We start from the raw sequence: 72,089 nt of genomic DNA on the forward strand, positions 1-72,089 counted from the left end.
CTAGAACGTGAGACACAATGTAGTGGTCATCAATGTCTACAAATCTCCAGAATTCCTTCACCAGGTTAGTGTAAATGGGGCCATATAGACGGTTGAAATAAGTGAGCCACCCTTGATTCTTCAGTTATGGTATGAGGTCCATGCCATTTTCCTTAAGATTGTCAAAATCCACCAGTAACTCACAAAGAACTTCAAGCTGTTCAAAGGGAGTTGAAAGGTTTATGTGGTCAGGACGATCAAGAATATGAGGTTTTTTATAGGAAGTTGTTGATGAAGTAGCAATAATGGTTGCAACTTGTTGAGAGGATTCCACCCGTTGTTCAGTAGTGTTCATCTCTTGGGAGTACTCAAATACTTGTTGTTCTTGAGCATTCATGATGAAGTTGTTCTTAATACCAAATGAAGTGGTAGAGAAAAAATGAGGAGAGGTTGTAGAGAAGGTTTGAGGTTTTAGGTTTGTGTAAGTAGTGAGTAGTGAAAGTGTGAATGTGGGAGTCGTGGGAGTATATAAACACAAGTTCAAATATGCAAAAACGACAGCGTTAGCTGAGAGGGACCAACAAAATTTATTATTGCTAAAAACCGAGTTTTGACAAATGTGGGAAGAATTAAGTGTAGATAATGATGGGTGTCTAATCTTAATATTTGCATACTGCTCGATGGGATCTCAACAGTTTGACCCTTGAGTTCTGAGCTAGACAGGTGTCTAGAAGAGCCAGAGCCACATGTTTTAGGGATCACATGTTGATGTATCTGAAGTCAAGAATACCAAAAGGTTTCTGATTAGAGAGGTTTCTGATAAAGATATCTTCTAACTTGTAGAAGTATAAAAATCAGAATTAGATAAATATCATATGCTTGACTCAGAGTCTAATTTAACACCAGAGATGAGAAACACATATTCAGAGTCATTCTGGGCAATCTGCCATATTTAAAATTTTCAGAATGAAGATAAATTTATCTTCAACTAAGGGTTTTGTAAAGATATCAGCCCATTGATGGTCTGTATCTATAAATTTTAAAATAATTGTCCCTTTTTGAACATAATCTCTAATAAAATGGTGTTTAATTTCTATGTTCTTCACTTTGGAATGTAAAATTGGATTCTTACTTAACCAGAGAGCAGCAGTATTATCACAAAAAATAGGAATATTACTCTCATAGATCTGAGAGTCCTCAAGCTAATTCTTCATCCAGAGCATCTGAGTGTTGCAGAGTGAAGCTAAAATGTACTCTTCTTCTACAGTTGACAGTATAATGGTTGATTGTCTTTTGCTTGCCCATGAGACGAGGTTTCCTTCCAAAATTATGTGAGCAAATTCTTTACTTTGAATAAGTTTTGAATGATAGCAAATTGTGTGATCATTGTCTAATTGTTGGTTGTGCATTATTTTACATGTTTCATTTGTGTTTTTAGCCTATACTATTGTTTCGTGTCCATACATAAAGATCCACATTGATACATTTCTTTAAAGAACTCATAAAAATTGGTTTGTGTCAGTATGTATCGATACATGTTATTGTAAATCACAAAACGTTTTTGCTTCAGTATGTATCGATCCATACGAATCTTGTATCGATCCATACTTAATTAAAATACTCTATGTATCGATACATACGAGTTTTGTATCGATCCATGCTAGTTAAAATGTTTTATGTATCAATACATACGAGCTGTGTATCGATACATGCTTGTATTAATCCTCAAAAATAAACCAAAGCTACAGTATGTATCGATGCATAAACTCTTGTATCAATACATAATTCTGTTTTATCTACTAACAGCTTCTGTCTTTCATATATAAGAAGTATTTTGACAGCAGTAACAAGAACGAATTCTGAAGAGAAAAACAGTTGAACACAAGATCAAAGGAGTGTGTAGCAGCAATTGTTTTTGAGCAATTAGAAACCTGAAAGAGACTTCATCTTCTTCATCTTCTCAATCACTTTTCTTCAAGAACATCAACACATAATCATTCTTGTTCTTTGGATTAAAGGATCAACGAGATAACGTTCAGTGGTACGATCAAGGATCTAGTTGAGGTGTTCAGTGGAACGATCAAGGATCTAGCTGAGTTGAAGGTTGAAGGGGGTTTCGAGGAAAAACCAGACGGTTTGTCCTTCAAGAACTAGAGTGTTCTTGCGGGTTTGTTAGTCACGTTTGCAGAACAGATTCAGCCGCAGCGTAGGGTTTGGAAATCGGGTGATTTTGCAAACAGGTCGTGGAACCGGTGAATTGTTTGCAATTTCTTGCAGGAAATTCTTGATCGAGCTCAGATCAAGTGGAGGTTCTATACAAGAAGAAGTTCTTGGGATTTAGAATTCTGTCTGTGTATTGTAACCTTGTATCAACGAATTCGGCATTATTGATAATTACAGTTCTTAATTTCATTTGAAATTGAGAGGGAGACGTACCCACACGCGAGGACGACGTGGGGAACTTCCTTACCAAATCTCTGCGTATCGTATTCTTTCCTTATCTCTCTTTTCGTTTTCAGCAGTTTTGTAATTCCAGTTAGCGTGTTGTGGTTGTATTTTTCATGATACAATAGTGGCAAGAAAACTTCTTTAACTAAAGTCCACCATTGTTCATCATTGATCACATACACACCAACTGTTTGACAAAACTGTCAGCTGAGTTTTATTCATTGGAATTAGGATTTAGTGATAAGTGCATTCAATTTGATAAGATTCTGGTGTTAATAATCTTTGTCATTCTAATTCAAATCCAGCAATAAATTCGCGTGCCCGGTTTTCTAGTAGCGGTTCAGAATAGACGGAAGTCGATTCAGACTGAAATTTTCCGCTAAGTTTCAATAACTCTGATAAAATTTTAAATCCGTTTATCTTAAAAGAGGTGATCTATTCACCCCCCTCTCGATCACTAGCCACACCGTCTAACAAGTGGTATCAGAGCGCCGGTTCGCTGGTGCTCTGTGGCTGCCTGTAACGATATGGATTCTGAACCAAAGGGGGCGTATAATAGAGCGCCTATTTTCAACGGTGAAAATTACGGCTACTGGAAAGACTGCATGCGAGTTCATATAAATTCTGTGGATAGGCTAGTATGGGCTGCCATTGAAAATGGTCCTTTTCAAATTACTATGACAAATGCGGCTGGCGCCATAGTTCCTAAACCAGAAGCTGATTGGAATGAGAAAGATGAGAAAAAGTGGTCGTGTGATTGGAGAGCTCGAAACATGCTAATTTCAGCACTTGGTGTTGATGAGTATTATCGGGTATCCCATTGCACGACAGCTAAAGAAATGTGGGACGCTTTAGAAGTTGCCCATGAGGGTACCACTGAAGTAAAACAGCCCCGCATTAACACACTCAATCAAGAGTTTGAGCTCTTTCGCATGAAACAAGGAGAATCTATCTCCGACATGCAAAAGATATTCACTTATCTCACTAATAGGTTGAATGCACTTGGAAAACCTGTTTCCAATGAAATAGCTACTAATAAAATTCTGAGGTGTCTTAGCAGGGAATGGCAACCTAAAGTAACAGCTATTAAGGAAGCCAACGATCTAACGACACTTACGATTACAACTCTGTTTGGAAAGCTGGAAGAACATCAGCAAGCATTAGAAAGTCTTGAAAAGTTTGAGAACAAAAGTAAGAAGGAAAAGGAGAAGAAGAGAGACAAAGAGGGAGAGAAGAAGCCAATAGCTCCTGTGGCCTCTAGCTCTAAGTCCTCACGAAAGGAGCAAAGTGACAATGATTCTAGTAGTGACAAAGATTCGGATGATGAGGAAATGGGACTGTTTGTAAGGAGATATAATAGATTCATTCGAAAGAATGGAGTCAAGCATTCCGACAAAAACCTCATGAAGTTTCGAAGACAATCTACAGATTCAAAACAGGAAGAGAATAAGAAGAGTAGAGGAAGAGGATCTTGTTTTAATTGTGGTAAATCTGGACATTATAAAACAGATTGTCCTATGAAGTATAAGGATCAAGGAAAAGCTCCACCAAAAGGGTACAACAAACAAAGAAGAGCTTATATTGCATGGGAAAGTGATAGTGATTCATCAAGCACACAAAGTTCAAGCGATAGTGATGAAACCGCAAATCTGTGCCTTATGGTTCACACCAAAAATCTGTCCTACCACAAGAAGAAAATCAATGATAAAAAGGTAAAATAATCCTATTACAATAATTTCTCCTCTATGTCTTTTTCTGAACTGAAAATAGCTTTTGAAAAACTACATAACGAAGTTGTAGATGCTTTTAAAAGATTATCTTCCGATAAACAAATTTTTTCATTTCTGGAAGGTAAAGTATACAAAGCTGAAAAAGATTTAGAATGGCTAAAAGCTAGTATTGCAGAAAATTCAAAAGATATTGACATTGATGGATGTAGTAAAGTTAGGTATTGTGAAGCTTGTCATATTTGGCAAAAAGAGGTAAACACTCTCAAGGTCAAATTGGAAAAAGCTTTACAACCTAAGGTTACTTATGCCGTTGACTCTAGATTGTTTAAGAAGTCATTAAATCCACCATATGCAAAATACTCTTTTATTCCAAAGGATTTAATGAACAAGAATAAACAAACACATCATCATGGTTTATGTCATTATTGTTGTCGTGCTGGCCATACCATTGAGAAATGCAAGTTTAGGAGATTTCTTGTTCCTAAAGGTATTTATCAATGGAAGCCAAAAGGCAACCATGTTAACACTTACCCACTTGGACCCAATGAAAATTGGGTACCAACCTCTCTCTTTTGATATTGTAGGATGAGTGCCTTGCTTCCGTAGATAGGAGATGGTTTCTTGACAGCGGTTGCTCAAGGCACATGACCGGTGACATATCGCTTTTTATAGACTTCAAAGCAAAGAAGAAGGGATATGTTACTTATGGAGACAATAAAAAAGGAGCTATACTTGGCAAAGGTAGTGTAGGTAATCCCTCTACCACTACTATTTCTGATGTCCATCTAGTAGAGGGGCTTAAACACAATTTGTTAAGCATAAGTCAATTGTGTGACAAGGGCTATAAAGTTTCTTTCACAAAAACTTGTTGCATAATTGAACATGCTGAACAGAATGTTGTGTTTAAGGGAGTAAGAGTAAACAATATCTATATGCTTGACCTTTTTGATGTATCTTTAACAAGTACTAAATGTCTAGTTACCTTGAATGATGATTCTTGGCTTTGGCATAGACGTTTAGCGCATGTTAATTTCGATTTGCTTAATAAGGTTGTATCTAAGGATCTAGTAGTCGGTCTTCCAAAAATAAAATTTTCAAAAGACCACCTATGTGACGCGTGCCAAATGGGAAAGCAAACGAGGGTCTCTTTTAAATCTAAAAGTGTAATTTCAACTTCACGACCCCTTGAGCTTCTCCATATGGATCTCTTTGGACCTTCTAGGACAAAGAGCTTAGGTGGAAATTATTATGGTTTTGTAATCGTTGACGACTATTCTAGATTTACTTGGACTATATTCCTTCATAGCAAAGATGAAACTTTTTCTGCTTTTAAGAATTTTGCAAATCTGTCCCAAAACAAAATGAATTCCAAAATAGTTACAATTCGTAGCGATCATGGTGGTGAATTTCAAAACTATCACTTTGATAAGTACTGTGACAAGTATGGTATTGAGCATAACTTTTCAGCTCCTCGAACTCCACAACAAAATGGCGTTGTGGAGCATAAAAATCGTGTTTTAAAGGAGTTGGCAAGAACAATGCTAAATGAGGGTGGATTACCAAAATATTTTTGGGTTGATGCAGTTAGCACAGCTTGTTATGTTTTAAACAGGATCTTAATCCGTCATATTTTCAATAAAACTCCTTATGAGCTTTTAAAAGGAAGAAAACCAAACTTGTCACATCTTCACGTATTCGGTTGTAAGTGTTTTGTTTTGAATAATGGTAAGGAAAATATTGGGAAGTTTGATGCAAAAGCGGATGAAGGTATCTTTCTTGGATACTCACAATCAAGTAAAGCATATAGAGTATATAATAAGCGTTTACTTACTGTTGAAGAATCTGTCCATGTTTCTTTTGATGAGTCTTATCTGAAAAGTGTCGGAAAAGGTATTTCTTTTGATGACACAGGTGTATCTACAGAAGACATACTCAAGGAAGCTGTTACGGAAACTGATCAGTCCAGAACAGTTGCCCATGAGAAGGAGGAAGATACTAGTCATGAAGAAAATGAGGAAGAAAGGACAGCTGAAGTGAATGACCTTCCACCAGCTTGGAAATCTTCAAAAGACCATCCTATTGACAACATCTTGGGAGATATTTCAAAGGGAGTAATGACTCATTCTAAGATAAGTAATTTTTGTTCTCACTTCGCTTTTGTTTCACAAGTAGAACCTAAAAATGCCAAAGAGGCCTTGATTGATGAATTTTGGCTAATGGCCATGCAAGAAGAGCTTAATCAATTTAAAAGAAATGACGTTTGGGAACTTGTCCCTCGTCCGTGAGATCATCATATCATAGGTACTAAATGGGTTTTTAGAAATAAGCTTGATGAAAACGGAGTGATAACTAGGAACAAGGCACGTTTAGTAGCACAAGGGTATAACCAAGAGGAGGGCATAGACTATGAGGAAACTTATGCTCCAGTTGCTCGCCTTGAAGCTATACGTCTCTTGCTTGCCTATGCGTGTTCTAATAATTTTAAGCTTTACCAAATGGACGTAAAGAGTGTGTTTCTAAATGGTGTCATAAATGAAGAAGTATATGTCTCACAACCTCTTGGTTTTGAGAATGCTGAAAATCCAGATCATGTTTACAAATTAAAACGAGCTTTGTATGGTCTTAAACAAGCCCCTCGGGTTTGGTATGAAAGGCTCAACAAATTTCTAATTGATCATGGATATTCAAGAGGAAAAGTGGATAATACTCTCTTTATTAAACACAAGGGAAAACACATTCTTTTAGTTCAAGTTTATGTAGACAATATAATTTTTGGTTCAACTAACATAGACATGGTCGAAGAATTTTCTAAGGTTATGCAGGGTGAATTTGAGATGAGTCTTATGGGGGAGCTGAATTACTTCCTAGGTCTTCAGATAAAGCAACTTGATGAGGGTACAACAGTATGTCAAACAAAATACTGCAGAGAACTACTCAAGCGCTTTGGAATGAATGACTCAAAATCAATTGACACCCCTATGCCTACCAACGGAAATCTAGATAAAGATGAGCATGGTAAGAGTGTAGATGTCAAAAAGTTCAGAGGTATGATTGGATCTCTTCTGTATCTTTCTACTTCTAGACCTGACATCATGTTTAGTGTTTGTATGTGTGCACGATATCAATCAAATCCTAAGGAATCACACCTAAAAGCTGTTAAGCGTATACTTATATATCTTCATGGAACATCTAAATATGGGCTTTGGTATTCCAAAGGAAGTGATTGTAGCTTAGTAGGTTACTCCGATTCTGATTTTGCTGGCTGCAAATCAGATAGGAAAAGCACGAGTGGTACATGTCACTTGTTTTCAAACTCCTTGGTAAGTTGGCATAGCAAAAAGCAGGTATCTGTGGCTTTGTCAACTGCAGAGGCTGAGTATGTTGTAGCCGGTAGTTGTTGCGCTCAGATTTTGTGGCTAAAGCAACAACTACAAGACTTTAATATTCAACTCAAACGTATTCCAATAAAATGTGATAACACTAGTGCCATCAACCTTACTAAATATCCTGTTTTACACTCACGCACTAAACACATAGAGATTAGACATCACTTTCTTCGCGATCATGTTGAAAAAGAAGACGTTGTATTTGAGCATGTTGATTCTAAAAATCAGCTTGCTGATATTTTCACTAAACCTTTGGCAACGGAACCATTCTTCAACATTTGTCGCGAATTAGGGATCTTAGATCTCTCTTCATTGTTGTCTTAAGCATGTTTGTTCTTATTTATATCATGCCTCACCTTGGTTGATGAGATTTGCTTTAGATTTCACTTATTCCTCACAAGGTTACACCAACAGAGGTAATATCACTCCTTTCTATATCTCTTTTAGAACTATGTGATTGCGTATGTTAGAACAAAATTCCTCACTCTCGTTTATGTGAATTTCTTTGCATATATTGTTTGAACATTAAAATCTGATTTGTGAATCATACTTGGGCACCATCATCATGACATACTTCATAATGCATAACCATACTGCATAAAAATTAATTAAAATTTGGTTTGACATCAGTATGTATCGATTCAAAGATGTATGTATCGATTCATGTCTTCTCCATTTCACATTTGTCAAAATTGGTTCAGTATGTATCGACACATACTGATTGTTATTTGGATTAAATGCATTTTTTTCTCACTCATGGATCGACACATCAGCAACTCTTATCACATCCTTTCACAAACTTGGTATCAGATGCACAACCCACATTAAACCATCATCATTTCATTTCACTGCATTTCATTGCATGTTGCTTGAGTTTTTTTTGGATTAGTTGCACAATATATGTCTTGGCTTATGTAATTGTTAAACACTTTCTACTAGTTAAATGCTTATTTCCTGTTGCTTACTTCTGGTGTTATTGCCCTTATTTGTCATTCTTTGTGAGTGATTCTTTACTTTTTAAGCTTCCTTCTTTGTGATTGTTAGCTTCTTTATCATTTTGCTATGTCCTGCTACAACATGTTGCTTACAAACTGTTTTTTTTCTTCTTTTTGATGTCGACAAAGGGGGAGAAAATGCAGATGTTGACAGATATGCACAAACTCAGGGGGAGAATCACACATCTTGCTAAAAATTTGCCATCATAAAAAAGGGGGAGTTTGTGAGCAAATTCTTTACTTTGAATAAGTTTTGAATGATAGCAAATTGTGTGATCATTGTCTAATTGTTGGTTGTGCATTATTTTACATGTTTCATTTGTGTTTTTAGCCTATACTATTGTTTCGTGTCCATACATAAAGATCCACATTGATACATTTCTTAAAAGAACTCATAAAAACTGTTTTGTGTCAGTATGTATCGATACATGTTCATATGCATCGATCCATAAAATTGTTGTAAATCACAAAACGTTTTTGCTTCAGTATGTATCGATCCATACAAATCTTGTATCGATCCATACTTAGTTAAAATACTCTATGTATCGATACATACGAGTTTTGTATCGATCCATGCTAGTTAAAATGTTTTATGTATCAATACATACGAGCTTTGTATCGATACATGCTTGTATTAATCCTCAAAAATAAACCAAAGCTACAGTATGTATCGATGCATAAACTCTTGTATCAATACATAATTCTGTTTTATCTACTAACAACTTTTGTCTTTCATATATAAGAAGTATTTTGACAGCAGTAACAAGAATGAATTCTGAAGAGAAAAACAGTTGAACACAAGATCAAAGGAGTGTGTAGCAGCAATTGTTTTTGAGCAATTAGAAACCTGAAAGAGACTTCATCTTCTTCATCTTCTCAATCACTTTTCTTCAAGAACATCAACACATAATCATTCTTTTTCTTTGGATTAAAGGATCAACGAGATAACATTCAGTGGTACGATCAAGGATCTAGCTGAGGTGTTCAGTGGAACGATCGAGGATCTAGCTGAGTTGAAGGTTGAAGGGGGTTTCGAGGAAAAACCAGACGGTTTGTCCTTCAAGAACTGGAGTGTTCTTGCGGGTTTGTTAGTCACGTTTGCAGAACAGATTCAGCCGCATCGTAGGGTTTGGAAATCGGGTGATTTCGCAAACAGGTCGTGGAACCGGTGAATTGTTTGCAATTTCTTGCAGGAAATTCTTGATCGAGCTCAGATCAAGTGGAGGTTCTATACAAGAAGAAGTTCTTGGGATTTAGAATTCTGTCTGTGTATTGTAACCTTGTATCAACGAATTCGGCATTATTGATAATTACAGTTCTTAATTTCATTTGAAATTGAGAGGGAGACGTACCCACACGCGAGGACGACGTGGGGAACTTCCTTACCAAATCTCTGCGTATCGTATTCTTTCCTTATCTCTCTTTTCGTTTTCAGCAGTTTTATAATTCCAGTTAGCGTGTTGTGGCTGTATTTTTCATGATACAATAGTGGCAAGAAAACTTCTTTAACTAAAGTCCACCATTGTTCATCATTGATCACATACACACCAACTGTTTGACAAAAATGTCAGCTGAGTTTTATTCATTGGAATTAGGATTTAGTGATAAGTGCATTCAATTTGATAAGATTCTGGTGTTAATAATCTTTGTCATTCTAATTCAAATCCAGCAATAAATTCGTGTGTCCGGTTTTCTAGTAGCGGTTCAGAATAGACGGAAGTCGATTCGGGACTGAAATTTTCCGCTAAGTTTCAATAACTCTGATAAAATTTTAAATCCGTTTATCTTAAAAGAGGTGATCTATTCACCCCCCCCTCTCGATCACTAGCCACACCGTCTAACAAATTAGACAGTTCCCAGATGTACTATTGTGTTCTAACCTATCTCTAGCATAGTTTGCATCATAATACACAGAAAGCCTGTACTCTGATGTTTTCTTATACATCAAGCCAAAGTTAGGTGTTCCTTTCAGATACCTAAGGATTCTCTTAAGAGTAGTTAAGTGAGATTCCCTTGGATATGATTGAAATCTAGAACATAGACATACGTTGAATAATATATCAGGACGAGAAGCAGTCATATAAATAAGAGAACCTATCATACCACGATAGAGTTTCTGACAAACCTTTTGACTTACCTCTTCCTTCTCCATAATGCAAGTAGGATGCATGAGAGTCTTGTCTGGCTTGCTTTCTGACATGTCAAATTTGTTTAGAAGATCTTTTATGTATTTTCTTTGATAGAAATATGTGGCTTCTAATATTTGATTGATTTGAATGCCCCAAAAGAACTCCAGTTCTTGCATTAGGCTCATCTCAAATTATGCCTGCATTAACTCAGAAAATTCTTGGAAAACAGAGGGGTTCGCAGAGCCAAATATTTTATCATCAACATAAATCTGACAAATCATAAGATCATTTATGATGTTTTTGCAAAATATAGTGGAGTCCACTTTGCCTCTGATAAAATCATTCCCAGAAGAAATGAACTAAGTCTTTCATACCAAGCTTTGGGAGCTTGTTTCAGACCGTAAACAGATTTCTTAAGTTTGAAAACATGTTCTGGAAGTTTTGAATTTTCAAATCTAGGAGGTTGATGGACATACACTTCTTCAGAAATGTAACCATTCAGAAATGTGCTTTTGATGTCCATTTGATATAATTTAATGGAATAATTTACAACAAAAGATACAAGGAGGCGAATAAATTCTAACCTCACAACTGGATCAAAGGTTTCATTTTAGTCAATTCTTTCTTGCTGACTATAACCTTGTGCCACCAGCCGTGCTTTGTTTCTGACAACTTCACCCATTTCATTTAGCTTGTTTTTGTAAACCCATTTAGTTCGAATAACATGGGTTACATCATTTTTGGAAAATTGATCAAGTTCTTCTTTCATTTCCAGAATCCATTCTTTATCTTGAAGAGCTTCTTCACAGGATGTTGGCTCTATCAGAGATACTAGTCCTAGAAGTGTTTCTTCAGAAACTTTGAATGTTGATCTTGTTCTGACAAATTCATCCTTGTTTCCCGGAATTAGTTCTTCAGAAACATTTGGCCTATTTCTTTGTCTTTTCTAATTGATTGTGTGTTCGGGTTCTTTTGAAGTTTCTCTTTCTGCTTCTTCAGAACAAATTGTCTTTTTGTTAGAACCTGCAAGTGTGAACTCCAGATCTACAAATTTCTGAACTAGCTTTGACTTATCAGAGTCAAGCTTATCATCAAATCTGACATGAATTGATTCTTCCACAATTTGTGTTTCTGTATTGTATACTCGATATCCTTTAGAACATTCTGAGTATCCCAACATAATACACTTTTGTGCCTTAGAGTCAAACTTGCTCAGATTATCTTTAGTGTTTAGAATAAAACAAGAGCATCCAAAAGGATGAAAATAAGCAATTCTGGATTTTCTTCCCTTGCACAGTTCATAAGGAGTCTTCTCCAGAATAGGTTCGATAGAGATTCTATTCTGAATGTAACATGTTGTATTCACAGCTTCTGCCCATAAGTGCTTATCCATATTAGTCTCATTGATCATGGTTCTGGCCATTTCTTGGAGAGTCCTATTCTTCCTTTCTACAACTTCATTTTGCTGTGGAGTTCTAGGACATGATAAATCATGGGATATTCCATTAGAGTAAAAAAATTCTTCAAAAATTTTGTTTTCAAATTCTCCACCATGATCACTTATGACTCTAATAATCTTAGAGTCAAATTCATTTTTCACTTTTGAACAAAAACTAGTGAACACAGAATGTGACTCATTCTTGTGCCTTAAGAATTTCACCCATGTCTAGCGACTGTAGTCATCAACAATAACAAGTCCATACTTCTTACCATTGACTGATGTTGTCTTAACAGGTCCAAAAAGATCAATTTGAAGAAGTTCCAGAGGTTTAGAGGTGGAAACAATTTTTTTTGTTTTGAAAGTGGTTTTAGAAAATTTCCCTTTCTGACATGCTTCACAAAGAGAATCTGAAGAAAACTTCATCTTAGGTAGGCCTTTGACTAACTCAAGTTTATTTAGTTGAGAAATCCTCGTCAAGCTAATGTGACCCAAGCGTCTATGCCATACCCATTGATCTTCATTAACAGACATCAAGCATTTCACATTTTGGTTTTTCAAATTTGAAAGTTTTATTTTATAAATGTTGTTTTTCCTCTTTCTAGTGAAAATGGCTGTGCCATTTTTCTGATTGACATCCTTTCACGTTGTTTGATTAAAAATAATATCTTAACCGTTATCACTTAATTGACTTAGGGATAACAAATTATGCATTAAACCCTCAACATAAAGGACATCAAAAATCGAGGGAAGATATCCGTTACAAACTGTTCCAGATCCTATGATTCTTCCTTTCTGATTTCCTTCAAAGCCTACGAAACCAACATCTTTAAGTTCTAGGTTTTGGAACATATGATTTCTTCCCGTCATGTGTCGCGAGCATCCAGAGTCCAAGTACCATGACTGGTGTTTTAACTCTGCTGCATAGGATATCTGCAACATACACTATTTTATCTTTTGGTGCCCAAAATCTTTTGGGTCCTTTAGGATTAGTTTTCCCAGAGTTTCTGAAAACTTTGGATTTTCTAGCATTAGTGAACTTCTGTGTCTGTACAGGTGTATAATGATAAGAAAAAGAAGATTTGGATTTGTTTTCTATAGAAGGTTTCTGATCACCTTCATCAGAGTCATAACCAATTCCTCTTTTTCTGTTATGACTTACACCATAGATCATAGAAGCCATTTTGCTTCTGTCTAGGCCGTTGTTCAGAAATTTTCGAAAGGCTTTATCATATTTGTATGTGATAGTGTCAGAAGTAGGCGGAGCTTTAGAAAGGGTTTCCTCAAGTTTTGAACATTTCTTAGTTGAAAATTATTTTTCTCTTTCAAGAATAAAATTATTTTCTTTGAGTTCACAAACTTCTTTCTCAAGCTTATCACACTCTTCAACAGTCTCTTCATGAACCCTTTTCAGGTTTTTGAATTACTATCGAAGCTTCTAATACAAGCTCAGAGATTCTGACAAACAGGCTTCCAGATCAGAATGAGAAAAGTCAGAAAATACCTCTTCAGGGTCAAACTCTATTTCAGACGAAGTTACAGAGGTAAAGGCCATGAATTCTACATTTGCTTGCTCCTCTTCAGGATCAGGGTCTAAAGCTTCAGATTCAGAGTCGTCCCATGTTTCCATGAGTCATTTCTTCTTTTCTTTGAATGAGTTCTTCTTGAAACTTTACTTTATGGAGCTATCCTTCTTTAACTTTGGACATTCATTTTTGTAGTGTCCAAGCTCTTTGCATTCATAACACGTTACTTCCTTGTTGGGTCTACCTCTGGAGGTTGAATTTTGACGGTCTCTCTTCTGTCTGGGCCTTCTGAAGTTGTTTTGTCTTTTTTTCCAGAGCTGTTTGATTCTTATGAAAAGAAGAGATAATTCTTCTTCATTATTAGAATCTTCATTCTCAAAGTCATCATCTTCTTCCTCCCCAGCTTGAAAGGCTTTGTTCTTTCATGTCTTTCTTCTTTCTGATATATACTTTAGAGCAACACATTTTCTTTTCTTCTGAGGTTCATCTTCTTCTAGTTCTATTTCATGATTTCCGAGGGAGCTGATAAGTTCTTCAATACTTATGCTGTTTAGATCCTTGGATAGCTTTAGAGCAGTAACCATATGTCTCCACTTCTTGGGAAGACTTATGATTATCTTCTACACGTGATATGTTGTAGTATATCCTTTGTCCAGAACCTTGAATCCTACAACTAAGGTTTGGAACCTTGAGAACATCACTTCAACAACTTCATTATCTTCCATTCTAAAGGCTTCATACTTCTGGATTAAGGCCAGAGCCTTAGTCTCTTTAACTTGATTGTTGCCTTCGTGCGTCATTTTCAAGGAATTAAAAATTTCTTTGGTTGTTTCCCTGTTGGTTATCTTCTCGTACTCGTTGTAGGAAATAGCGTTTAACATAATGGTTATTTCATTATGGTGATTCTTGAAATCACGCTTCTGATCGTCACTCATTGTGCTTCTTGGAATAATGATACCAATTATAGAGATGGGTGGTTCATAACCATTTGTAACCATATCCCAGAGATCATCATCGTAGCCTCGGAAGAAACTTTCAATTATGTCCTTCCAGTAGTCAGATTTTTCTCCATTAAAAATTGGAGGTTTTGCGGTGTAGCTATCTCTTTCATTTGTGTTAGCCATGAAGTTTTTCTCACTCTGGGTCTCTCTACACGGTTAAGTGTTTGATTCAAAAATCAATAACGGAGCCAAAGCTCTGATACCAATTGAAGGTAGAGAAAAACAAGAAAGGGGGATTTGAATTGTTTTCACAGTAATTAAAAATGTTTTGCAACACTACACACACAAAATAAAGACTAACAACACAAAGGATTTATGCTGGTTCGCTTGAAATTCAAAGCTATTCCAATCCACCCGACCAATGAGATTTCACCTTCAATAAGGACTTAATCTACTAATCTCAACAGATTACAAAATTCGTCTAAGAGTTTAACAACCTCTTAGCCCACTCAAGTCTACAAACTTAAACAAGTCACTTGAGGAATTGCAAACAATTTCAGGAATACAAGTGTTTGACTAGATGCTTCTTGATAAGCAGTATAAACACACTTTAAGAACGATGAAACACAACCACACAATATTGAGCAACAACTCTTGTATGAAAACTATTTCTTACAACAATGGTAGTGAAAATATTTAGAGTATAAGAATGTTGTTGTGTGTAAAAGATCTTTTCAGCAAGTTGTAAGGAGGCCTTTATATAGCATTTGAGATGATACAGTTGGATGGAAATCAATGGAAATCTTGTGCCAACTGTGGGAGTTAATGATAGTAAATTTCTTGTCCTTTCCATATCAGTCTTGGAGCATAATCCATTATTTCCTTAAAAGGAATTGTACTACAATTTGAATACTTCCAGCGTAAGTTTCTGATCATGTGATATCTGATGGCATGTTGAGCGCGTATCAGAGTGAGCGTGTATCCGAGGGAGCATGATCAGAGTCATCAGAGTTAGAGTCCAGATATCTCTTGCAGTCTTCAGATATCTGTTGCAGAGCCTTTAGATATCTCTTGCAGAGTCTTCAGATGTCTCTTGAAGTCTTCAAATATATCTTGCAGAGCCTTTAGATATTCTTTTGCAGAGTCTTTAGAATCAGAGCTTGAACTTCAACGTCATATTCTTCAGGTGACTGCTCCTCATATGTGTTCTTGTTCAGAGTCAGATCTGATTTCTCTTTATGTTGGGTCAACATTTCTTGGACTGAATCAAATGCCAGATATTCGTATCTTGATGATCAGAAGATGACTTATCAGAGTCATTTTAACTTAGAACCCTGCACACTTAAGAAAAATTGTTAGGGTACCATATTGTTTCATTCTTTGTTATCATCAATACTTAGAGATATATTGCAGAATCAAAAGCTTATTTTACCAGGCCGTCCCCACACTACCTTAACCAACACAATCTCCTTTCCTCTCAAGTGTTCCACTTCCCAGTCCTCTATTATCAAATGAGATACCTGCACGATCATGTTCTCTCTATCTTAAACATCATCCACTTGAATCACATGAGATGTACCAGGAATGTACTTCCTCAGTTAAGACACATGAAAAACATCGTGAAGATTCGAAAGAACTATGGTAACTCCACTCTAAAGCTTTCATATTCTCTAGGATCATATTGATCTACTTAGAGGTTTGTTGGATAATCTTAGGTCCAATCATAATACTCTCACTCAATTCATCCAACACAAAGGTGTGCTACACCTCCTACCATACATATTGTCGAATGGTGCCATTCCAATACTTGAATGGAAACTATTGTTATAAGTGAACTAAATCAACGACAAGTAGCTATCCTAAGAACCTCATTGTTCTAGCTCACTAGGCCTCAACAAATCTTCCAAAGACTGAATAATCCTCTCGGTTTTACCATCCGCCTGGGATGATAAGCAAAATTTAACTTCAGCTTAGTACCCATCATTTCCTACAAACACTGCCAAAACCTCGATGTGAATAAATTTACTTTTCCATCCGACCTCCTATTTTATCATCATTTTATTATTATCCTATTATTAAAATCAAATAGAACTATTCTAAATCTCGATAAACTCAATAAATCAACATTCATTCTAATAATTCATGTATTCATTAATAATCACATAATTTCAATATATAATAAATCGTGATAAATTCACTCAGCATCATGAAATGAAATAAACCAAAAAATTGGGGTGTTACAACTCTCTCCCACTTAAAGAATTTCCACCCTAAAAAATTACTTTAAGAAAACAATTATCGATAGGACTCTCTCATTCGAATCTTGAACTCCCTCGCCAAGCTTCCACTAGCCAGTCCTCTCCACACTACCTTAACCAACGCAATCTTATTTCCTATCGAGTGCTCCATTTCTCGGTCCTCTATTCTCAAGGGAGATGCATCCACAGTCAAGCTTTACCTAACTTGTACATCATCCACTTAAATCACATGAAATGTATCAGGAATGTACTTCATCAACTGAGATACGTGAAATACTTCATGATGATTCGAAAGAAACGGTGGTAACACCAATCTATGAAGCTTTCAGCTTCTCCATGAATATTTTGATATACTCAAAGGTTTATTACATAATCTCAAGTCCAAGCACAACACTCTCACTCGATTCATACCAACATAAAGGTGTCCAACACCTCCTACCATACAAAGATTCGAACGGTGCCATTTCAATACTTGAATGGAAACTGTTGGTACAAGTGAACTCAAACAACGACAAGTAGCTATCCCAAACGCCTCCTTCTAGCACACTAGGCCTCAACAAATCTTCCAAACTTTGAATAGTCATATCGGTCTGACCATTCGCATAGGGATGTTAAGCAGAACTTAACTTCAACCTAGTACCCATCGCTTCTTGCATACTTAGCCAAAACCTCGATGTGAATCTCGGATCCCAATCAGGAACAATACTCAAAAGAATACCATGAAATCTAACAACCTCCTCGATATATAACTCAACTAACTTCTACAAAGGATAACCGATCCTAATCGGTATGAAATGAGTTGATTTAGTCAGTATATCAATTATCACCCCAAACAGAATCGTTCCTTTTGGAAGTCATAGGCAAACTGATTACAAAATCCATATAAATGTTGTCCCACTTTGATTCAAGAATACTCAACAATTGGATCAGCCTCGATGGCTCCTGATGTTCGATCTTCGACTTCTTATAATTCAAATAATTGTAAACAAATTCGTCTACTTCCTTCTTCATTCTTTGCCACCTAAACAATTTATTCAAGTCTTGATACATCTTAGTGGCACTGAGATGAATACTTATACCACTCCTATGACATTCTTCAAGAATACTCTTCTTAAGCTCTGGAAAATCTGGTACATAAACCCTATCTCTGAACCTCATCACACCATTCTCTTCAATCCTGAAGTCACATCCTTCACCTTGATTGATTAATACAAGTTGATCAGCCAATCCCAAATCAACTTTATGCCCTATAGCGGGAAATTCATGATCGTCAAGCTATTGAAAAGCTAGAGATCAAATAACAAGAGTCGCCACCGCGCTTTTATTGTTTCCAAGGGAAAAGGGGAAAAAGTACGAACAAAACCCAACAGTAAGAAGTTTTCAAATCAAAACTAATAAAAAGTCAGAGATTATAGGTAAGGGGGTTGGTTACACAGAGGGAAGGTGTTAGCACCCAAAGTGTCCTAGGTACTCCTAGGGAGCCCTTTTTGTGTGCATATGTACTTGGTATAACGTGATGTTTACAAACAAATAGAATGGGGGATGAGAAAAGAATTCATTAATTATATTTTTTGTGTTTGACAAGACCTTCGGTCTTGTGCCTACGTACCAACATAAAAATGAGGGATCAAAACCCCGTAATTCGTGATACAAATTTCAAAGTGGATGCATTGTTTTTTTTAACAAAAAATAAGTTTGAAAGGCACAAAGACCTAAAAATGGTTTTAATGAGTTAGTTCTTTTTGGCTTTTTGGAAGTTTAAATCAAGTATAGTTAAGTTTATTTATAAGTTTGATTTAAGAAAATAAGTTTGAAAATGCAATGGCATAAGGCCAAAGTTTCTATCCTTTTTGCAAAAGTGGTCAAAGTTTAGAACAAAATAAGTTCAATCAAAGAAGATTTTGGAAAAGGAGGGAGAGATTTTTGAAATTAAAGAAATGGGGAGAAGATGAAGAGACTATCCTATGTATAAAATTAAAAGTTTAGAGTTGAAAAGATCTAACCAAATGGGTAGCAATCCACTAGACAAAAATGTCAATAGAAACACATAATTCCCTTGAACTTTTAGAATCAAGCAACACACTAATGCACCATTATAATATCTTGAAGATCAAGGCATCAAATAAAGATGGCCACATCCAAGCTTATCCATTCCATGATCTTCTTCAAAATAGCCCATGTAACAGATGAATTTCACAAGTCACAGGTTCAAAATAACAACTTCACAATGATCCTGATGCAGATGAACTCAGAAGGATCTTGGATGATGTATCAGATGAAGTTTCAAATTGCAAGCACTTGGTTTCTCAATAAGTTGGCATTGGCCAAGTCCTTTAGCATAGTAAGGTTGCCTAGATCCTAAGTCCATTTGTCCAAGATCAAGCCAACAGTCCACTCAAAAGTTTTTTAGGGTTTTTGTTATTATTATGTACATTAATGGTCAAAGACCACACAAACAAGCAAAGGATACACAAACAAAATATATCACACAATATGGTCCAAATGGACAAAGTGAAAATTGTATTAACATAAACAATTAGAATGATATGAACAATGGCAAATGAATATGGGCAAAAATTAAATGGCATTAAAGTAAAAGACTTGAAATTAAAAGTTAGTAGTTAATTGGTTAGAAGTTAGTATTATTTTGCTTTCGCTTTTCATTTTTAAGACATTCTTTGGAGAACACTCAACCCACTTATCACAAGCATGAATCCTTGAGCCAAAACATCTTCCAAAGGAAGGAAAGAAGGCCAAGTTTCCACACAATACCATGAAAGAGGGGAGACTTACAATCTCACTAACTAGAATGCTTATACCTTTTATGTTACAAATTTAGCTCTATGTTAAGCAATCGTAATTGAACTTATGTAGAAGTCACAAATATTTGAGGTCGGGCAATAGAATTTTGGTGTTAATGCATGTTAAAGACATAGTATAATGGACTATTCTCATGAAACATAGCACACACAAAAAGAATATGCAAAAGGTGTGGCCTAATCTCATCCATACTCATGTCAATTTTTCAATCAACTAGCATTAGGATTTTGAGATGTCATAGGTCAAATGGAATGAATGAATGAAAAAAAGGAAATAAGATGAAATGGGAGGGGAATGGATCAAATCACAAATTGATCAAAGGAAGACTTTTACCAAATTAATATCATCCATTCATTTTGGGAGATGGAATGTACATTCCATCAATCCCCTAAATCCAATGATATTAATTTGACAAAGTCAAATCAACCTCGACCAAGGCCCAACAACAAGAGTCAAACATAAACAAGTCATCACAATTGGTTAACAAATTTATTTGGCATTTATTCAAATTAAAATACTAAAATAGTGCATTTAAATTAAATATGGTTTGTCCAATTCCTAAAATCTCATTAACACACCAAAGAAATGGCCATGAGATTTATCATAGGTCAAACAAGGTCAAAGGACCTTGGAGAAAAAATTTCATGATTTTTGGACATTTAAAAATATTTTTAAACAGTTAAAAACAAATGCAAAATCAATTAATTCATGAAAAATATTAATAATGATCCAAAAAATAATTTTAATTCAGAATATGAAAGAGAAAAATATTTGAAAACTTTTGGTGAAAGTCCCATATTTTTTGGATCAATATTGAATTTAATATAAATTATTGAAAATAATGCAATTAAAATGAAAATTAAAATATCAGAAAAAACGTGTACCACTTGATCTCCCTCATTAATTGAGGTGGCAGATCAAGTGGCCAGAAACACGCATTCCACCATGCACATGAGTCAGCGCGCCATAACATTGGTCTTTAAAAGGAACCCTCATGATTAAAACAAATTAAGAGGATCATATGGCTGTGAGACATGCCAGCGCATGGCCGGAGCTGTAGCTCCGGTCTTCTTCTCCGGTGGACCTCACCAGACTGGTCCACCTTCAACCATCATCAAAATTAAAAACAAGGACATGATTTCAAAGTACAAATGGCACTGAGTTCGAATTTGGCCTCAATTCACTCTAACTCCAAGTATATTGAGAGATACATGGAGTTGAAATTTGAGGTACATGAACTGAGTTGCTTTGATTTATCCTCAGAGCAACTCAATCTTCTTGCCTATATTGGTAGGACTTCAAACAACCAAAGAATCAATAGAATTGAGCAAGAATTTGAGAGAATCGAAGAGATCAAAATTTCTAGAAAATACCTTCAATGGAGGTATGGATTCAACTGATCTTGATCTTGCTCGTGCTTGATCTCACTCCAAATGCTTGCAGAAGAAGGATTGAATGCTTAAAAGGATGTGGATTCCTGGAGATTTGAATTTCAAAACAGTGGAAATTCAAACTCAAATTCAAATGAATTTCTCAGGTTTATCCTTTGCAATGTGAGGGTTGGAGATGGGGGATTAAAGCTGGCGTGAATGTGTGTATTGCTGAGCATATGAGGCTCTATTTATACCTGAATCCATTGCTTTTTGCACACTTGCATTCACTTTCCAAATTTGGTCATTGATGATGCATGGGTGCATGGGCACGCATAGGCCCATAAAATCATTGCCTTAAGTCCACAAATGAATGTTAGATAGTCTGGATTCAGTTTGGATTTCAAGGCAACTGTGCATTTTGATTTGAAGTTTGATCCTTGCCAAGTGATGACACCATGTTCATAGCCTATGCATTCCTTGTCCAAAATGAATGAATTTGAGCTATTTGGAAAGGTGAGATCAAGAGGAACAACTTTCATGTTCAACACTTTTCCATTTGGAGTTTGTAACTTGAAGAAATTTGAGGTGGAAGTTTGAAAATTTTTGACATATCAAATTTTTTCTAAGTGTCAAGCCATATGTCTCAATGTTCCACCTTGCTTAACTTTTTATATGAGCTTCAAATGAGAAAAGTGTATTCTTCAAAGTTGTATCTCTCAAAAATACCTTCAAAATGGTCACCAAGTTCGTGTCATTTGGATTTGAAATGATAGAGTTATGCATTTTTGAAGTTTGGAAAAATCACTTGATCAATGGTATAGGGCAAAAGTGACCTATAATGTAACCTCATATCACATGCTCAAAAAAGTTGAATCATCTCCCACTCCAAACACCAAAGTTGAAGTAGACACATTTAATTTTATTGTGAAACTTGGAAATATTTCATTTCATAAAAATTGAACAAGTTATGGCCTTGGGAAGTTGACTTTCAAATTAGGGTTTTGACAAAATGACCTATAATATTTCAACATAGAAAATGATTTTCCAAGAAAAACTAGCTCTAGGTATCAACATGAAAGTTGTTTGGAATGTCATTTAGAGTACATTTTCTCTTGGAATCCTTTTAATATGGTGAAAATTGTAGGAGATAAGGTCTAGGGAGACCCAGTTTTGATCAGATGAATCCATCTGGCCAACCACCATCAACCAACTTGCTAACTTCCAATTCTATTGACTTTCTTGGATCATGGTAGATCATATATGGATAAGATTATGAAATTTTAAGTGTCCCTTGAGAAAATTGATCAATTGGTGAGATAGCTTGTTGGAGAAGTTACTCAAGATACCCAGTCAAACTAGGGTTTCCAAGGCAAATCACCCTCAAACTCTTGAAGAAAACTTGATCAATATGATATGTAGAGAACATTGGGACTCATATATGATGTTCATAACCATTCTTGGATCAATTCTTGGTTGTGCTCTTTGTTCATGGGGGTCTCAAACCCTAGATGTGAACTTGATGAATCAATGGAATGATGCCCTTCCTACAAAAGAGTTAGACAAATGCAAAGACATATTTTTGGTATTTTGGTTAGTGAAATGATAAAATAAAAGTATGATATAATCACAAAGTGCTTGGTGATCTCTCCCAAAACAAACCCAATAAAAAAGGGGTAAGGAGGATGCCAAGGTATGATCCCAATGCTAATGCTTGTGATGGAATTACATGAGGGATCTTAGGGTCAAAATTGGGGTCTTACATGCCCTTCTCTGATCTCTTTAAGGATACCACTAGTTAGCTTTAACATGTTCAACTTCACACTTATAGGAGTCTCTTCACATATCAAACTCGTGTTTCTGAATTTTTCAATCAATTCCAATTCTCGAAGCATTAGCATTGACATGTGCATCGACTACCTACTTAACACATCATCTATAATATTGGCCTTACCCGAATGGTAACTAAAGCCAAACTCATAACCCTTAAAAAATTTGAGCCATCTTCTCCGTCTTATATTCAATTCTTTCTGATCAAATAAATACTTTAAACTCTTGTGATCACTGAACATCTCAAATATGGAACGAAACAGATAATGCCTCCAAATTTTCAACACGAACACCATAACTGCAAACTCTTGATCATATGTAGGATAATTCCTCTCATGAACATTTAACTATCTAGAAATATAAGCCACGACCTGACTATTCTGCATCAACACACTACCCAGACCCATCTTTGAAGCATCACAATACACCACAAGATTCGCTTGGACTTGGCATAATTAAAATTGGAGCAGACGTCCACTTCTCCCCGAGTTCTTGAAAACTCTCCTCACAATGAACATCCCAAACATATGTTAGACCCTTTAGAGTCAACTGATTTAAAGGAAATGTTAACTTTGAAAGCCTTCAATAAACTTCCTATAGTACCCAACCAAACTAGAAACTTATGATCCCTGGAACAGACTTCAGAGTCTCCCACTGCAACACAACATATATCCTCGACGAATCAACAATAATACCACCTCTAGAAATTATGTGACAAAGGAAACTTTTTTCCTTTAACCATAATCCATACTTCGATAACTTCACATACAACTTCTTCTCTTGCAAAGTCTACGACACATTTCTCAGATGCCCCACATGCTCTTCATTAGGTTTTGAGTATACCAAGATGTCATCAATGAACACAATGATAAATTGATCTAAGTAAGGGTGTAATGTTCTTTTCATATAATTCATGAATACTCCAGGCACATTAGACCCACCAAACAAAATCACTAAATACTCATAATGAATATGCCTCGTTTTGAACATGGTCTTCAAAATATCCTATGGCTTCACACGATTCTGGTGATAACCCGAACGAAAACAATTTTATTGAACATGCAAGCACCAACCAACTGATCCATATGATCAACAATCCTCATAAGTGGATACTTATTCTTGAAAGTAACCTTGTTCAACTATCGTTAGTCAACACACAATCTCATGCTCCCATCTTTCTTCTTGACTAGCAATATCGATGCTCCCCATAGAGAAACTCATGGTCGAACAAACTTTTTCTCAAGCAACTCTTTTAATTTCTTCTTCAGTTCATTCAACACTGAAGAAAACCATATATACGAATCCATCTATATAGGACTAGTACCAGGTACTAAGTTTATGGTGAATTCAACCTCGTGCTCTGGTGGAAACTTAATGATATTATCTGGAAACACTTATGGAAAGTCTCACACCACAAGTAGATCCGTAATCCTTCATGTTAGAACAAGATTTTGGTTCTGCAATTTATCTCTAAGTTTTGATGATAACAAAGGATGAAACATTTTAGTACCCTAATAAAATTCTCTAAGTGTGTAGGGCTCTAACGATAAATGAATCTGATGAAACAACATCTAACGTCACACAAGTCCAGAACAACTGACTTGAAGTTAAAAGTATTCGCTCTGACACTGAAGATAATGATTCCCACAACATCTTACATCTGAAGACTCTGACATTCTGCATCCAAAGGATCCCTCACCTGAATTCTCTAATGATCATTACATCTGAAGAATGACAAATTAAAGATCAATCAAGAACCTCTAAAGAAAACACATCAGGAAACTATCTGAAGAATACAAGATCTAAGAGAAGTATCTGAATTCCGTGCACTCTGATTCACGCCCAACAAATCAGATCAAGTATTAACAACGAAGTGTTCTGAAAATGGTATAAATTTATATATGGAGAAAATTGAATACTCTCATAAACTGCTATGGAAGGGAAAACAAAATTAATGTTATTAAATCCCATTATTGACAAGATATCAGCATTAATGCTACATTCAACGGTATCATCTCCAAGCACTCTAAAAAGGTCCAACCATCATCATACCAAGACACACAACCATCCTACAAGAATTCTGTACATAAAAAATTCAATCATTCACTAATTCTTATTTTAAATTATCACACGAGTTGTTTCTCTTAGTGTGAGATTAAATTGTTCTTACTATGTTCATAACACTTACCCAGAAGCACTAAAAACCTTCTTGTATATCTAAAATAGTTGTTGTAAAGTTCCTCAAGTGACTTGTGAAGTCTATAGACTTGAGAGGGCTAAGAGATCATTGTACTCTTAGACGTTATTATAATCTTCCTAGATTATTGGATTAAGTCATTTTTGAAGGAGAAATCACCTTTGTAGGATGGACTGGAGCAACTTTGAATTTCAAGCGAACCAGGATAACTTTTCTGTTGTTTGTCTTTAATTTGCGTGTATGTAGAAACTCCAAAAGTTTTTATTGTTTGTGAAAACAATTCAAACCCCCTTTCTTTTTTTTCTCTACCTTCACTTCAATCGCTTTCCCCACTCAATGACGCTAGCACCATGAAAACTTGAGCACTCTCTCTCAAGGCCATCTCTACATGCCTTGCGGTCATGAAACTCAATTCCATACTCTCTTCGGATTCAAGAAACAACACAAACTCATCCACAAACTTGCACTCTTGCAATCAACGACACGATGAACCAACTCTCCACACCAAAAACATCTCAGAGAAGCATAATTTTCTCCCCATTTCTTTCAATCCCACTCCCGCAGACAGGAAATAGAAAAATAAATGAGCACCAACAGTGTTTCACACACATGCCGCGTACTAGGTAATAAACAAAATGACAAAAACTTGGCCGAATGGACCAAACTGCTATTATACCCCTATGTAACACCCTTATCTCCGACTCGACATAACTTACGATAATATGAAAATAAACTCCACAATTAGAGTGCTACTCATGATCCACTGATCAAAACAAACATAAAACCAAGTAATCTTTTGAAATACGCAATGGAAAACAATTATGTTTGAAATCATATTCTCATCAAATTGTAAAAGTACTCAAGATGATTTAGCAAATTGGAAATTGCATAAACAAAATAGGACAACATAACAAATAATAGCACATTCTCCCAATGTTACATATCAGAGAGACTCCATTAAGACCCAAATGAATAAGAAACTAAGGAGGCATTGAAGTCGTCATCTACCTCGAGCAACTACTCCTTATCCTATTCGCCTGTACTCCACAGGAGTACAAACACCACAAATAAATTTTTTTGGAGAGAATACGCTCAAAATATGTTAGCGGTTTAAAATAAATCAAGGGTAGGATAATAATATAATCATCAAGTATACACGCTAATCATAATAATTCATTAATCATATCAAGTATTTTCAAACAATTAACAACATGATGAATAATCAATTACATATACAATCATGTATGCAATGTACTCCACAATTGACTCATTATGAATGCGGTACCATTCATGAATAACACATGTCCATCTCCCCCCTGAATCCCCACCACAGGACCAGAGTACACCAAAATTGCTACTAATCACCATATAGTAACACTTCACTAATTCCTCATTGAATTAGCTACTCGTTATCGAATCCACACGATCGGACAAGAGCACCAAATTTATTAATAGTCACCATATAGTAACGCTACACTAAATCCTCATTGGAATTAGCTACTCACTCCTGAATCCACAACATCGGACCAGAGCCCACCAAAGTTGAACCAAAGTTCGTACACCATGATGCATGATTTTCAACAATGACATGCAAACACACATATGCACAAGTTCCCCTACGTTTGACCTTGCACTCCACCACTAATTCTAATTGAAAAATTCTAATAGGCATACATTCAGACACATAATATCACCAAATCATCACCATTCATAAGTATATATCATGCCGACGCCAATATCATACACCAACAATACATAGATTAAATAATCAACACCTCAACAAGAATTAATTCTTATCATAATTAATTAATACCCCATTACTAATCATACATATGTAATTATCCTCCTAAGAATATGTCGTAGGGTAGTACTGCGCGTTAGCTTTCCAAAGCTTCAAACTGCGCCTCATTTGGAGTCACCTAGCCCAAGTTATGGTTAAAACAATAAGTGAATCAATCAATTGACATAGAGGACCAATATGTTTATACAGAGGACCAATCAATTGTCCTTAACTCTTTGGCTTCATTTTTTCAAATTTTCCAAAGGAGGAATCGATTTCACTACATGGACCAAACGATTGGTGTTAACCTATTGTTTCCAATTTTTCACATTTTATGATGGAACTAATCAATTACATTGGTGTTAACCTATTGTTTCCAACTTTCCACTTTGAATGAAGAGAACTTTATTTAAAAAAATGAAAACTCTGCTTTTCAAAGTAAAAGTTCTAAACTTGAGGAAGAAGTTCTTTCATTAGCTTCTATAGATTTTGAAACTCTCATAAATAAATATGACAAATCTTTTCAGACATTTCTTGCTAGAAACATAGATAGAAGAAAGATGGATTCAATGATCTATGGAGTTAGAAGAAATGGAAGAAGAGGAATTGGTTATGTGCCTAAAGAAAAACCTATTTCAAAATCTAAGGCCAAACCAAAAGCTCTGAACTCCCATTTCTCTTATGCTTACACTCAAAATAATTATTCTGCACCAAGACCCAAGTTCTCTAAGAACTATGGGAGAGCTAATAACGCAAGACCCAAAAGTATGTGGGTACCTAAGGATAATATAATTCATGTTGCAGACATCCTTAGCAGCTCAGTTGAAACACCAGTCATCGTATTGTTGTACCCCAAAATTTGCCCTCCCTTTTCGCTTCTCATCTGACTTATGGCTTAAGACTCATTCATATTTCATTCATGTGCATCGTTCATTCATGATTAACACTTGCTAACAGGCATCATAGATTCATAGTTTATGGCTAATGAGAATCAGGGTTTTAGCTTGAGGATTATGGTATTGCTCATCATGTGGAGAGAAACCCTAATTTCTGGATTCTTTGGGACCTTGACTCTTGTGGCATACATCTTGACATTCATTTGTACATCCCAACCCTAATTCTTGACTTTGCTCCTATGGTATTTTGTGTTTAACCTTCTATGTAATTAACCTGACTTCTGAACCCTAATTGTGGGTCCATGGTTTGAGGTGTTGCATGTGGAGCTTTGGGCTTTGTTTGAAACCCTAATCAAGGATAGTTGGTATTCAGGTGCATTTCCTCTTTGGCTTTCTGATCTACAGTTCATCAAACCCCTAGTCCTTGGCTTTGAGGTTTATGAACCCTATGGTTTGCATTGAGGTAGCGGAAACCCTGGTTGTGATTCATGGCATTAATACACCACTTGAGTTAGCTTCTCACCTGGCTCGAGATTCTTGGTTGATACATAGCTTTGAACTTTGACTTAGTAAACCCTAGGGGTGTTATGTGATTGATTTAAGGAATGTTTGCATTCATTTTCATTGACCTCATGGTCTCATGATCCATTCGATTTGAGTTTTATTTCATTCCTACTTCATCCATTACTTTCATGGTTTTATTAAAATGTCAAGATTCATTCATGCTTTGACTTATAATCCCATTGATACAAGTTCATTATCCATTTGATCAAGTTATTCCATGACCCATTAATTCCATTCCATTCATTCACTCAAAGAAAGCCAAGCCATTATGTCTCACACATGAGCCCATGCATCAAAAAAAAAGAAAAAAAAACCTTTTTTCATGATGGTAATCAATTACCATGTTTGGGTAATCGATTACCCTGCTTCCATTAGCCAAAAAACCAATTTTTCATGATGGTAATCGATTACCATGTTTGGGTAATCGATTACACTACTTCTAGTAGCCTAAAAACCCATTTTTTATGGTAATCAATTACCATGTATAGGGTAATTGATTACACCTGCTGGCAGTAGCTAAAATGTTGCATTTTTCAGCAGTAATGTAGTATCCTTTGCACTCTAAACCAATCCCAATGCTTGCATCAATACACATTTAAATATTTACATGATTATGCAGCAACCAACCATATCATTCATGCATTGAACCAAGCTCTTAACAATTCAATTCACCAAACTTCTCAACATTTATGAGTTACTCATAACAGTCCCAAACTAACTTCAAGCCTCATTCAACTAATTCCAAACCATTTTAACTAAATCCAAGCCTCATTCAACTAATTCCAAGCCACATCAAAACTAACTCCGAACCTCCATTTGAACCAAACCTATAATCTATATAAACTCATCACGCTCATCAAATCAGGGAAATAACCAAAAATTACAATCACTCTCAAATTACTCATTGCAAATTCAACTTTTCTCCTCTCACTTCATCTTCTCCAATTCCTCTCCCTACACCAGAGCTTAAATTACCATTGGAGCAAGCTTCACATTGAAGTTTATTATCAATTGAGCTAAACCTCTTGCATTCAACAACATCCCTATATTCATATAATCTACATCAACAACAATAATTCAATTCATTATTTTTTAATGTTGATTCTTGAAGAGGAGGAGTTCATAGTAAGAGTGGAAGATTAAAGGTTCAAAGTAGCATACCTCTGGTTTTCACTTCATCTTCTTCATCTTCAACACCTTCAAATTTCATCAAGTTCCAAGACAATCCTCCGTCTTGCAGGTCGGCTATTTTTTTATCCTTCCTTGTTTGCGGAATTTTTGATACCACAATGTAGCTCATGTAGTGGAGAACCAAAACCCCAATGTTTGGTGGTTTGATTCTCCTTCATCCCCATTTAATTTCAGATTTTGTGCTTTGGGTTCTTGACTTTAATGGCTCAATTTCCAGAATTTATTAACTTGTAGTTAGAATAGATGAGAGATTAAGATAGAAGAGGTTGAGAGGAGTAGGAAAGTGATGTTTTTTCTTGATTCCGGCCAACTCTGCCGCCTCCGCCGCGGTGGTGCCGGAGCTCTGGTGGTGGTTTTGTTTTGACATGAGAATTGGAAGATGATGTTTAGAGAAGAGACTGAGTTGCTTATTTTTTTTCACATGTCCCTTTGCAAATTCTGTTGGGCTTAGCCATAAAGCTCAATATTTTACTTTCTACACCCCTGTTTTGCCTAGCAACATACTTGCTGAACCCAACTACACTTTTTTGTATTTGGGCTTATTCTGTTAGGCCCAAAATCTCTAATGCTGAGTTCTGCACTCTATATTCAGGTTCCGCACCCCTGTCCTGGGCTTGTTTTATGCTATTTTGTTAGTTTTCTAAATGGATTAGTAATAGAATTTTCAGAAATATTGATAATTAGTTTTAATTAGATTTTTTTAGAAAATTAGAACTAATTAGATTTTCATTAAGATTTCATGATTAAGATTTAATTCAATATTAATGATTTTATGAAATGACCATTTTACCCCTTAAGGGTTTCTTTTGTTATTTTGACAATATAAATGCATGATCCCCTAGGATTAATCTTAACTTAGAATTTTAATTTAAATCAAGTATTGATTAACAATTGCATATTCCCTTAGGACTAGAACTTGACATATAATTTTAATCAAACCATGAATAACCTATTAAATGAAACCTTAAGATAGTTTGGAAAAAATTATAATCATTACATTAGGTTTCAACCTAGTTTTCAAATTAAATCAAACCCACAATTCAAATTGATCAAAAGTAATTTTGATTAATAAATCATTTGATATTGTATAATCCCACAGTCTAATTTGAGTGGCCAAAAGACCCTTGGTCACTTGATAAGACTTTTTCTATAAGCTGTGGAGCTCGAGGCCTCAAGTCAGATTCACAATTAAGGCATCCTCAGTCATACCAGTGGATAATACAAAGCACATCAAATGTGACATCTTCAAGAGCTTGTTAAATCGAAGCTAGAATTGTGTGGCATGGGCCTTAAGTAATAGAGAAGGAATGAGACTGGAGAATTCTTACCCCCATTTTGAATATCTTTGGGTATGGGACGAATGACCTAGTTGCTCATTGTATTCACCTCTATTCATAGACTTTAGCACAATTTAAATCATACGATTGGTAGGTCTCTCTCCTCACAAAGTATCATTCAACAAGCAAAGGACTACATCAACAATTTATTAATCATGATTCAAGTTGTACGACACGAGCCTTAAGCAATAGAGAAAGAATGGGACTGGAGAATTCCTACCCCCATTCTGAATATCTTTGGGTACGAGATGCTTGATCTAGTTGCTCATTATATTCTTAAGACACGAGGATGAGTCACATTCTGTATTTTTTACCTTCTGGTCTCAAGTGGAAAACGAGAAAGACTTTAGAATTGTTAAAGTCAGAAGTGATCATGGTTGAGAATTTGAAAATAAATATTTTGAAAAAATCTTTGATGAAAATGGCATTTCCCATGATTTCTCCTTCCCTAGAACTCCACAACAAAATGGAGTTGTAGAGAGTAAGAATAGGACTTTGCAAGAGATGTCAAGAATCATGATCAATGATAATAATGTGGCTAAGCCCTTTTGTGCAGAGGTAGTCAACACAACATGTTAAATTCAGAACAAGATCTCTATAAGACCTATTATGGTAAGACTTTTTATGAATTACGGAAGAACGAAAAACCCAACATTTCATATTTTTACCCTTTTGGCTGTGATTGTTTTATGTTAAACACTAAGGAGAGCGTGGTGAATACTGGAGACGTCCACCTCAATCCGAGATTTCACCATGGGGGTAGGGATGCAAATCCTCTACCTTTGGCTGAGTAAGATGCTCTATGACGCAGAGCGTAGTTCAAAGTATGGTCGCATCTAGCCAGCTTCATGCCCTTTGTTTGTAAGTATAATTAAGCACACCAACTTGATTAACTAGACTTGGACCTTATCCATATAAGTGTGATTAAGGCATAGTTGCGTCTAACTAGTTTGTCATGAAATACTTACAAGTACAGTAAGGAGCGTAAACGCTCAAAGTTGAGTTCACATTTCACCAGTATCAATAAGACACATGGACATATCAAACAATGTCAACACTTCCTACGTGAAATCATATTCCGAGCATAATTTTGTATTACTACCTCGACACTCGATCGAGATAACACGTACGTCTTAATGCAACCGGCTTCCATATGAAACAACCATACACGACTCTACAAAAGACTTAAGGTCGTTACACTTTAAGCACAAATCATTTACTTCTCTCTATAGCAAACAAATTTAGCAAATTTCTGGGTTCTACAATAGGCCCCGACTCTCTTTAGATCGTTGTTTTTCTCGGATGCCAGCCAAAAAATAACAATGGCTAAATAAGAAGCAATAATATACTAAATATAACAGACACACTAAATTTAACAATGGAAATAAATATATAAAAATATTGTTTAAAAATTGAGACAATAAAGGCCCTGTCAATTATTACAGGAGAAAATAAAGCATAGAAAAAGAACAAAACAACTTTCAGAAGTTGGCACGCGGCTCCTCAACTCCAAGACAAAATCTGGTATCATTCTCAGAAGCATCTACTAAAGAGCCCAACTAGTTAGTGGTGATAGAAAGGTTAGGACAAAACATCCGAGCCTGCTCCAACATTTCATCACATACCCTACTCGCGACCTCTACTGTCTGTTGAAGGGATTCACGAGATTTCCACCGAGCAACAACCACCTCATCCTCGAGAACCTTCAAGGCATTAGGCCGATAATCCTTTATCTGCTGAAGATCTTTCCGATCCGCTTCGAATGCTCGACACACTTTAGCCGCATATTCAGAAAAATTATAACATTTCTCCCCGCCGGCAAGAGAGGACTTCAACTTCTCTATCTGAGAATCCAAAATGGAAGGCCTTCCATATCGATCCACCTCTTCTTGCAAAGAGAAAAGAGAATTAGCATTCGCCTAAAGCTCATCCAATTCATTCTCAGTATCGGAATTTTCCATCTCAAGGGTTTCACATCTCTTCCTCAACTCATCACGTTCCCTTCAAAGCTCACCAAATCCCAAAACATCATACTAGGCATCATCCACAATAGGAAAAAGGGACCCGTCCCTAAACAAAGTATGAGAAGCTTCTGCAAAAAGACTTTGCCTGTCAGTCGAAGACAAACCCCAAATGAAATCCAGGTATTCAGCAGTCACGACAACAACAAACTCCTCAGGGGTGCTAGGTACTCAAAAGGGATGAATAGTAGTATGTCGAAATAAAGGAGTAAAAGCATCATTATCTCCACCCTCTAATAAGGGAGCCCTCTTGGAAGAACCTCATTCAACTGGAGTTGACGAACTATCATCCTGGCCCCTCTTGGAAAGGGAAGAAGAAGCTGAAGGTCTTCGAGCAGAAAAATCAATTGCGGCAGTAGCCAAAATTGGGATATTAGTTTCAACTACCTCCAGAGACCACAACATGAATATGAGCCTCCAAAACTGAAATAGAAGCAACAATAGGTTCCGGAGGCACTAGAATGGACAAGCCAGTTGTAAGACCCTGATCATTTGCGAGCTTCATATCTTTTCTCAATCGACTCAATTGATTAATATTATCTACAAAAACATATGTCACGTAGTTTAAAAAAGGCGTAAGGATCCCCATATTCACCAAAGAGTTTTTGTCTCTCAAAATATTCAGACGCATTAATTATCGTGTGGGTATCTCTATGTTTTTTCTTCTTTTAAAAGGAAAGTGCTTCACCGGTACCAAATCCTTCTTCATATCCGAGTCCTTGATACTAGGCATGTAAATTCTCATTCATCTTAACTTCCTCAGGAGATAGAGGAGTTGGACCAGAGTGATAAAATGGGATAGGCCGGTAGAAAATGAACTTTGGACCAATATTTCCAAAAACCACCTCTGCAAGAACAGGCGATCCCCACCGAAGGCAAAAATGAAATAAAAGTCCCCACGCGCCTCGGAAGTGAAGAGCTTCACCAATACAAAATTCTCTAGAAAATTACCCTAGTCAAAGGAGAAAAGAGTTGAACTAAGGTACTTGGAGACGAAGGGAGATTAGTCCTTGGTCTCGAGCATCATCTAGGAAAGTGTGGGCTATAAAGAAAAGGTTGAAGAGGTTCCCTAATGAAGGTTTCCAAGACTCGTACCTGACACAAAGGTGGAACACCGTCATGAAAGCCTAAGCTCCAGGATGAAGCTGCGAGGGGCCGAGTTTTAGATGGTTCATCACGACCACCTCAAAATTAGAGAAGGAAAGACATATCCCCAACCTGGTAAAGAGAGACTCGTATAGAACAACTAAACAACCTTCGAAAGAGCTGTATAACCTCTCATACGGACCTACAGGTAGAATGATATAATCCAGGGAAATTCCAACCCTTATGTTAGCTTGGGTTATGGCTTCGACGGTGTTCAGGACATAAGGAGTCCCAACTATTTTGGTGGCCACCCAATGATACCTATTATAATTGTCTGGCTCTATTAATCGAATACCCCTATGGGCCAACATGTCGTCTCTATAATGGTCACCGAGATTTACGCAGGACATGATATCATGCCGCCCCTGAAACTCCATATGGTGAGCAATTTTAGCATCACTAGGTTCACGACCAGTTCACTCCTCATTTGTTCTGAAAAAGCGGCCGACATATCCCATTCTTTGACGAACAACCTCTATTTCTATCTCGGTCAAGACAGAAGGAGGCATCAGAATGTCAACAAGTTTTTTACTCTCATCGGAATTCGCGGGAAAAAGAGATTTTGGAATTCACCTTGAACATTCAACAACTGAGATAATATGTCGCGGGAGCGCAATGTTTTATTTTACTAAAACCTTTTCTCTCGGTTTTGTTTATATATATATATATATATATATATATATATATATATATATATATATATATATATATATATATATATATATATATATATATATATATATATATATATATATATATATATATATATATATATATATATATATATATATATATATATATATATATATATATATATATATATATATATATATATATATATATATATATATATATATATATATATATATATATATATATGACCTTGATTTGGACCTCAATTACTGCATTTATGTTATTTTATATTTTCTATGATTTAGTTATTATTTTTCACTTGACGTTTTTTCAGCTACCTTTTTTTCTTTGTTAATCTTTTTTTTTATCTGTATTAACCTCAGTTACATGTACCTGTCGCGGCGCGAAAAATACCCAAGCGTAGGGAACGCTCGAAATATAAATAAAACAGAGTCGCCACCGAACTTTATTTATTCCCAAAGAGGGAAAGGGGAAATATCGATAAAACCCACAAAAATAAAAAAGAAATGGTCGTCGCAACCAAATCAGGTTCGGGAGTCGGTTATGCAAGGGGAAGGTATTAGCACCCCTCACATCCATCATACTCGATGGGACCCATTTAGCTAGTTTCGTGTTAGAGTGTTAGCGTGATATCGTTTGTGATCTTCTACTTATCGGGTGAGGAAAGAGAAAGAAAGAAAGGAAAGACTTAGGGTTTTTAATATTAATGTGCCTGACAAGATTTCGCAATCCTGCTCCTACGTATCTCCAGGTGCTATGAAGAACTCAAGGCATACGTAGTTCTACCCAGAGAGAACTACTGGATGGATTGTTTTTAAAGAGAGTGATGCTTGGATCACATTTGAGCGATTAAACCTTTACTTGCTGCTCACTCTTGGAGGCTGAAGTCTTTGTTTGTTTCGCATCAAAATGGATATTGCATACTCTTTTTTGAAAATGTTTTCGGAGTCGCACAAGGGAGGAAAACAAGTTTGATGAGTTTGAGTTAATTTTAAGCAGAGACAAGCATCTAAGCAGGAAGCTCTACTGCAGTACTCAGATGCTCGAAAAGGAAGAGGCCTAAGCCCAATCACTCTCTTTTCATCCAAAAGTTTGTTTATGAAAATGTGTGGCAAATTAGGTCAAAGTTCATTAACGGAAGACGATTAATCAGACAGAGAGCTCTACAACAGTGTCCAAATAATCGGGAAAGAGAAGGTCGATACCCAATCAATCTTTTTCTTCTATAAGAGAAATGACCCAATTCTGGTAATTACTGTATGTTAATATGGAAGACGAATGTTTGAACATTGAGCTCTACAGCAGTATCCTAACATCCGAAACAGAGAAAGTCTAAACTTAATCAGTTTCTTCCATTTTTATTGTGAAAAGCTTTTGAAAATAGGGGGACGACTTGACATTGGATCAAGTGTCAGAAGTTGACTTATGAAAATAATTTGGATGTGGCGGGGGTAGTGCTCGACTTTGCAATCAATTTGGATTCGATTTGGAAAAAAGACTCGACGTTGGATCGAGTGTTTGTTTTTGTTCTTTTCTAAAAGGGTTGATTTTAATCTTCTGTTAACAATCAAATAGTTACAGTAAAGTAAATGAAAGCGGTAAATTTATTACACGTGTTTAGGAATGGGGGTACAATATAATAATTAAATGATATAAGTTTTGAAAGACAGTTTGAAAAAGAAAAAAAATAAAAATAAAAAAATAAAAAAATAAAAAAATAATAAAAGAATCTCGTTGTAAGAAGGCCCAAGAGAAAGCCAAGGGACTCGAAGTAAAATCGGAAGTTAAATTGAATTTTTAATTTTAAAATTACTACGCATTTGTGAAAAATCAATCGGACAATTAAATCAATTTTTAAAAAAAAAATATTTAATAAGTAATGACCAATTAATTAATAAATAAATATGATAATAATAATAAAACAAAACTAGTAATAATAATAATCTGGAAAACTTATACAAATAATAATAAATAATGATAAATAAAATAAAATAAACAAATAATGACAACAATTGATAATGATAATAACTAATAATAAGAATAATAAAAATAAACAAAATAAATAAATATATAATAATAATAATAGTTAATAAAAAATAAAAAATAAACAAACAATAATAGATAATGATAAATAAAATTCAGTAATACTAATAATCGCAATTAATAATAATACTAACAGTAATAACAACTAATAATAAGAATAACAATAAAAAATCAATAAATAAATAATAATATTTTATAAATGAAATAAATAAAATAAATAATAATAATAGTAACATCAGTAGTAATACTACTAATAATAATAAATAATAGTGAATAAATAAAATAATAATAATAATAATAATAATAATAATAATAATAATAATAATAATAATAATTAGAGAATAAATGATAATTAATGAATTAGAATAACAATAATCAATGATGATAATAGTAATAAATAGGAAGTTAGTAATAATATTAACAATTAATACTAAATTAATGGTAATAATAATAATATTCATAATAATAATAATAATTACAATAATAATAATAATAATAATAATAATATAAACTAAGGAAAAAAATATAATTAAAAAAAATAAACAAAACGGTGATGTGTGTGTCGGGAGAGAGGAAATCATTTCTTCTTCTTCTTTTCTTTTTTATTTTGTTATTTTATTTTTTAAAAAAAAACAACCACCCCCTGCCTGACACGTGGCAGGAGAGAAAGACTCAAAAAATTTCTTCTTCCTCATGTCTCTCGCCATTACCAGAACAACAACCAAACCCTTTTTTTTCTAAAACCAATTTAAACTCATTAATTTCTAACTTAAATCATTAAATCTCCAACTTAAACTCTCATTAAATCTCTCTTTTCAATCCTTAAAACCTACAAATATTCATACAATGTTAATACTCTTCATTATCAATCTCTGAACCTCTTAAACAAGATGCAAGTGAGTGAATGATGCACTGAGATTGAGAAATCAAGTATTTTTACTTCTCAATCAATCATATGACTGAATGAATGTCATCAAGATCGGATAAAATGCCAGAACTTCTGACTTTTCATCTAAATTCTGATGAGTGCTTTTAACTGATGAAATACACGATAAAATGGATAAATTATGCTATGCTGATGCAAGTGAAAAAACTTAGGGGAAAATTTAGGGTATGATAGTACCAATTGAGAGGTAATATATCGTGTCAATATTTATTAATTACTTTTTGAAAATCTTCTTTTTTTATGAACTCATATATCTCGGTTTTCCTTTAAAATCGACATGATTTATTGATTTCCCAAAATATGACGCTATAGCGTTTTTTATTTTTATTTTATTTTTAATTAATGAATACACGTCAGTTTTCCCTAAAAACCGATATGAGAATGTTTTGTATGAAATAATTCAAAGAATTAGTCTCTAACTTTCCGTTTACCTATCAACGCTCTAACTTCATTGTCATTCTCTGCGCATAAACCTTTGGTGATTTCATCATCACTCTATCATCAAAACTCTTCGAACTGTTGGCGATTTTTATCGTCACTATCATCAAAACACGACCATCATCTTTATTTCCAACCTTAACTGAATCTTCGTCATCACGTTTGAGGTACTTCTTTTTCACATTTTTGTTTATATTAATGAAATGGTTTTAGTTCATATAACATCTTGGTTTAAGCGATTAGAACTGAGGAGCATCCATCACGTTAATTGAGAGAAAAAGAAATACATGTCAGAATGATTGACACTAAATGATAGGTTCCCATCAAATAACGTATTTCAACCTCCATTCTTATTTGGTGTAGCTTGAGTAGATGGGTTCAAAATTTAAAAACCAACCCATTCACCTCCTTAATTTAAATTATAACCATTTCAAGAAAAAAAAACAAGCAGGTTAAATAAACCATGAAAAAATAGAATGCCTTAGGTAAACAACATAACTAATAGCATTTCCATAACCTTGAACCATAAATGCAAAATGTTGGTATAAATAATAGAATGCAATAAATAAACACCATTAATATACGAATTATCTTACATGCTGAGAAACAAATGCAAATTAAGCCTTACCATTCTTGGATCAATCATGCTGCATCCATCAACACAAAGCAGAGTTGGGAATGTGTCAAACCCCTTTGACAGACATAGAATTAATATAAGTTTCATTCCTTTTTAACAACTATAAGATTCAGATAGAGTTAAATCCCCAGTAAATTTTGTGTAAGCACAAAGTAAAATGATCTACCAGAATCTAGAGTCAACAAGAGCAACTCTTCCAATTGCACTTACACCAAAGTCTGCAGTAACATTATCTATTTTCCTAACTGCATCATGAATAACTTTAAAACTAGTTGGCATTACACCTTCCCCAAGCTTAAATCGATCTACTCTTTTTTCCTGCCCCTTAATTTATTGTAGCTTGATGGGATGATTAAAGCTTTAATTACTGACATGGTTTAAAATTAGTTTACATATTGGAATATTGAGTTTTAGTACTTCATAAGGGCTTCACCTAATCATAGTTTAGAACTTCCTCTGGTAAATGGTCAACAGTTCCAATTGTGCCGACAGGTTGGCCTTTGAAATAGACTGGAGATTTCCGGAGGTATTGGTAGGCATCGACACCCATTGGATGAGGCTCAAACGATTTCCGAGTAGATGAAATAGGTGTGTTAAAACCAGATCTTCCTCCAAGCGAGCAATTATCATAGTTATCCAATGCAACAAACAACCCTTGCAAAACCAACTAAAAGTTCACCAAGAGACCTCTCATCAAATGATCTATATCTCTCTATGTTTAGCCTTGACTTATTAAGCAAACGAGATAGATCAAAGTCATCCATCTCAGCAATTAAACAATGAGGGTTGATTTTACTAATTTCACCATGCACGTCCATTTTTCCAGTAATCAAATGACTTAATATGAAATAGACACTACTATAAATAACGTTTATAACGTCGCACGCGAAATAGATGTAACATCGGCTACCGAGGCGACGTAATGAAGGGTGACATGAAAAGATGCCACTTAACATCTCGATTATAGAAAGACCGAGGGATAAAGTTATATGATCATGGATTGGAACCCCAGCATCTGCATTTTTTTTATTTACAAAAACAACGCCTCATACCTCTTGGTTTATCCGCAAACCGAGGGGTAAGATAGATTATTATTTTTTATATAAAACTCATTATATTGTTTACTCATGATATTAATAAAATAGTTTGTTTACAAACTAAAATGTTTACTCAGAATATTTTCTTGTTAACACAAAATATTAAAATAAAAATTAATTAATCCATGGAGATGATATGTTAGATCTTCGAATCCTTAATATTTGGGCAAGATCAAGTGTTGGCTGCTACTATATTCTCAATGGCTTTACCTCGAATGGATTTGTTTTCGATATAAAACAAAAAAATGGTTGATAAAGAAAAGGTTAGATAAATAAATGATTTATGCTCAAATAAATATTTAAGAACACAAACCTTAAACCCAAATAATTTTCTGTTTTTACATCCATCTTAGCGATCTTTTCATAGAAAATGATCTTGCAAACCCAAAGAGGTGGATGTAGGTATGTTTCAAGCGTTCTTCATATTAAGAAATATGCTTTTATAATGGAAGTTTTTTATTTTTCACCGGATCACTAATGGTAGTTTCTTGAGTATTGACATCTGATGAAATGAACGACATATATTTGATAAACTTAATCATTAATGATTTTTATGTTTAATTTAGGTAAATACTTTAACCTTCATTTTAATAGAAAACCGAGGTAAATAAGCTTTGATTTTTTTTGTTTTATATTTCATTGATTAAGAAGAATATTTACAAATATAAAATATAATAAAACAGAAAGGTTTCTGGATTGTTGGTTCCTGGTTTTTCCCATCAGTTATATGAAATAACTGAGTTAATATATTGTTTTTATATTTTAAAAATAGTAATGATCATCGCGCCTTGGAATCATATCACTAGAATAATAATAATAATAATCCATATTAAAAAACATAACGTTACTTTTGGATTTTCAAGGAGGCATTTGAGTTTCTATGATTGTTTCAGTTTCTCCTTTCCAATTTATTTTTATATTATTCAGGTCTCATTGCATTTCCATCTCTTTGTCTCTTCAAATGAATTTTAAAAGTCTTTTCTTTTTATTCAAAAAATATCTACAAAACCTTCAACGAAGGTGAAAATATTTTATTCATTATTAATAAAAAGTTTGTTGTTTTTGAAGAGTTGAAAGACCAAGGTTTTGATCTAATGAAAACCATTTCAAAACATAAGTTGAAAGGTTACTTTGACATGCTTCATGGACCTATCTACACTAATCTCATAACAGAGTTCTGGTTAAATGTCTCTGTTAGGCAATCTGGTGAGGATGTTAAGTAAATACAGTCTAATGTATATGACTTTCCTATCACCATTACTCAATCACTTATTGCCCAAACAATAAAGTTTGAAGAGAAAGGTAGTTGTGTTGAACAATATAAATTCATAATGTATTCTCAAACCACCTTCTCTTAATTAATGACAACTACAATAACCTCACCAGTCATGCTTCTCTCTTCCCTATTGCAAAAGTTTGGTATCAACTTCTAGTTTCAAATCTTCGTCCAAGAGAGAAACAATTAGAAATTCTTACTTCATATGACATGCATCTTTTGTGACCTCTCGCGAGGAAATAAATTTCCTCAAACCATATGGAAGAGTTCTTTCCGAACTTTTCTCTCAGTTAGGGATAGTTAAAAGGTTAAAAAGAGCAAGGTTAAAAATTAAAGTTGAGTTGAGTCAGAAGTTTGAATATGTTGAATATTTATATGTTGTACTTTTTTGTTATATGTTGTCATGCTTCTCTGATTATCATTGAAATTTTTCCTTTCATTCTCAATCGTATTATTGTGTAATCTTTTTTATTAATAACAAAGATTTTGTGTTTTACCAATTAACTTATAGAAAAAATTTTAACAAAGAAAAAATGAAATCTGGAAAGACGCCAAGTGAGAAATACTAATTAAACCATTGAAAAAACATAAAAATGTAGTAACCAGGATTCAAAGTGTCCTTAATATTTATATTCCCTTGGGTTTTTCAAATGACCACGGTAATAGGTTATACTAAAAATACAATAACGCTCCTTATAGATATATTCTCTTGGTTTTATGAATAACCGAGGTAAAAGGTTATTGGAATTTCGAGGTGAAAGCTTCATCATAAAAAAATGTTGCCTTCCCCAACGGAACAAATGCTACTGCTCCTTCTGTTCAGAGTTCGCATGACTTCGCTCTCATTGTACGTGGACTTCCTAATCGAACTAAGATGGATCGGGCTGTTGGCTCAGAGAAGGTTTTATCGGGGAAGGAATAAGAAAAATTTGTAGTAGTGAGATATTTTATTTACAATCAAAGAGTAAAGGGAGAGAGAGAGAGAGAGAGAGAGAGAGAGAGAGAGAGTAGAGAGAGATGTTAGTTTTGGATTCCCTTCCTATGAGGAGAAAACCCCAAATAATATTAGCCTATTTGTCTCACTTATTTAATTGGAGAGAATCAATTTAGAGTTGAGAGAGATAAAGAGAAAATAAGGGTTCAAAAGAGAGAAAAGACAAGAGAAATCTATTCCCGTTTTTCTGAAACCAGTCTCACTAAATCGATGATCCCCGATTCTTTAACTGTCAAATTTAGCTAAAAATTAGAAAGCATGTTTATAACACATGCATCTAACTTTTGATAATTCAGAATATTAACAAAAAGATATGAGGTGAGAGATATATGCTTCATACTGAAGTTGCGGATTTGGAAAAAAATTCAGCTTTTCTATTCTTAATTGTAAGCTTGTTTGCTTTGTGATTTGTGGATCTTAGCACTAGTTTATGAATCACTTTAAGACTTTCTTGCACCCTTAATTGAGTATAATGGAGTTATTTCTTTGGTTTGAACGACTCATGGTTTTTTCTCTCATATTGAGGGGTTTTCAACGTTAAAACTATCAGTATTCTTTTGTGCCTTTATTTGTTTGGTTTATCATCTTATATTTGTTGTTGATCCTTAAGGTTCCTACACGTGTGGGAAATTTTACATTCGCTGCATATTGGTCTGTTATTATTTCATAATTTCCCATCAGAGTGGCTTTAGAGCTCTTGGTTAAGGGCTATTTTACTTGTTTGAATGATGGAGTCAAATACAAAAATGAAGATGTTATGGTTGAATGGTCCTAATTACCATTTATGGAAGGGAAAGATGAAAGACTTATTATTTGTGAAGAAGTTGCATTTATCAGTTTTTAGTTCCATAAAGCTGAATTTTGTGTCTGATGAAGAATGGGAGTTTGAATATCAACATGTATGTGGTTTTATTCGACAATATGTAGAAGATAATTTTTATAATCATACTGCTAATGAGACATATGAAAAAACTTTGTTGGAGAAGATAGAGACCTTGTATGCCTCTAAATCAAGGATTAATAAATTGTTCTTGTTGAATAGCTTCATGAGTTGGAAGTATAAGGGGGAGACTTTTATTGTAGATCACTTGAGTGAATTTCAAGGGCTCCTTGATCATATGTCAGGAATGTGTATCAAATTTAATGATGAAGTTTTGGGACTATTTTTATTGCTATCTTTACTAGAGTCTTGGGAGACGTTTCAGGTTTCTATCACAAGTTTTGCTCCTAGAGGTGTTGTTTCTTAGGACATGGCTAAGAGTGTTATTCTTAATGGGGAAATGATAAGGAAGGCACAAGGTTCTTCATCTCAATTCGAGGTTTTGTCACTGAGAATAGGAGTAGAAGTCATAAAAGGAGCTGAAGGGTGGTAGAGAGAATAACAAAAGTAAGTCCAAGTCGCGATACAAGAATCTGAAGTGTCATTATTGTGACAAAACATGACCATAAAGATCATGATGATGATAGTGTTACTAGTACTACTAATGATGATCTTGTTAATCTCCATGATCATGATTATATAAACTTTTATCAGATGAAGCATGTGCATAGTTGAAAGTGGTACTACATTGCATGTTACACCAAGGAAGGGTTTCTTCACATCTTATACTTCTGGTGAATTTGGAGTGTTGAAGATGGATAATGATGATGTATCTAAGGTAATTGGTGTTGGTGATGTTTTCTTGCAAACCAACATGGGAATGAAATTGCTGATTAGAGGTGTCAAACATGCTCAAGATGTCCGCTTTAATTTGATCTTTGTGCATATGCTTGACGATTGTGGTTATGATGATCACTTTGGTTCTGGAAAATGGAAAATCAATAAAGGTAACTTGGTTGTGGCTAGAGGGGAAAATATTTCTAAACTGTATTGAAAAAAAGCTTTGGTTGCTAGGGACAGTGTGAATTCTATCGACATGGAAGCATCTTTATGGAACCAAAGACTTAGTTATATTAGTGAAAAAGGGCTGAATGTTTTGGATAAAAAGGATGTCCTTCCTGGATTAAAGAATGCAGATTTGGAGAAGTGTTCTCATTGCATGGATGGTAAACAAACTAGAGTATCTTCCAAGAGACATCCTCCCTCAAGGAAATCAAAGTGGCTTCAATTGGTACATTCTGATGTTTGTGTTCCATCAAAAGGTAAAATCCTTTAGTGGCGCACTTTATTTTGTTACCTTTATTGATGATTTCTCCAGGAGAGTATGGGTTTATGGCTTGAAGAAATTCAAAGAATTCCATGCTTTGGTATACAAGAAGATAGGCGAGAAGCTGAAATATTTTTCTTAGACAATGATGGAGAGTATTGTGGACCATTTGATTCCTATTAGAGGCAACATGGTGTCAATTCTCGAAAAATACAATTCCTCGCGATGGTCGCGGAAAAATGTTTCGAACAGAGTCGCCACCAAACTTTATTCATTCTAATGAAGGAATAGGAAAATATCGATAAAACCTTTGAAAAATAGAATAATGGTCGTCGCAACCATATTCGGGTTCGGGAGTCGATTACGCAAGGGAAGGTATTAACACCCCTCACGTCTGTTGTACTCAACGGGAACCTTTTAGTTGAAATTGCAATTTGAATGTTAGCTTATGTTGTTTGTTTTCTTTGAGTGAATAAAAGATTGAAAATAGAGATGAATGGGAACCTCATAAGGGGGAAAAGGGAGGTTTTTTATTAGTGTGCTCGCCAAGATCTCGCAATCTCGTGCCTACGTATATTAATGGTGCAATAAGGAAATCAGAGCATTCGTAGTTCGGGGAACTATGGTTTGTTGGTGTCTTTTAATGAACAACTATTTAGATCGTGTTCTAAAGGATAAACGTTAGCTTGTCTACTCTCGGCGGAGGCTTAAGCACTAGTTTGTTATGCGCGTTAGAAAGGATTTAACATTGTTCTTTTTTAAAAGAGTTTCATTGTTGATCGCACCGGGGCGAGGAATTAGGTTTAGTGTATTCGGAAATTTTTAAAACGACAACAAATTGAGCAATATGGTGCACACCAGTCGTTCAATCTATTGAGGAATAATAAGGTGAACGCCTCCTATCTCCTTCTTCGTCCAAATTACTATCAAAAGTTGTTTGCGAAAATCGAATATGCGCGGTAGTGAGGCGTGTGCCTCCCACTTTATTATTCAAGGAACAATGGTGCGTGCGTCATCCATTCATTCATCCAAGTTCATTTAGTGTGTTTTAACTTGACGACGGAAAAATCGAGTAATAGGGCGAGCGCCAATCATTCGACTATTCGAGAGATGTTGAGGCGAACACCTCCCATTATTTTTCATCCTAAATTTATGTTATAAAAGAAAGTATTTAGAAATTATATTCATTTAGGAAAAAATGATTTGGATTTGAGTTTGGTAAGGTTTTAATCGGGCGACAAGAATTCGAGCAATATGGCGAATGCCAATCATTCGAATACTCGAGAGATAGTGAAGCGAACGCCTCCTACACACTTTTTTCATCCCAAGTTTGTCTAAAGTTTTTTTTTAGAAATGAAAGTAAGAATGAACAACTAGCCTAAGGCGTATGCCTCAAGTGCGTTCATTCAAAGATTCAAGGAATGCGAGACTCCAAGAATCTTTTTCTTTTATGTTTTTTAAAGAAAAGATTTTTAATGTTATGCTTAATCGAGAAAAAGTTTAAACCGCATTGTAATGATATGTGAAAGTTTTGAAATTAGTTTGATTTTGAGAGTGGAACGAAATTGTGATATTTGCATGTATGGAATGGACATGGAACGATATTAATCGACCAATTATAATGAAATCGAGTAATCTAAGAATCTACTTAACAATAATTAATTAATCTAATAAACAAAATTTATTTAATCAATTAACTAATCAAAAGAGAAACAAAATCCATCACAACAAACACTAATCTTAATTCCAAATTAAATAATTTTAAATTAAATAAATAAATAAAGAAACAAAATCATTGCCACCTAGGGAAAATCGCCTCCTTTAAATTCTAATCATTATTTTCTCTTTTTAATCATGAGAATTAAATGTCTAACCATTTTTTAAAACCACCTTAAATTAAAAATTAGTAAATAATTAGATAAATAAGTAAACATGGAAATACAATTGTTCTTCTTTCTCTCTCTGTCGTGAATGACACCACATTGCAACAGAGGATTCCTTTTTCTAAACTTTGGAAAGTAGTACTCTCTCGTAACTCAACAACATCGAATATCCATTTACCCCTTTTTTTCTGCAATGTGTACTCTATTCCAAATCAATCATCATAAAACAATAGCTACGCATTTGTTTACAGAACCAACAACAACAATTTTGAACCAAAATCCGCATATGTGAACAAAGAAAAAAAATGATCGACTAACATCATCGTGAAACCCGAACATAAATTAATCGTTCTCACCATTACCACCAGTTTACTCTTCAGAGTCATATTTTAGAAACATAATAAGACATGAATAAAAAAATAAATAATCGAACAGACAAAGCAACAGGCATTAAACTACTTTTAATCGGAATTGAATACCAAAATAGTAACACAAATCGAAACAGAACGATGATCGAAACCAATACGCATTGAGACTGCGGATGGTATTCGATTTCAAACACATGGCCTCAACCCCGCGGTCACATTATTCTTCATCAAAACACATTTGGAAAAGGATAATACAACATTCTACTACAACAATAAACGAAAACAAATTGAAATAACAATCAAAACAATGGCTACAAATAATATAACACGATGCAAATTGTTACCGCAATGTCAAAATATGGTAGTTGTTGGAAGCTTGTTGAGGTTCATGTTTTACTATAAGTCGTGGCTCTGTGGCATCGGAGACGAACCCAAAAAATGGGTGTGTGTAGAAAATGTGACGTTGGCGCTGTTACTGTTATTCACGGCGAGGAAACCAAAGCAACTTTGTCATTCCGGTATGGTTAGGAGCCACTACGCGAGCGAAACCGTTGTTCCTTGGAATGATATGATCCATGGTGGTGGTGTGGATGTCTCTAATAGAGTTGTGTTTGGAGCGATTTGAGTTTTGCAAAGTGTGGTGGGGCGCTGTGAACCTCCGCTGGAGATTTGAAGAGAGAAAAATGGGTTATCAGAGGAAAATTGAAGAGGTTTGGTTGTTTGGGTGATGGAGGAAATGGGGTGTTGGAAGAGGAAATCACGGAGGTTGTGTGAATCGTGGCGGAGGGATTTCGGTGGAGTTGAGGGAAGAGGAACGGTGGTGAGCGGAAAGGTTGAGAAGTGATTAGGGAGACGATGGAGTATTGCGAGTGAGGTTGTAGAAATGGAAATCTCGTTTATTTGCAACCAAAGGAAGCGGTGGTGTTGTGTTTGGATGAAAAAAAGGGTGGAAGAGAGGTAACGAGACAGGTGGTGTTACGGGCAAAGAGGGGGGATCGAGATCTTCGAATCTGTCCAAGGAAAAACTCTCATTTCTTTTATTCCAGGCAGAATGAATATCCTCCTTTTTGTTCTCTCCATGTGAGGGAAGAAATGGTTTTTAAATGGCCTCTACGTCCGAAATCAAGAGAGGTTTGTTAGGCTTCTTCAATTTATTTATTTTACTTCAGTTTCTCATTATTTTTGGAAATGTGAGAAAAGTATTTAATAATTAAATTAAAAATTACTCAACATAACCTTAAGCTAACTACTCACTTAATTCTATTTAAATTTATTGATTATTTTGACAAAAGAATAACAATAAAATGATCGAATATGAGTAAAGGTCGGGCGCAAATATACTCAAAAAATTAAATCGGATGCACTAAAATGTGTTGGTGTAAGCCCTAAAGGCCAATACATTTTGGTACTTGTATCGAATTATTTATCAATAATAAAAGGCATTCTCTTTATTATGGTTGATTAATAAAGTCCCTGGAATAGATAGTCCGTTTAATGTATTAAGTGTGACTTAATCATGAGAACACATTAAACATAAGGACACTATTCCTAAAGTATCCGTAGTCGAGCTTTAGTGTGAAGTGGGATAACATTAAAGCATTAAGACTATTATGTTTGTAGACTGATGATCACATCTCATGGATCATGGATAAAGAGTTATCAAGTCTTAAACATAGCTATGAATATTAGGAGTAATATTTATACCGGATTGACCCGCTATGAGAATACTATATAGAAAGTTATGCAAAGTGTCATAAGTTATTCTCATGGTGATAATGGTGTATACCAGTCTTCGACCTGAAACCACTATGGATCCTAGATGTGGAGTCGAGTGCTTTATTGCTGATCCAACGTTGTCCGTAACTGGATAACCATAAAGACAGTTGATGGGTACTCCACAAAGCATGCTGAGGGACATGAGTGTCCTAGATGGAATTTGCCCATCCTGCGTAACAGGGTAAATGTCTATGGGCCCAATATTGAACTGGACAAGGATGACACGGCCTATACCTTGTGTTCAATATAGATATAAGGGCAAAGGGGTAATTATACACATAATTATTGTCACAGATGGTTTTGTCAGATCACATGACATTTTCGTGTCTTGGGTAGCAGTGATGTATTGCTAGATACCGCTCACTGTTTTTTATGTTAAATGCGTAATTTAATATAATTGCCAACGTCACGAAAACCTACAGGGTCACACACAAAGGACGGATTGATGAGAAATAGAGTAACTAAGGAATACCGTAAGGTACGGTGCCCTTAAGTGAATTATAGAACATCGTAAGGTACGGTGTACTTGAGTAGAATACGAAATATGGTAAGGTACCATGGGCTTAAGTGATTTTGGGCATATTATAAGATATGGGCCAAAATACACTTAAGTGGGCTTTTTAGCTTGAAGCCCACACAAGTGGTTCTATAAATAGAACCCTTGTGCAGAAGCATTCAGTGCGGTTGCATTATTTTCGTTTTCTCTCTCTCTCTCTCTCTCTCTCTCTCTCTCTCTCACTCACTCAAAGCCTTCATTCGTACCAGCTAGCACTGAGATTGAAGGAACCCGTTCGTGTGGACTGAGTAGAGACGTTGTCATCGTTCAACGTTCGTGATCGCTTCGTGGATCTGCATAAAAGGTTTTGATCGTCACAAGAGATCTGCACCAAAGGTTTCAACCGTCACAAGAGGTAAATATTCTATCACTGATCATGACCATTCGTAAGGATCTCTAAAGGAGAAAATTTTAATTTCCGCTGCGTTTTGGACCGCAATTCTCCTTTAGTGGTATCAGAGCCACTTACGAAACCATGAATCAGATAGCTGTTTATTTTCTGTATTAATATGATTAAAAGACAGAATGAATCAATTAATTAAACGGGTAATTAAATTTGGCATCATGAGTGTATAAGTTGGATGATTGATGTTGACTATGCTTCGGTACCGACATTAGTATGGTGAAGCAGCGATACATCGATCGTCCATAGGTTACACAATTGAGACCGATCAGCTTATATATGATATAAGTAATCCTAATGCAAAGTACGGTATATGTGATATACTGTTTCTGTTTCGTTCATTCAAACACTAAATGATTGTTTTCCTTTGAGCGATCAATGGTCATTTGCTTCGGAATCCGACATTAGTAAGGTGAAGCAATGACCTGTTAATCAATCATACTTAATCAACAATCGAGGTGTGCTTGACGGTCTGAAATTGGCGCATTAGGGTTGGTGACGGCGCAAGGGTTGTGCCGTCAAGGAGTTGTGAATTTAGGGTTTTTGGAACAGGTCTGTAGACTGTTTCAAAATTCTGTTATTTTGGATGCGTAACGGTTGTAACAAGACGCGTGACGTTCGTAACAGACCCATGACGGCCGTAACAAGCACGTGACGCTCGTCACGTGCTTTGTGACGGTCGTCACACTCACATATCCAAATCTGTTTTGGCCCCGTGACGGTCGTAACATATGCCTATGACGGTCGTAACATGCTTGTGACCTGTGACGGTCGTAACATGCTTGTGACGATCCTCACACTACAGGGTCAGAATTCTTGGGGTTTCTGTTTTGTGACTACGCAAGGGTTGTGTTCATGAAAAACAATGTCCATTTCAAATGAATTGTTCATTAAAATTTTGGTCGGTCGAAATTTTGGTCTGTTTTGTGACTACGCAAGGGTTTCTGTTTGGTAACTCTGCGTAGTGTGATCGGTCGCCAAAATTTAATTTGGTTTTAATTAATTAAAGAAATTAAAAATTAATAATAATAATGTGATTGTTATTATTGCCTTGTTGTGATCAGTTATGGCCTTAGTCTTCCTTCATTTTGTTTTGGTTTTTAAATACGACCTGCGTGTCGTGCCTCTCCTTTTGATCTCTTAATGTAACTTCTTTTCTCATCTTAAACCCTCGTACGTAAAACGAGTTTCTTCTGGAATGTAATGAAGAAAGAGAAGAAGACAATGTCATAAAGAAAGAGAAGATTTCAATATCAAAGGAGGACAACCTTGAAGATCTTGCTTGGAGAAGCTTAGAGAAGAATTCAATATTAAAGGAGGACAACCTTGAAGATCTTGCTTGGAGAAGCTTAGATCGTTATTAGGTTAGCTTAGGTTCTCTCATTGGCTTGAGAGAAAAATTGCGCTAGGGGCCATAACTCTTTCATTGTGTATGTATGTTGTTGCATGTGTATGTATGTTGATGCATGTGAATATATGTTGATGCATGTGAGAGACGATTTATATGATAAATAAGCCGGTGAGATCAGAACAATTGCAATTCCCTCAAACTAAAATATTAAGTTTATGCTTTCCAAGTCTTAGCACTCATCAAGACTAGTATCGGATAATGTAGGTTTCGCCAACGCGAGGTGCATGTTCTATATTAGTAAGGTGCGATGGGATAATTGTAATATCCAACTGCTAAGACAATGGGTCAAACTTAACTAAACAAATTATGAGAATATTATAAATGTTTGCTTTCCAAGTTTTAGCACTCATCAAGACTGGTATCGAATAATGTAGGTTTCGCCTACGCGAGGTGCATGTTTTGTATTAGTCAAGGTGCGATGGGATAATTGTAATATCCAACTGCTAAAACGATGAATCAAAATTAATTATAATTTTCTTGTATATGTTTAGAAGCAAGAGTTGGGAATGATCCATATGATGGATTGGAATAAGGAGTTATTCACCCAACTGAAATTTTCGAGAGTTGTATGAGATACAATTGGAAGAGTTCCTACCTAAATAACCTAGTTTTGTGTAATCCGCCTACGCGGACTTAGAACGAAGTGAAATATGGATCTCGACCCACTAGAAAATCTTCCAACGGGATTTTCCGAATCAAATGATGAGGGTCATTTGTTTTGAGTAAAATAGTGGGAGCATATTTAATTAAAGGCCTAATTAAATATGTCAATGATACTTATATTTTCTTAATCCTTATGTAGATAACCATGACAGCAAACACCTCTAACAACATCTTGCGATCAATCCTTGACAAAGAAAAATTGTCTGGGACAAATTTTCTGGATTGGCACCGAAACCTGAGGATTGTCCTCAAACATGATAAAAAGTTGTATGTCTTGGAGACACCTGTTCCTGAAGAGGAACCTCCTAGTTTTGCACCTAAGGCAGAAAGAGATGCTTATAAGAAGCATGTCGATGATGCCAATGAAATTGCTTGTCTCATGCTGGCTACCATGAACTCAGAATTGCAAAAGCAACATGAGAACATGTCAGCGTTCGACATGATCGAACACCTGAAGCTGCTCTATCAAGAGCAAGAAAGGCATGAGAGGTTTGAAGTTTCAAAAGCCCTTTTCCAAAGCAAGTTAGCTGAGGGAGCCCCTGTAGGTCCCCATGTACTCAAGATGATTGGGTATGTGGAAAACCTTGAGAGATTGGGTTTTCCCCTCGAAAAGGAACTTGCGACTGATTTGATCTTGCAATCGTTGCCAGATAGTTTCAGTCAATTTGTCCTAAATTTCAATATGATTGATATGGACAAATCTCTTCCTGAACTGCTCGCTATGTTAAGAACTGCCGAGCAGAATCTGAAGTCAAAAGGGAAGTCCATTCTGATGATCGGAAATGGAAAGAGACAGAACAAAAGGCCCACTAAGCAGGGTGATAAAGGGAAAGGCAAGGAAGTTGCCAAACCCAAACCCACCGTTGCTGCTTTAAAGCCTAGTGGAGGCATAGCAAAAGAAGGCACCTGCTTCCATTGCGGTAAGACCGGACACTGGAAGAGGAACTGCCCAAAGTACCTGGAAGATAAGAAGAATGGAGTAGAGACTTCAACTTCAGGTATTTTTGTTATTAAATAAATTTATCTACTTCTGCATCATGGGTATTAGATACTGGATGCGGTTCTCACATTTGTGCATATGTGCAGGGGCTGAGAAGGAGTAGAGATTTGGCAAAAGGTGAAGTTGACCTACGAGTTGGCAATGGAGCAAAGGTTGCTACTTTAGCCGTAGGATCTTATGTATTGACTTTACCTAGTGGTTTTATAATTCAGTTAGAGAACTGTTATTATGTACCTGCAATTAGCAGGAATATTATTTCCATTTCTTGTTTGTACAAGTTTGGTTTTTCATTTATAATAAAGAATAATTGTTGCTCAATTTATTTGAATGATATATTCTATGCTACTGCACAAATGAGCAATGGACTGTATGTCCTTGATCTCGAAATGCCTATTAATAACATTAATACTAAAAGGGTGAAACCTAACGAGTTAAAACCGACTAGGTAAGAATATTAAAACTCTTCGATCAGATCGAGGTGGTGAGTATTTAAGCCTAGAGTTTGATGACCATCTGAAAGAGTGTGGGATCCTATCCCAACTCACTCCTCCTAGAACACCCCAATGGAATGGTGTATCTGAGAGAAGAAATCGAACCCTGTTAGACATGGTCCGATCCATGATGAGTCACGCCGGTCTTCCATACTCCTTTTGGGACATTGACAGCATCTTACACACTTAACCATGTTCCATCCAAAAAGGTTGAGAAGACACCATATGAGATATGGAGTGGTAAGAAACCACATATGTCTTACATAAAGATTTGGGGTTGCGAGGTTTATGTGAAACGACAAATTTCAACTAAGCTTGAGCCCAAATCTGACAAATGCTTATTTGTGGGGTATCCTAAATAAACAAGAGGGTATTACTTCTACAATCCTTCTGAGGGCAAAGTGTTTGTCGCTCGAACTGGAGTTTTCCTAGAAAAGGATTTTATTTCCAAAGGAACCAGTGGGAGGAAAGTAGAGCTTGAAGAAATTCAAGAGTCACAAAGCATCGACACACCTATGGAGGAATTGGAGTAGGAAACACAAGCAGTTGTGTAAGAGCAACCTACTCAAGTAGAACAAGACCAGCGTAGGTCAGGCAGGATATGTCACCTACCTGAGATATATGGATATCTGATCAAGGTGATGTATTACTCATGGAATCTTCATTTTGATGAAACAATAAAACAATATGGATTCATCAAGAACGAAGATGAGCCTTGTGTCTACAAGAAGGTTAGTGGGAGCATGATCGTATTCCTGGTATTATATGTGGATGACATATTACTTATTGGAAACGATATCCCTACCCTGCAACAAGTAAACTCTTGGGTGGGGAAATGTTTTTCTATCAAGGACCTAGGTGAAGCAGCCTATATATATTAGGAATCAGAATCTATAGAGATAGATCATAAAATGCTTGGCCTAAGTCAGAGTACATAGACAAGGTGCTGAGACGCTTTAATATGAATGATTCCAATGGTTATGTGTTTTGCTGAAATGGTGGCACTGTGAGCTTGAAAATTTCAAAGCAAGATACAGTTGCTGATTCTACAACCGAGGCTGAGTATATTGCTGCCTCAAATGCAGAAAAGGGAGTTGTTTGGATCAAAAAGTTCATTAGTGAACTTGGCATAGTCCCTAGCATTGTGGATCCCATTGGTCTCTATTATGATAACAATGGTGCTATCGCACAAGCTAAGGAGCCTAGATCTCACCGACGATCCAAACACATACTCAAGCGTTATCATATCATTCGAGAGATAATAGATAAAGGAGATGTGAAAATATGTAAAGTACCTACACTTGACAATATAGCTGACCCACTGACAAAGCCTCTTGCGCAGCAGAAGCATGATGGCCATACTAGATCAATGGGCATACGGGGTATGCCTGATTGGCTCTAGTGCTAGTGGGAGATTGTTGGTGTAAGCCCTAGAGGCCAATACATTTTGGTACTTGTATCGAATTATTTATTAATAATAAAAGGCATTCTCTTTATTATGGTTGATTAATAAAGTCCCTGAAATAGATAGTCCGTTTAATGTATTAAGTGTGACTTAATCATGAGAACACATTAAACATAAGGACACTATTCCTAAAGTATCCGTAGTTGAGCTTTAGTGTGAAGTGGGATAACATTAAAGCATTAAGACTATTATGTTTGTAGACTGATGATCACATCTCATGGATCATGGATAAAGAGTTATCAAGTCTTAAACATAGGTATGAATATTATGAGTAATATTTATACCGGATTGACCCGCTATGAGAATACTATATAGAAAGTTATGCAAAGTGTCATAAGTTATTCTCATGGTGATAATGGTGTATACCACTCTTCGACCTGAAACCACTATGGATCCTAGATGTGGAGTCAAGTGCTTTATTGTTGATCCAACGTTGTCCGTAACTGGATAACCATAAAGACAGTTGATGGGTACTCCACAAAGCATGCTGAGGGACATGAGTGTCCTAGATGGAATTTGCCCATCCTGCATAACAAGATAAATGTCTATGGGCCCAATATTGAACTGGACAAGGATGACACAGTCTATACCTTGTGTTCAATATAGACATAAGGGCAAAGGGGTAATTATACACATAATTATTATCACTGATGGTTTTGTCAGATCACATGACATTTTCGTGTCTTGGGTAGCAGTGATGTGTTGCTAGATACCGCTCACTATTTATTATGTTAAATGCTAAATTTAATATAATTGCCAACGTCACGAAAACCTACAGGGTCACACACAAAGGACGGATTGATGAGAAATAGAGTAACTAAGGAATACCGTAAGGTACGGTGCCCTTAAGTGAATTATAGAACATCGTAAGGTACGGTGTACTTGAGTAGAATACAAAATATGGTAAGGTACCATGGGCTTAAGTGATTTTGGGCATATTATAAGATATGGGCCAAAATACACTTAAGTGGGCTTTTTAGCTTGAAGCCCACACAAGTGGTTCTATAAATAGAATCCTTGTGCAGAAGCATTCAGTGCGGTTGCATTATTTTCGTTTTCTCTCTCTCTCTCTCTCTCTCTCTCTCTCTCTCTCTCTCTCACTCAAAGCCTTCATTCGTACCAGCTAGCACTGAGATTGAAGGAACCCGTTCGTGTGGACTGAGTAGAGACGTTGTCATCGTTCAACGTTCGTGATCGCTTTGTGGATCTGCATCAAAGGTTTTGATCGTCACAAGAGATCTGCACCAAAGGTTTCAACCGTCACAAGAGGTAAATATTCTATCACTGATCATGACCATTCGTAAGGATCTCTAAAGGAGAAAATTTTAATTTCCGCTGCGTTTTGGACCGCAATTCTCCTTCAAAATGACCATCACGAGATAAACTTATTGGAAAAATACAACATTTCTTTTAATTTTGAAATAAATTTTGACCGGTTAAAAGACTCAGACGGGTTAAAATGTGACTGAAAAAGTCGTCAAAAATTATAATGAGCGCACCAGTTTAAACTACGTGAACCGTAGATTAATAAGACTGACGTCTGCTAGCTTGATTTTGAAACTTTTTACCCGCTAATTTTGCGCGTACCTGAGAAATGATTTAACCAATTTGTCTGTATATTCGAGAATTTATTCTGACTGATATTTTAGGTATTATTCATTATGAAATGCATGTTATGCTATACAACTGATGCAAATTGAAAATAGAATCAAACTTATGAAAATTTAGAAATGCCCAGAAGGTAAGAATGACATCAGTCTTCGTACATTCTTGGTGGAAGATAATTAAATACGAAAAGACCCAAATTTTGTCCTTTGAAATGTAAGGAAGAAGTGCAGAAAGAAAATGTAGTGAGAAATACAGTAAGAAAAGTTATCATAAGGTAAATGAAACGATCAAGACTCTTTGGGAATCGTCAGAATAGTATCTTGGATGTCGCAATCGAGATATTCCAACAATGGAATGATACCTCCATTGTACCTAAGGTTTTCAGGGCATTAGCAGAGTAGTGTCTTGAGCTGAACGCACAAAATTCTCCGAGGATCAACAAAGAAGTGTCTTTCATGGTATAATCAAGATATTCCAACAAGGGAATGATACCTAAATTGAATCTAAGACTCTTTGGGGATACTAGAGGAGTATCTCTAAAATAAATGAGACTCTTCATATTAATGAAGCAGTATCTCAGGCAAATAAGTGATATTCTCCGGATCAAACGAAGCAGTATCTTATATGATATAATCAAGATATTCGAACATCGGAAATGATACCTTAATTGAATCTAAGACTCTTCGAGGATATTAGAGTGGTATCTCTAAAAACGAATGAGACTCTTCATATTAATGAAGCAACATCTCAAACGTTCATTTTTTGGGGGAAGTAGTTCAGAAAAGACTCCTTTTGGAGAAGATTTACTAGAAATGCTCTACAGGGGAAAAACTCATAAGAGACTTTTTAGGGTAACCTCTTCCTGGGGAGCAATGATAGCAAAGATATTGGGTAATATCATTATCAATCATAAAGTTAAAGAATAACTGGATGGGAAATAATTCCACGAGCACACGCAGGGTAATAACTTTATTTAGAAATAAGGAATGTCCAAGATATACATGAATGTCCCTGGATCCTGATATTTTGGTGTGATTTTTGTATGATGTTCCACTTTAGGTGGAAATACCCTGCATGGGATGATTCATGAGATACATGCAGGGATGCAATTGCTGGGGATATTTAGGATGTGCATGGGAATGTAACTTGTTTTTGATTTTGTATAAGGTTATGCATAAGTATGTTGATGATTGACGGGATTATGTTTGATGAATCTTCCTATTTTAGGCAAGAAAATTATGCATGAATTGATGCATGTGGGAATGCAATTGGGTACTTGGATATTTTTTGTAGGGTTTTATTTTATTTCCAATGAGAGATTGTTGGAGAATATCATCATCAAAGGGTTGATGAAAGATAATGAGTGTCATCATCAAAGGGTTGATGGCAAAGATCATCATCAGAGGGCTGATGGAAAGGTAACTATCATCGTCAAAGGGTTGACGGAAAAAATTATCATCATCAAAGGGCTGATGGAAAAGATCATCATCAGAGGGCTGATGGAAAGGTAACTATCATCGTCAAAGGATTGACGGAAAAGATTGTCATCATCAGGGGGATGATGGAAAAGACTGCCATCATCAGAGGGATGATGGAAAAAGGTTGAGTATAGAATATCATCATCAAAGGGTTGATGGAAAAGGCTTCACTATGGAGTTACATCACCAAAAGGTTGGTGGAAAATAAACTATATATGTAATATCATCGTCAAAGGGTTGATGGAAAGAGACTTCACTATGGAGTGACATCGTCAAAGGGTTGACGGAAAAGAAAAATTTGTCATCGTCAAAGGGTTGACAGAAAGGACTTTATGTATGTGATATCATCGTCAAAGGGTTGACAGAAAGAACTTTACTATGGAGTGGCATCATCAAAGGGTTGATGGAAAAGACTGTCATTATCCGAGAACTGATGGAAAAGAATATATAATCCTCAAAGGGTTGACATAAATAGTTAAGGAATGTCATCACCAAAGGGTTGGTGGAAAATAATTTGTCATCGTCAAAGGGTTGACGGAAAGAAAAATTGTCATCGTCAAAGGGTTGACGAAAAAAAACTTCACTATGGAGTGACATCATCAAAGGGTTGATGGAAAAGGTAAAGAAAGACATCACCAAAGGGTTGGTGGAAAAGGAATTATATATGTAATATCATCGTCAAAAGGTTGACGAAAATAAACTTCACTATGGAGTGGCATCATCAAAGGGTTGATGAAAAAAAACTATCATCGTTAAAGGGTTGACGAAAAAGAAATAGAATATCATCATCAAAGAGTTGATGGAAAAGATATGTTGTAAAATATAGTCATCAGAGGGCTGATGGAAAAGATTGTCATCATCAGAGGACTGATGGAAAATAAAAATCAGGTTATGTCCTTATCAAAGGGTTGATGGGAAGGAATTATTATGTTATGTATGCATATGATGCATGTTAATGAAAATTTATCATTTTTGCGAGAAAGCTTTTGGATATGCAACTTCCTGATTTGGCAGGAAAGTTATGCGTGTTTATTGTATGTTGTGCATGTGGTAATCCAAGAGGGTTATTGTTAGATACCCAAAAGTGCTCATTTGAGCTATCAAATATGTGTATCTTTCACTCCATTTCCTTGCTAAAGTGTTCGAAACCACCTTTGTGTTTAGATGAAATGCAATACAATGATAAACGATCTTGGTACCTTTGATTTGTGTGTTATTGTGCAGGAAGTAGGCATGAAACAATAGAAAATGAAGACACAAGAAATTTGGCAAAGGGATCAAATAAAATAAGCATTCATCAGCTTGCTCGCTAGGCGAGGGCTGTGGCGAAGGACTCGCTAGGCGAGCGTCCAGCGAGAGCCCAGCGAAAAGCTCCAGTATTTAACAGTGGCAAACATCACCACACTCGCTAGGCGAGCTTCCAGCGAGGTGTGTGGCGAACACGTCCAGACTTGGTGAAAAGCGCAGCCAGCACTCACTCGCTAGGCGAGCCTTTAGCGAGCTCCCAGCGAGCATTCCAGTAGCAAAACCTCTCAAGCTCGCTGGAGCGAAGGTTGAAACGTGACCTTTGCCTAGCGAAGGTTTTGTTCGCTCAGCGAACATGACAGTCTGGCAGTGGTTGTTTCTCTGGGCACAGGTGCCTCAGGTGCCTCTTTTAGGGGCTCGCTAGGCGAGCCATTCTGCTCGCCTAGCGAGCATGACAGCTCAGTAGCAACTCTATAAGTAGCAAGGGCTACTTTTTGGAGCCATACCTTACCTTCCATACTTTTGTACTTTTTCAGATATTTTCCAGCACTGCTCTAAGGCTCTTTTGTGACCTAAAAACCATTTCTCTTCATCTCTTAACAATCTTTCACAAAAAGAAGGTGGATTCCCATCCAATCTCGATTATTCGACTCGGATGTTGATCAACCTTCTTCCGAAACTTGTTGAACAAGCTACCATGAAAATGAGTAGCTAAGTCCTTCATTTTGTCAAGGTTAGATGTAGATGATCATTAGCTTTGTGTGTAAATGTAAGGATCTTCATTTGTAAACTCTTTAATGGTGAATATATGGTGAAAACTTTGTTCTTATTGAAAACTCTTTGTGTTGGTTTATGATCGAGAGATGTTTACCAACTCTTAACCTAGGTTTTCATCCAATCTTGTTTGTTAGCTAGAGATAGTAATGAATGATTTTGTTCACCATAAGGTTGAACCAAAAAGTTGTCATTTTGATAGATTGTGTTAGAGATAAACAATGGATCAAAATGGGAAAACTCACAATGTGTGTTAGAGATAAACACATTGGGAGGACTTTGTGAAATAGTTTATCATCTAAAGGAGTTTATAATTTTTGTTGATCGAACATATACATGCAAAGTGATCGTCGAACCCTAACTTTGGCAATATTTCTCAAATATTAAAACCAAACTTTTACCGCATTTTATTACACTTTTATGCAAGATACCGTGACAAGCACCAAAACCCCATTGTTACCTTAAGCTAAGAATTGAAACAACTGTCGAAAGGCGGTGATATCTCACAATCCCTGTGGAGACGATAACAAAAACCCGACACTTAAAATTACATTCAACAGTTATTGAGTTTATGAATGTCATACCACGATTTTGGTCCTGAATTTTGTCCATTTTTTATTTGGCACTTGGCCTAAAGTTCATTTGCATACATTCGTGCCAATTTCATATGTACCATCCATTCATATCAAATGTTGCAAGTATCCTCATAGATCCAAAAGTTTGTGGTTGAGTTCTTGACCTTGTATTCATGTGTGTCAAGCCTAAACCTTGACTTATGTTGGTGGGGTGTGCTCCTTGATAATAATATTTCACTTGATCTTAAAACCCTAGTTTTATGGGACACTTTGGTGTGAGTTTATTTATGGGACTTTTTGCTTGCTTTAGGGTGATCTTGGAAAACCTAATTCATGAATATTTGGACTAGTTGGTCATTGAGGGTTGATTTATCCCTTGGCCATGGTTTAGGGGCTTGATATGTGTTTCCTGATACTTTTATCTAATGCTTTGTTTCATCCAAGTTTATTCATGCTTTCATTTATAGGCATAGTCATTTGATTCATTGCTTGTGGTGCATTCATATTCATACTTTCATAATGCATCAGCTATTTCTTATTGTGGATTTACTTGTTCATGATTTCATTTGCATCTAGGATCCATGGAACCTTAGTCCATTATTGCATTCCTAGGCCATGATTCCATTCACATTCATGATTCATTTCATTTCCTCTTTTCAATGCCATTCAAACCGTTTAAAAGGAAATGAGATTTGACTATTTTCATAGAATTTAATAACTCTCCATACATTCAAAATCACATCATAATTCAACCATAATCTAATCCCAAATAATCCCAAGTCACAATTACATGTGGGATCCCATTACATAAACCATTTCATTTCAACACAAAAAACCATTGTTTGAACCAATTTCCAAACTTTCCATTTCATATATAAACCATACAAATACATACACCCAATTACAAAAAAAATTACATATATTACATTTTACATTTTCCCAATTCACAAAGTTCATTTCAAATTTCACAACGAAATTCCATAAGGCAAAGCATGGAGAAGATCTTCTTAAAGATTTGGACAAAGAACTTTCAAGTGATTTTGAGAAAGCTGTGTTGCTGTGGACCTTGGATCCTGCTGAGCGCGATGCCTTTTTAGCTAACCAAGCAACTAAAATGTTGACCTCAAACAACGCTATCATCATGGAAATTGCTTCCACGAGATCTCCACTCGAACTCCTTAAGGCAAAACATGCTACCATCTTAAACCAACCTTAACCTGCAAAATTTTCATAACAGAAAAACAAGAAATTTCTAACCGTAATACCCTTTCCTAATCTTCTAAAACCTGTTTTGATGTGAATGTTGAGAATATCCTAGACGAGGTTCATTCGTCTAGTTTTGAAAATTCAGATGAGAATCTCGTTCAATTTCTTGATGCTGAGAAAACGATTGTCAGAGGCACTGCTACTAGAAATGCATATACAAGCGGAACAAGGTTTGAATCGTCACAAAGGATGAGTATAACTCCAGCTTCAAAGGAAATCGTTGGTTCATCTGCCAAGCTGCTAAATAATTCAGTGTCACCAAAATTTTATCAGTACTACAAACATAATGAAAAACAATTTTGGAAATTTCATTTTTCTTAACATAGAAGCAATAATCACCCAAAAGAAATCTACTTTATGAAGATAGGAGAGGATGAAGGATAACTCAGTTCCGTGTTGTGCCACTATGCACTGAGGAAAAATACAATGTTGGTGTTGAGAAAATGGGGATGAACGTATGAGAAATCTAAACATATTTATTTTACGGTCAACTTTGAAAATAATAGCTGTGAAAGCTTCAGATGTAGAGAAGTCAAACAAATCTAAGCAATTAAAAACAGACCTTGATGATGATCTTCAAGGAATTGATATAGTCTGACTCTGATGACAAATTGTCTTTCTTTCAACTGGATGATAATTTACAGCAGCCTACCCCAGTTATTGTTGAGCAAAGCTCTCCCCACTCAATTGTTGAAGAGACAGAAAGTGATGTTGTTGATAGTAGCCAATTTTCTCGCATGGGTGCCCCATTAGGATCTAACATCGATGAAAATGTCCAGAGTGAATTTTCTTCAAAGATGTCTGGTCCACGACCTGTTATGTCATTGACTCATGAATCAAGTGTCTCTTCAGACAGGAAATATGGCGAGCAGGCTGACGATACAAAGAATGCTCTTCAAGCAAAGATATCTGGTGGATACGATTTTGCAACAAAAAATAGTTCATTTGTAGTGCCTCTTTACAACAAACCACCAAAAATCTCACCTGTAATGTCAAATGGCATCAATAACATTGCAGCACAGTCATCAAACATGCATGTTGTACATAGCATAGCAACAATTAACTTCACTCAATAAGCTTAACAAATCAAGAAATGCATTAGCAGTTCAATAACCATTATAGTTTTCATAAGCAGCATGGTTGACAAGCTTCCAACATTGATCAAGCCTCAATCCAATCTAACTCCCTATCACTGCACCAACCTCTTAGACACCGTAGTTTCCAAATTAATGATTTTCGACCTACGAAACTAACAGGGTGAAGTTTATAAAATGGCTCTACCTCGCCCCGCCGTCCAAAATGTTGGTAGCCATTCATTTAGAATCTCGCGATAAGTCGACAAGGTTCCATAATGCAACTGAATCTCGGCTCAATAAACAAATCAACATAACCTGTAGGAACCAAATGCAAAAATCAGCTTAACACTAATTCACACAAATTTTATAATAACAGAGTTCTATTAAACTAATTACTAACTGACTCCTTTCCAAACAACAAGAAGAAACTTGTCTGGTCATGGGTTTATGATACGAACATCATACTTGAGGAACAAAATGTAACGATCGAAAAAACCCCTGTGATAATTGGAGTTTCAAACTTCACCGGTTTTCACTGCAGTAAAAACAAATAAAGTTAGCAAGGCGTTAAGATTCAACAAATAACCCAAAAGGGATTGAGACAAAATTAGAAGAAGAAAGTGTAGGTTTGTATTACCGTTTCCAAATCAAACATCAAATAGGGCAAACAAACTGAGCACCCTAAAGGATTTCGCAGAGATACCCTTTTGGATCTCCAAAACCAGCTCAAAACCCTAAGGTGGTGAGTATAAAAGGAGCGAAGCGGAGAGGCGAAAGGGAACCACAAAAAAAAACCGTAAATTTTTCAAAGAGAGAAAAAACCCTAATTGAGAGAAGAGAGAGCGGCGACGAATGAAAACCCTAAAGACTTTGAGGTGAATTCAAGCATCACCATCACCGCCGAACCACCGCCGAAGGTGAGCGTTATTGTTTAATTTTCTTTTGAGGCCATGGTTTTTGCATTTACAGATTGAGAGATGGAATGAGGTCGAGAGTGCGAGAGAATGAGAGATGACGAGTGAGATTGACGGAGTGGGAGATTTTGCGTGAGGACGATGAATGAGTGCTCTGGGTTTACTACGCTTCCTCTTACATTCCTTCTTTTTATTTTATTTTTAAAAACATGCAATTAAAATCCACTTAATGACCGTTTAGTTTTCTTGCAATTTTCCATTAACTATTGTCTGCTGGAGTTAATGGTATTAATGTATGGTTATTTCCACCCAACAGCCAGGCGGCTAGGGTTAACCTTTGGGATCCCTCTCACCTTTTTGTGGGCTTTGATTAGTCCAGCAGACCATCTCATTCCAGTTTTATTTTATTTTTTTATTTTAATCCATTCTTGTTTATATATTCAAGTTATTATTAAGGAAACAGATGACCATAAGTGGTCTAGTGGAGAGAGAGCAGTTTCACTTTCTTTAGTGGGATGGGTTTGATACTTGGGAGTAGCATACCTCCATATTTTTATTTTTTATGCTTACTATTCCATTTAAATTTTTTATAATTTCTTACTATTTATTTTACTTTGATTTAATTGTTAATTAGTTGTTTAGTTTTTTTAGATTTTTTTAATTATTGACTTTTTTGATATGGGATTTTGTACGGTTAATTGATTTCCATGTGTTAATTAATTTAATTAGGTTATTGATATCTATGTTCATACTTTTACACATGTAAATAATCACATTCAAATTTAATAAATTTTCGATTTAAATTTCACTAACTTTCCATAGTTTCAACATTTAATTTCATTTCTTCCCATTGGAATCTAGCATTCTGGTGGGAACTCGATTTTATATATAAAATTAATTCGATATATATAAAATAGTAAAATTAATTTTATCCCTATAATTTTATTTTATTCTTAAACTATCTTTGCAACTCGATTAAATTCTTTTTTTTTTAAAAACACGAATGAAGAGGACCATTCGAATCTTGCATTCCGGTGGGAACCCTCGAATGATCAGTCCTGAGCCTCACGTTTCGGTTTAACCATTCATTCTTTTCTTTCGTCCCTAAAACGCTTTAATTAACTTGGACAAAATAAGGGACGTTGGGATCAAGCATTCTGGCGTAACTCTTTGAACAATTGATTCTTATCAAGTGTTCATTGTCCATTAAATAATTGTTATAAAATAATTCAAATGGAAAAGGACCATTGGAATCTTGCATTCCGGTGGAACCCTGAATTATCGATCCTGGGGGCTTATGCCTCGTTCTTATAAACGTCCGTCTTTCAAACTCAAAAAATATTTAATTCCTACCTTAACACTTTTTCAATAAAGATGGAAATGAAACATGATGTATATCGTGCACTCCTGAGATTAAGATTCAAGGTGGATGCCTTACCTATCTTAGCTCTCGCCATCGTCTAAAATTGTCAATGCGGGTTCTTCAAACCCCTTTCTCAATCAAACCTAAAAATACTTAATCTTTATTAAACACTTTTGTCAATAAAGATGGAAATGGAACATGGTGTATACCGTGCACTCCTGAGACTAGGATTCGAGATGGATATCTCGATCATTCAAGTTCTCGCCATTACTCAAAATAAATCCAACCAATCAAACTCTTTCTCGCCGCCGTGCGATTAATCCAAAAACTTTTTAATAAACGAAAGATATATTGTCTTAGGGTGATGCAAAACAATGTTTCGGCCACGATTGTTGAGTCGAGATAAGTGACGTTTTTCTGAATGTAGATTTGTAAATCCATTCGATGTGTGGTATACGTCCGCTCCTCATCTGTTTTGGGTAAAACAATGTTTTCATCGATTAATACAATATAGCTTTCGCTAAAATCGACCAACAAACAAACATTTTTCTACCCAGAACCACGTAAGCCTTGATTTCTCTGTTGAGATACGTAGGAGCAGGATTTGTAAATCTTGTCAGGCCGCCATTAATAAAAAACTTAGGTTTAGTCCTTCGTCAAAAAATCCAAAAACATTTCTTCTCTCTTCTATTTTATTCTCTCCCTCATTATAACATGAGAAGACTAACATAAGCTAACATTCAAAACAAAACTAACTAAACGGTTCCCGTTGAATACAACGGACGGGAGGGGTGCTAATACCTTCCCCTTGCGTAACCGACTCCCGAACCCTGATATTGGTTGCGACGACCATAATCATTGTCGTTTTGTCTTGGGTTTTATCGATATTTCCCCTTTCCATTTTAGGAATAAAATAAAGTTTGGTGGCGACTCTGTTTAGTCCATCATGCGAGCGTGCGATTGCGCTTCGCTTGAGTCGTATCCCCATTTTTCGAGGTGCGACAGATGGCGACTCTATTGGGGACTGGAACATCCCTAAGTGAGTCAACCCTAGTTTAGTTAAGCTTTCGTATGTGTGTTAGCTTTGTTTGTTTATTTTTCTTCCTTTGTTATGTGATTTATTTATCTCTGTTTTATCGCATTTATATATATATATATATATATATATATATATATATATATATATATATATATATATATATATATATATATATATATATATATATATATATATATATATATATATATATATATATATATATATATATATATATATATATATATATATATATATATATATATATATATATATATATATATATATATATATATATATGTGTGTGGGTGTTGGGATTTTGATATCATGAATAAAGCTCTACACCCGAGCTTTGGAAAAAGAAGAGAGAACACATAAGTTTAGAATTGGAAGTTGTGTAGTGTTAGTCCCCAAGGGCCACTCCTTGCGTGTCTAGCATGAAGACTCCCCTAGAGTAGACTTGTTTGTAGATCTCGTTATTAGACAGCTAGCCTGTCGCATGACGTTGATTCATGAAGGGTCCATGACTCTAAGAGCCCCTCTTAGAACCAGTTATTACTTTGGTGGTTGCGTAATGATGGACTCCAAGGGCCTCTCCTTGTGGCACCCAACATGAAAACCCCGCTCAGAAGAGACCTTTCGTCACTCTTGTCATAAAGCGGCTACCCTGTTGCATGATGTTGATACGATTATGGTCCATGACTCTGGGAACCTTATGAAAAACGTAGAAACTATCCTGTGAGTGGGTTTATGGGTAACCAACTTAGAACTATCTATTAAGAAGCCTACCAAATAGGGTGTTTTGAGTTACCTTATCCCAAAACCAAAAACCATGCATTCATGATCATTTGCATAACATCATGACACTCATACAAATTTTGTTTTCAGGGAATTTTTGAATACGCAGTTGTTAGCACAAAAAGTTTGTAATGGGTTCAGAAAGAAGGAAAGCATTACCATTCAAAGCCAAAATGCCAGATATTGCCAACATATCAAGACTTCTGAATGAACTCCCCGCATGCTTCAGGGTTACTTTGCAAGGAATGTTTGGCCATATTTTGGATCTCCTCTTAGTAGATGTTCAAACACCAGCCATCACCGCTTTAGCTCAGTTTTATGATCCTCCGTTTCGAAGTTTCTTATTCCAAGACTTTTAGTTGACTCCAACCTTGGAGGAATTCGACCGGCTCTTGGGATTTTATATGAAAGGAAGGACACCGTATAATAGGATTCGTCAGGTACCTGAGGTAGAGATGCTAGCCCTTGCCCTCAACATCCCCATATCTGATGCATTGGCTAATTGGAAGAAAAGGGAGAATCTCTTTGGTTTTTGGAGGGCTTACCTAGAAGAAGAAGCAGAAAGGTTGTTTGTGATACATCATTGGGATGCATTGGCAAATATACTAGCTCTTCTCATATATGGGCTAGTATTGTTCCCAACCCATGAAGGTTTTATAGATTCAGCTGCCACAAGTATCTTTTGGGCCGTTTGGAAGGATAAACAAAGTTTGGTTCCTCCACTACTAGCCGACACTTTTCATACTTTGCATACTCGACATCAAAAGAAGAATGGAATGTTGATATGTTGCCTTCCATTGCTCTATAATTGGCTTATCTCATATGTGTTCAAGCCTGATGCTCACATCAGTGAAATGTCCGATGGGGAGTGGGCAAGAACTCTGGTGTCTTTGTCTAGTAAGGATATCATTTGGTACCGACACAAGCTGAATGTTGAAGAAATCATTATCAGTTGTGGTAATTTCCCAAATGTGCCACTAATAGGATCTAAAGGTTGCATCAGCTACAACCCCATGTTAGCTTTGCGACAGTTTGGATACCCTATGCGTGGGAAGCCCGATGATAAAGAGTTAGAAGAGATGGTTTTGAATGATATGGGAACCAATGATCCTTTTCTCCTCTGTAAGATCATTCGATCTTGGGAAAAGATGCATACCAAAGGAACAGAATTAATAAAGAAGAATGATGCAGCCAGGGTTCCTTATCAGCAATGGATCTCGGAGAGGATCAAAGTTGTGAAGCTCCATTTTCCTATAGAGATTCCTATAAAGTCTACTTCACCAGAACCAGTCCCTGTTTCTCTTGAAGAGGTGGAAGAACTTCGAGCCATGGTAGCTAAACTTGGAAAGGAGAAAGATGATCTGTAATCTGAACTCTACAAAGAAACTGGGAAAAATATGATCCTCAAAAGGAAGAGTAACCAAAGGAAGGAACTTTTGGAGGAGATTCGTAAGAAGAACAAAATTGAGCAAGATCTCAAGGAAAGAGTCTTGGAGTGCCTAGATCAGGATGATAGTGGATTAGGTTCACTACGTGATGAGTTAGCTAAGGCTAAAAGAGATGGACTAAAGTGGAAGCGTTGGTGGGACCTAGCCACTAAGCAAAAGAAGGAGGTAAAGGAGGAGCTTGAAGCTCAAATACAAGAACTGAAGGAGCAACTTTGAAGCTCTAAAGCTGAAGTGGTGCGTGAAAGACGTCTTAAGGAACAAGCCCAAAGAGCCTCTCAAATATGTCCTAAATCCTGGGAAGAGAAGTGTGATGAGCTGAATACCAACAAGGAGCTAGCTAGTTATTGGAAGGAATAATATGAGTCTCTGAAGAGCCAAAGCATGGGTTGGCTAAATCATAGGAAGCATTTGAATGAGATATTGGATGAGTATGAATGCACCATCAACCTTCCGCAGCCAAGCCTTGATGCATATCGCACGAAGTTGGCTAACCTCATAGAGTTTTGTAATGGCGTGGCCATAGACTTACCATGGAAATTAGAAAATGCTCTAGAGGACATGGATGAAAATAACACTCATCCTTCGGCTCGTGACCTTGTTTTGCTTTGCGAAAGGATGATGCGAAGATTCAAAGAAGAATTGAAGGCACACAAAGAGCGAGTTGCTAAGAGGACTCTTTAAGTTGTTTGCTTCGTGTTATTTCCAATTTTTTGTATTTGGCTTAATGTTTTGTACCCACTTTGACCGTGTACTTTGTACTCTTTGGCTTCATTGAATGAATGGGTATTGAATTTTTGAATCAGCTTTTGACTATTGTTTTCTGTTTCTGTTCACATTACTTTCAAAGTCTGTGCTCAACAACTGCAAAGTTTATAAGAATCCGTAAAAATAAATAAACATAAAATACATTCATACATACATTCATGCATTCTCCATGTAAGTAAATAAAAACTCATTCCGTTTTCTCTATCAGTTGTTACACACTGAGTCCTCAACACCACTACAACACCAGAGCCAGTGCTCGTCGAAGAATGGCGGACCAAGAGCAAGAATTGGAGCGAGTAAGCTCAGATCTCAAAGACCTACGAGGAAACATGGGTCAAGTCATGGAGATACTACAAGTCATTAGGGCCAAGTTGGACACCCAAACGACGGTCGTTTCAGAAATCTCCGGTCCTATGATTGAACCCCAACCTGCAAGGACAGTACCAACCACCTGGCCAGCCTATGGTTTACATCCCGGTTTCACACCCCCAGTTGAAGGCGCCCCTGGTTTTGCACAATCCACTCAGCAAACGGTTCCTCTACCAACAACCAATGAAACTCATCCAGTGGTTCACACGTTCGCACGACCTCTCGTTCGTGCACATGTGCAACCTTATTTTGAGGATCAACAACATGCTCTAGACTTTTCAGACGAAGATGATGAAAGACAGGAAGACATAAGAGGGATGAAAGAGAATTTCCAGATTCTTGAAAAAAGGTTAAGGGCTATGGAAGGTGACCAAGTTTTTGGTGTTGCTGCTAAGGAGATGTGCTTAGTGTCAGGACTTGTGATCCCTGAAAAATTCAAGACCCCTGATTTCGATAGGTACGAGGGACACTCGTGTCCTAAAAGTCACCTTATTATGTACTATCGAAAAATGGCTGCGCACGTAGAGGACGATAAACTTATGATACATTACTTCCAAGACAGCTTGAGGGGTGCTCCCTCTAAGTGGTACTTAAGCCTTGATCAAAGTAGAATTCGTTGTTTCCAAGACTTACCTGATGCTTTCATCAAACATTATAAGTATAACATGGATATGGCCCCAGATAGGAGGCAATTTCTCAGCATGTCCCAGAAAGATAATGAGTCTTTTAAGGAATATGCACAATAATGGAGGGAAGTGGCCTCGCAAGTCGAACCACCCCTTGCTGAAAAGGAGTTAGCAGATTGGTTCATGGATACGGTAAAACCTATGTTCTATGAAAGAATGGTGAGTAGTGTATCTGCAAGCTTCTCTGACTTGGTCGTCGTGGGCATAAAGGTCGAGCTTGGATTGAAGAATGGAAAAATGATAACCACCTCTGAAACATCTGGTAATAATGCCAAAAAGTTTCCAAGAAGTTTTCAAAGAAAGAAAGAGGGTGAAACAAATGCAGTGTCAACCAGTCAAAGGAGGAGTCTTTCATGGAAGAAGCAACATCAATTTGCTCAGCAACAACCAACTTATCCAGTGCAGTATGTATAACAACCGTATGTGGCAGCAGTCACACCAAATTTCAACCAGTCACAAGCTCCTGTCTATCAACCTATTCAACAAGCACCAGTATACCAGCAAGCGCCCGGGCCACCTGCTTATCAATAGCCAAGGGCACAGGCTCCTCGTCCACAAAATCCTCCAAATCAAAATAGGGTACAAAGAGGTAGACTTCCGTTTTCTTCAATCCCTATGACATACACTGAGTTGTACCCATCGTTACTGCGAAAAGGGTTGTTGACTCCCAGACCTTTGGGTCCTCCACCAAATCCTTTACCTCCATGGTACAATCCAGATGCCCATTGTCCTTTCCATGAGGGTTCCCCTGGGCATGATTTAGAGGGATGTTATGCTTTGAAGCATATTGTGCGAGCGCTGGTCGAGAAGAAGATTCTTTCATTTCGGGATGTCGGACCCAACGTAAAAAGTAACCCTCTGCCGGCGCATGGTGAGGTTAATGCCATCGAGGATGTTTCTGATGTTTGTATAATCAAAAGTGTTGAAAACGTTAAAACTCCGTTGCTAGCACTTCATGCAAGATTGGTGGAAGCTAGTTTGATTGATACGCGCCACGATAATTGTGAAGAATGTGTCATTCATCCGAGGGGATGTAAAGTGGTACAAATTGATATTCAAAACTTGATGGATCAAAGTGTTTTACAAATTTGTGGTCCAACAACAAACGAGGAAGTTTCAGTCATTGAACCCGTTTTCAATTTACCAGAACCGTTTGAGATAACTTATCACAGAAAGGATGTTGTTCATCCATCACCCGTGGTAGTTTGTATGCCTACCCCTTTTCCTTTTGAAAGCACCAAAGCGGTACCCTGGAAGTATGACATAACTGTGGTAGATGGAGTGGTAGATGGAAAACCCAAATCTGCTGAAAGTGAGAAAGGCTTGAAGAATGTTGACACCGATATCACTAACACTGCAGGGACGAGCAGGATGACCCGCAACGGTCGGATTTATACTCCCAATATTAATATAAACCCTCAAGAACCAACAAGGGAAGTTGCAACTGCAAATCCTACCCCAGATTATGGAGGGGCACAGCCGGCAGTGCAAGCAGATGAAACGAGTGAATTTCTAAGAATAATAAAGAAAAGTGACTACAAGATAGTTGATCAGTTATATCAGACACCATCAAAAATATCTATCTTATCTTTGCTTCTAAATTCTGAAGCTCATAGTGAGGCTCTACTGAAAGTACTTGCTCAAGCCCATGTTACCCAATATATAACGGTTGGCCAATTCGATGGGGTGGTCGCCAATATCACAGCCTGCAACACTCTAAGTTTCAGTAATGAAGAGCTACCCAAGGAAGGGAAGAATCACAACCGCGCCTTACATGTATCCATAAAGTGCCAAGAAGATGCTCTGGGCAGAGTTTTAGTTGACACTAGATCATCCCTCAATGTTCTACCAAAGAGGGCACTTCCTAAATTATCTTACCAAGGTTCGGAATTGAAACCTAGTGCACTTGTGGTAAAAGCATTTGATGGTTCTCGGAGGACAGTAGTTGGGGAGGTAAAGCTACCAATACAGATCGGACCGCATGTACTCCCCATCAATTTCCAAGTCATGGACATAAATCCCGCTTACAGTTGCCTTTTGGGACGTCCATGGATACATGCTGCTGGGGCAGTGACTTCTACTTTGCATCATAAAATGAAGTTTGTTGTCGATGACAAACTCGTCATTGTCTCGGGTGAAGAAGATTTTATCATCAGTCAACTCTCCTCTTTCCGTTATATCGAGGCTGATGAGGATGCCTTAGAAACCTCTTTCCAAGCACTCGAAATATCCAATGCCACACTTGCTGAGGTGGAGGATCCTATTGAGAAAACCAGTTTGTCGTTCGCTTCTTTGAATAGTGCAAGGTCATCAGTTGAAAGTGGAGGCCCTGCAGGTTAAGGGCAAGTCATCAATGTCAGCGAGAAAAATGATCGTTTTGGTTCGGGTACAAGCCTTCTTCTAATGGAGGAGCCCTGGTCCCTACAAAGGACCGTGTGCGGAGCATACAAGAAGTTTT

The 72,089-nt window shown here is 36.2% G+C and overlaps 1 protein-coding gene and 1 pseudogene across 1 annotated transcript; one reads left to right on the forward strand and one right to left on the reverse strand.

Annotated features, from left to right (window-relative positions):
- Positions 1–32,374: 32,374 nt before the first annotated feature.
- LOC127080289 (alkaline/neutral invertase CINV1-like) lies at positions 32,375–39,518 on the reverse strand (annotated as a pseudogene).
- Positions 39,519–66,767: 27,249 nt separating this feature from the next.
- Positions 66,768–67,730, forward strand: LOC127080290 (uncharacterized). The gene has a single exon (XM_051020613.1). The coding sequence runs from the start codon at positions 66,768–66,770 to the stop codon at positions 67,728–67,730; it is 963 nt and encodes a 320-aa protein (XP_050876570.1).
- The last annotated feature ends 4,359 nt before the right edge of the window (positions 67,731–72,089 follow it).

The sequence above is a fragment of the Lathyrus oleraceus genome, chromosome 5 (genome assembly GCF_024323335.1).
Source record: "Lathyrus oleraceus cultivar Zhongwan6 chromosome 5, CAAS_Psat_ZW6_1.0, whole genome shotgun sequence".
NCBI lineage: Eukaryota > Viridiplantae > Streptophyta > Magnoliopsida > Fabales > Fabaceae > Lathyrus > Lathyrus oleraceus.

Bases quoted from the DNA above. Each gene is read 5' to 3' on its own strand.
- LOC127080290 (XM_051020613.1), top strand. From the start codon at position 66,768: ATGAAAGGAAGGACACCGTATAATAGGATTCGTCAGGTACCTGAGGTA.